Source organism: Quercus lobata, chromosome 5, assembly GCF_001633185.2.
Source record: "Quercus lobata isolate SW786 chromosome 5, ValleyOak3.0 Primary Assembly, whole genome shotgun sequence".
Classification (NCBI taxonomy): Eukaryota; Viridiplantae; Streptophyta; class Magnoliopsida; order Fagales; family Fagaceae; genus Quercus; species Quercus lobata.
In genome coordinates this window covers 75,570,784-75,642,872 of record NC_044908.1, presented here as the reverse complement: position 1 = coordinate 75,642,872, position 72,089 = coordinate 75,570,784, and the positions used below count along the sequence as shown (strand labels likewise).

The 72,089-nt window shown below is 37.1% G+C and overlaps 2 protein-coding genes and 1 long non-coding RNA gene across 6 annotated transcripts; 1 reads left to right on the top strand and 2 right to left on the bottom strand.

Annotated features, from left to right (window-relative positions):
• Nucleotides 1-23,417: 23,417 nt before the first annotated feature.
• On the bottom strand, nt 23,418-57,785 carry LOC115988934 (putative receptor-like protein kinase At4g00960). Of its 3 annotated transcripts, none has more exons than XM_031112571.1 (7): nt 56,675-57,785; nt 56,325-56,495; nt 55,255-55,379; nt 24,523-24,733; nt 24,168-24,405; nt 23,940-24,090; nt 23,418-23,842 (listed from the first exon to the last, which is right to left on the bottom strand). In XM_031112571.1, exons 1-7 carry the CDS (start codon nt 57,462-57,464, stop codon nt 23,558-23,560), a joined length of 1,971 nt encoding a protein of 656 aa, XP_030968431.1. In that variant the 5' UTR covers nt 57,465-57,785; the 3' UTR covers nt 23,418-23,557. The 3 variants fall into 3 exon arrangements, with proteins under 3 accessions (XP_030968431.1, XP_030968430.1, XP_030968432.1); XM_031112570.1 differs by lacking the exons at nt 23,418-23,842; nt 23,940-24,090; nt 24,168-24,405; nt 24,523-24,733 and adding exons at nt 52,590-53,035; nt 53,130-53,280; nt 53,367-53,604; nt 53,722-53,932 and having other exon boundaries at nt 56,675-57,770; XM_031112572.1 differs by lacking the exons at nt 23,418-23,842; nt 23,940-24,090; nt 24,168-24,405; nt 24,523-24,733 and adding exons at nt 52,590-53,035; nt 53,130-53,280; nt 53,367-53,604; nt 53,722-53,932 and having other exon boundaries at nt 55,255-55,376; nt 56,675-57,769.
• On the top strand, nt 34,083-36,515 carry LOC115988947. Of its 2 annotated transcripts, XR_004091714.1 has the most exons (3): nt 34,083-34,639; nt 35,485-35,593; nt 36,075-36,515. It is a non-coding gene; the product is annotated as an uncharacterized LOC115988947 (long non-coding RNA). The 2 variants fall into 2 exon arrangements; XR_004091713.1 differs by lacking the exon at nt 35,485-35,593.
• Nucleotides 57,786-60,454: 2,669 nt separating the features above from the next.
• Nucleotides 60,455-71,982, bottom strand: LOC115991142 (cysteine-rich receptor-like protein kinase 10). The gene is made up of 6 exons (XM_031114885.1): nt 71,565-71,982; nt 66,278-66,418; nt 61,709-61,882; nt 61,368-61,489; nt 60,807-61,017; nt 60,455-60,687 (listed from the first exon to the last, which is right to left on the bottom strand). The coding sequence occupies exons 1-6, from the start codon at nt 71,980-71,982 to the stop codon at nt 60,455-60,457; spliced, it is 1,299 nt and encodes a 432-aa protein (XP_030970745.1).
• Between the last annotated feature and the right edge of the window lie 107 nt (nt 71,983-72,089).

The following is a 72,089-nucleotide window of genomic DNA, read 5'->3' as shown; positions in this document are numbered from 1 at the left end:
CGCTCACAACCCTCACATGACTATAAAGGTGCTCTCTAATTAAATTTGTACTTTACTTTCGACGATTACATGGTTCCAGAGCTTATACATTGAACCTGCCTTCTTCCAGTCTTTGTCATTCTCCTGGCGACTTCAAATAATCATACATTGTCCGAGGCCCTTCCTTTGAACCTGTAAGTCCTTTTGAAGTTTTTACCACTTTCGTTTCAAGCCCAAAAATCTTTTCTACTTAGTTTTTTTAAAAAATGGGGAAACAGAAGAATCCATTTCGATGTCTCGTTGAATCCGAGGAGGGTATTAGAAACTTTCGCTCTAAGTACAAGATCCCCCCAACGGTAGGGATGAGGTACGCAGCCCAAGGGGAGTGGGTTGATGCCAGGCAAACTGGGGAAGTAGTCATCCCCATGATCGCCTTTATTGAGGGCGGGATGACCATCCCCATGGGCAGTATTACTAGGAGTTACCTCAACTTCTTTAGGCTATCCCCCACCCAGTGTGCTCCCAATATGTTTAGGGTCTTGGGAAGCATAGACGCTCTAAATAAGAGAATGGATCTAAAGCTAACCCATCATGACGTGAATTGGGTGTACAACTTTCACCGCCTAGCTGACCAGGGCTATTATCTCAAGTCGAGATATCCTGAAGTAAGGCTAATTCAGTGCCTCCCCACTTCAAATAAGAACCTAAAAGAGGATTTCCTTATTTTTTCTGGGGAATGGCACGATGGTTTACCTTGTCCGACAGTAGAGGGAACACCAGGTGGGTGCGAAGTTATAGATCTACACTATTTAGCTCGTGAACGCATTTTACTTACTTTTATTATTTTTGTATCCTACAACTTTAACTTTAGAATCAACGGTTTTGCAGATAGGCGCTACACGAAACCCAATCTCAGATTAGTCAATAAGGCGAGCCTAGACAGGTTATTGAAAGCTGAAACATACGTGAACGAGGCTGATGGTCAGCTCCGGGCAGCACATTTAATTCTTGGCTATACCCCCCTTTCTTTTGCCTTTCAGGCGCCGAAGTGCGTGATTAGAGCACGTGATCCTCGGCTTCACCGTATCAGTGTTGCCTATGAAGGATTTATCATTCCAGAAGGTATTCCGCTTCCCCAATACGCACCTCGCACAGAGCCTCTTTTCATGGCCAGCGTCTCGGCGGGACCTTCTTCACCCTTACCTTCTCTTAAGAAAAAGGGAACAAAAAGGGGAAGGAAAAAGGGAAAAGACGAGGAAACCGTTGTAACAGTATCTGAATCCTCGGACGATTTCAGGATTTTTGATCAGCAAACAAGCCCCGACGAAGACCCTGACGAGATGGGGATACAAAGGAAACCCCAAAAAAGCTTACTGGAGCTGATGGAAGGTTAGCCGGGAAAGTCTGCACCTGCCAAAACAATACCATCCCAAGTTTCATCTCTTCCAGCCAGGTCTCCTCCTCTAGCTCCTCGCCACCCTCTTCGATCATCTCCACAACCAGCGCTTCCCAGCGCTGCCAAGCAGAAAAAACGCAGGGAACAGAAGGGCAAGAAGGTGGCAGATACGAGCAAGTCTCGTCCCACTCGAGAGGAGGATGACCAACGAGCTGTAAAGCAGCAGAAAACTAAGCACTCAGCTACGCGGGGCCAAGAGAAATCTGATTCCCCACATCCTGAGCCACAAGCATGGCTGCCAGCACCTATGCACGGTGGGGAGCCCCTGCGAGACGATGCCTCTATAAGGGACTTTAACGGCGGCATTGGGTGTCACGTAGCCTCGGCCATAGAGGAAGCCTTATTGCTCCCAAAAGATATGGTCGAGATAAAGAATATGAGGAAGAATGAACTCATCCTTGACAACAAACGATACTTGGGAATGGTGAGAAGCTGTCTTTTACACTGTTTCATTCTATGACTGTTACTCACTAATACGCACTTTTCATTGACTATAATGTTAACTCCCCCCCCCTCTTTTTTTTTTTTTTACAGATCATCCAAAATACTTTCAAGCTAGATGAGATGCTCAATACTTGCTCCAATCAGCTAGATGGTGAAAGGAAAAGAAGGGTAATGGCTGTACAGACCTTGTCCAAATCTGAACAGGATTTGGCCGACGCAAGGAAAAAACTACAGTTCGAAGAGGAAGCTCGCAAGAGTGCTGAATCGACATCAGAAGGCTACCAGAAGCAGGCCGAGGAACAAGCAAGGCTTCTGCACGAGACGAATGCCGAGCTGAAGAAGACTCAGGAGCAAGCTCTTGTTCTTAAGAAGCACCTAGAGGAAACTCAGAAGCTAAGGGAGCAAGCTGAAAAGCTCAAAGAGCAAGCCGAGAAAGCGAAAATCAACGCCGAACAGGCAATGAACGAAGCCGAGCAGAGAGGCTACGAAATTGGGATAGCTGAAACTGAGAAGGCTTTGAGAGCCGAGGTTCTGGAGGTGTGCCGCATCTACTGCGCGAGAACTTGAAGCGAGGCTCTTAACCGTGCTGGGGTTGAAGCCTCATCTGAGCTACGTAGGCCAGAGAACGTATATTACCCCGAGGCGATACACCCCTCCGCTCCTCAACCCTATCAGGATGACACTCCTTCTCCAGTTATTAACCTTAACGAGGAGGTTTTGCCTCGTAATTCTCCTCCTTGCGGCCAACCGGGACCGACTAAAGAGGGATTAGCCCCTCTAGGAGCTTCCCCGGACAAGATCACCACCGCCTTGGAGGCAGAGACGGCCTCCCAGGGTTTTCAAAAGGAATTGGACTCCACGGTTCTACCAACTGGGGGCATTACCAAAGCCAAAGATGGAATCGCAACTTTGGAGGCAGACCTACCCACCAGCCAGACCCCGCAGATCCAGTTGAAATTAAAAAAGTAGAACCTGTATTGTAACTTTAAATAGACACTTAATAGAGGACTTTTTTGCTCATTTTCTTATCGTTCTAGCGGCCTCTATGTTATCTTTGCAGTCATTCACTTTATCGTTGTAATTTTGCATGGGTTCATTTTAACCACCTTCTTTATTGTGCGCCAATCTTGCGTCCAAAGCTCTCTGTCCGACTCCTCAATGAATGTTATAGGGCATTATTTCCGTCAAGTTTATGATTAGAAGATTTATCACAACTCTATGACCTTTCAACAATTCAATACACACATAGAAGGCTAATGTCTACCGAGTTTGCGGTCCGAGGACCTGGCATAACTTAGTTTCTGTTTAACAATTCAATATAAGTCATAGGATGTTAATTTCCACTAAGTTTGCGATCCGAGGACCTGGCATAACTTAGTTTCTGTTTAACAATTCAATATAAATCATAGGATGTTAATTTCCACTAAGTTTGCGATCCGAGGACCTGGCATAACTTAGTTTCTGTTTAACAATTCAATATAAATCATAGGATGTTAATTTCCACTAAGTTTGCGATCCGAGGACCTGGCATAACTTAGTTTCTGTTTAACAATTCAATATAAATCATAGGATGTTAATTTCCACTAAATTTGCGATCCGAGGACCTGGCATAACTTAGTTTCTGTTTAACAATTCAATATAAATCATAGGATGCAGGAGTACATGATGTATGATTGACGTAAGTTTAAAAAAAAATATTTGAATTGAAACACTTTTATTAATAATAATACCTCTTGAGATTATTTACATTCCAAGGATAGAGTACAGGTTTTTCATCTAGGTCCTCTAGATAGTAGGCTCTTATTCCTGCTATGGAAGTGATCCGATATGGCCCCTCCCAATTAGGTCCCAGTTTTCCCCAATTTGGATTCTTAGTGGCCCCTAAGACTTTCCTCAGCACCAAATCTCCTATGGCTAACGGCCTCATCCTCACATTGCTATCGTAGCCCTGCTTGAGCTTATGCTGGTAGTAAGCTAATTGAACCATCGCGCTCTCCCTTCATTCTTCAATCAGGTCTAAACTTTTTTCCAACATCGCATCATTATTACCCGAAGAGAATGTACTGGTCCTTAACGTTGGGAATCCAGTTTCCAGGGGAATGACGGCCTCAGCCCTATAGGTCATGGAGAAGGGAGTTTCTCCCGTCGAACGTCGGGGTGTTGTCCGATACGTCCAAAGCACATGTGGCAATTCTTCCACCCATTTTCCTTTCACGTCATCCAGTCTCTTCTTAAGCCCATTGACTATTACCTTGTTAACAGCTTCAGCCTGCCCGTTGCCTTGTGGATAAGCTGGAGTGGAATATCTGTTTCTTATTCCCAGCTCTGAACAATATTCCCTAAAGGCATTGCTATTGAATTGGAGTCCGTTATCCGAGACAAGAGTTCGGGGAATTCCAAATCGTGTAACAATGTTCTTCCAGACAAACTTCTTCACATCTACGTCCTTGATGTTAGCCAAGGGCTCAGCTTCAACCCATTTAGTGAAGTAGTCTGTGCCGACCAGCAGGTACTTCTTGTTTCCTATGGCTTTAGGAAAAGGGCCGACAATGTCCAGCCCCCATTGTGCAAAAGGCCATGGGCTTGAGAGAGGGTTAAGAACTCCTCCCGGTTGGTGGATATTCGGGGCATATCTCTGACACTGATCGCATTTCTTAACATACTCCTACGCTTCTCTCCGCATATTTGGCCACCAATAACCTTGCGTGAGGGCTCGGCATGATAGAGACCTTCCTCCTGTGTGGCTTCCACAAATGCCCTCATGCAATTCTTCCAGGATTGACTCTGCTGTCTCAGGAGGCACACAGAGCAAGTATGGCTTAGAGAAGGACCGTCTGTATAACTTTTTATCCTCGGATAACCAGTACTGAGGAGCTCTCCTTCGTACTTTCTCAGCTTCCAGCTTATCTTCGGGCAATAAGTCACTTTCGAGAAATTTTAATATGGGATCCATCCAGCTTGTCGATGAACTAACTTGATGGATTTGGCAAACCTCCTTTTCTGGTGAAGTGGGAGTACACAAGTCTTCGACGATAATCACTCGAGGGAAATTTCGTACCGAGGAGGTGGCAAGGGTCGCCAAGGAATCAGCATGGGTATTTTCACCACGTGGAATATGTAATACGTCGAAAGACTCGAACTCCGTTCGCATATGCCTAACCCGGTCCAGATACCCTTGCATCCTTGGGTCTCTGGCCTCCAGCTCTCCGGTCACCTGGCCGACTACGAACCTCGAGTCTGAGAATAGTTTCACTGTCTTTCCACCCATTTTATGGACCATGCTCATTCCCATTATCAAGGCTTCGTATTCTGATTCATTGTTAGTAGCCGAGAACCCTAGTCTTAGCGACTCCTCGATAATGACCTCTTCAGGGGATATCAGCACCAATCCCAATCCAGCTCCCCGTTGGTTTGCGGCCCCATCCACGTACACTTTCCATATAGACTCCCCTTGTGCGGATATCAGGCCAACCGATTTTTCATCCATGTGATCTTGATTTCTACTAATTTCCTCAGGGCACTTAGCGAATTCAGTTACCAGATCGGCGAGGACTTGACCTTTTACAGAGGTACGGGGCATGTATTTGATGTCAAAAGCACCCAGAATCATGCCCCACTTGGCAATTCTGCTGGTGTAGTCAGCACTTCTAAGTATGGACTTAAGAGGCAGTTGGGTCAAAATAACCATAGTGTGAGCTTGAAAATAGTGTGGAAGTTTACGTGTTGCATGGACCACCGCCAGTATGGCCTTTTCTAATGACAGATATCTCACCTCGGCTTCATGGAGGGATTTACTTACATAATAAACTGGCCTTTGGACGCCATTGTCTTCTCGTATCAAGACGAAACTAACTGCGTGGGGAGCTATCGCCAAATAGGCATACAACACTTCATCCACTTCAGGGCTAGACATGATAGGTGGCCTGGACAAGTAATCTTTCAACTGCTGGAACGTTTCAGCACACTCCACTGTCCATTCGAATCCTTGCCACTTATGTAACAGGCGGAAAAAAGGACGACACCTCTCAGCCGACCTGGAGATGAACCGGTTCAACGCAGCAGTCATCCCAGTCAGTTTCTGCACTTCTTTTGGATTCCGAGATGCTTGCAAATCGTTAATGGCCCTAATCTGGTCTGGATTCACCTCAATTCCTCTATGGGTCACCATGTACCCCAAGAACTTCCCGGAACCTACACCAAAGGAGCACTTAGAAGCATTCAAGCGCAACTTATGTTCTCTCAGTATCCCGAAGATACTAGTGAGGTCCTCCACATGTTCGGACACTACTTTACTTTTTACAACCATATCATCGATATAAACTTCAATATTTCTGCCCAGTTGTGGCTCAAACATTTTCGTCATCATGCGTTGGTAGGTAGATCTAGCGTTTTTCAAACCGAAAGGCATCACCTTGTAATGGTAGTTCCCAATCGGGGTCACGAAAGCAGTCTTTTCTTGATCGTCGGTGGCTAACGATATTTGGTGATACCCTTGAAAGGCATCCAAGAAACTCATCCTAGGGTGACCCACGGTCACATCCACCAACTGATCAATCTTCGGCATAGGAAATGGATCCTTGGGGCAGGCCTTATTAAGATCCGTGAAGTCCACGCACACCCGCCATTTTTCAGTCTTCTTTTGTACTACCACCGTATTGGCCAACCATTAAGGGTAAAAAACTTCCTTGATAGCCCCAGCCTGTTTGAGCTTGGCAACTTCGCTTCTAACTGCCTCGGCATGCTCCTTCGATGGTCGCTGAGGAGGTTGCCTCCTGGGGACAACGGCAAGGTTCACGTTGAGTCGATGAAAAATGAAATTCGGGTCCACCCCTGGGGCCTCGTACGGGTCCCATGCAAAAACGTCCACATTGGCTCGGAGGAACTCCAGCAAATTCGCTTTCTCTTACGAAGGCAACTTGGCCCCAACCTGGAAGAATTTTTCTGGATCATCAGCAATAACTGCCTTTTCCAGATCTTCACACTCTACCCCATTGCTTGGCGCTTCTAAGCCTGGTACTAGAGGCTTTAATTGCTATAACTCATTATCGGCGGTAGCCGAGATTTCTGCCTCTGGCCGATACTTTATAGCCGCTACTTGGCATTGCCGAGCAGCCGCCTGACTCCCTACGATCTCCAGCACTTGGTCTCCGGATGGGTACTTCACCTTCTGATGTAGGGTGGATGAAACCGCTTTAAGGGTGTGAAGCCAAGGTCTGCCCACAATAGCCGTGTGCGGAGAAAAAACATCTACAACAATAAAATCCACCTCCACCACATCCGTGCCTGACTGCACGGGCAGCCTGATTAGCCCCATAGGAGTGACCAACCTTCCCTCAAAACTCACTAGAGGGGAATTATAAGTTGTTAAGTCCTCTGGTTTCAAACCTAGCCCCTTGTACAAATCTGGATACATCACATCCACAGCGCTTCCTTGATCAACCATCACTCTTCGGACATCGTACCCGCTAATCCTCAATGTTACCACCAAGGCATCCTCATGGGGCTGTATGGTCCCAACCAGATCCTCATATGAAAAACCCAAAATCAAGGGGACACGCCTCTTGGCTCTCTTCAATACCTGAGAATGATCCTCGGCCGGGGATCAGGACACCGACAACACTCTCGAGGGGCAAGATCCAGTCCTTCCCGAGGTCACAAAGATGACGTTAATCGTACCCAGGGGGAGCCTTGATGAAGCATCCCCACGCACCTCGGAACCTGCTTGGCTCGCCCTTCCGTTGGAGTGATGCAAGAGTTGCTTTAATTTCCCTTCACGGACCAACTGCTCCAAGTGGTCCCATAAATTCCTGCAGTTGTCTGTCGTGTGCCCATGGTCTTGATGGTAATGGCAATACAAACTCGGGTTGCGTTTTCTAAGCTCTCCCGCCATCTTGTTCGGCCATTTGAAGAATGACTCGTTCTTTATCTTCTCCAAAACCTGCTGAACAGGCTCCCGAAATACTGCATTAACAACCTGGGCGTCCGTCGAGCCCGACTGCCCGACAAAGTCCCTCCTTGGTCGGCTGTTATTATAACGATCCGACCTGAAATCCCTCCTCTCCTGAGGGATCATCTTGGCCTTTCCTTTCCCCTGAAGTTGATCTTCCTCTACCCTTTTGTACTTCTCTATTCTATCCATCAGCTGGCGCACACTGGTGACAAGTTTACCCGTCAAGGATTTCCTCAAGTCGTGATCAGCTGGGAGACCGGCTTTGAAAGTGGTTATAGCCACAGGATCATTCTTCCCCTCTATTTCGTTAAACATTTCCCAGTACCTATCCGAATAGCTCTTGAGAGTCTCGCCCTCTCGCATAGACAAAGTCAACAAGGATCCCAAAGGCAGAGGAGTCCGGCTGCATGTAATAAAGCGAGAACCAAAGGCCTGAGTCAGTGTTTTGAAAGATCCAACAGAATTGGCCCTTAAGCCATTGAACCACCTCATCGCCGTTGGACCCAAACTCGATGGAAAAATCTTGCACATCAAAGCATCATCCCTGGAGTGAATAGCCATCTTCTGGCTGTAATAGCTTACATGTTCCACCGGATCTGAATGACCATCATACAGAGAGAACGTAGGTTGATGGAACCGCCGAGGATGGGTAGCATCGTCTATGTTTCTTGTAAAGGGTGACTTGGAAATTTGACTCAGGGCTTTGTTCATGGCATCGTTTCCCAAGCCCCTACTAGTTGGACTTCTACGCCTACGCCTATGGCGATGTTCCTCTTCATAGGAGAAAGTCTCGCTTTACGGAGTTCTCGACCTCCGCCTGTAGCTAGTTCCATCCGACTCCCTGGATGATGGTTCAGAGCAAGGTGGGGAACGTTCCCGCCGTGCATGGCGCAACTCTCTCTTCAAGTCTGCGATCTCACGTTGCAGATTCCCACCATGCTTCGCGTGGGAGACGTGACTCTTCCCGCGTGAATAGCTCCTGGTGGTATGAGTTGTATGTACATTCCCCTCCCGGACTTCCCTCCGTTCGGGACTCCTTCGAGGACCACCATGCTGAGAGCCCTTTGACTCTGCCTAATGCAGGTTGACATCATCCTGATGCGGTCCCGCTGCGGGATGAGGTAGTTCCACTCCTTCCATCGGAAACGTTGTACCAGAAGTTGTATAAGCTAACACAAGCTCTTCCCACAGATGGTGCCAATTGTAAGGACGCGATTTTGTGACGAACCGTAACAGTGTTGGGTTCGCACGTAAAAAGGCCCAGACAATATGATTTGTAGAGCGTGGGTGTAAAGAACTAGGTTAACTGTGGTCTCTCTTAAAAAGATTCACTCTCAAGTATGTTAAAGGTCTAGAGTTGGTACAACTATCGTTTTCTTTAGTGATCAATACAATTCTTTTTCTCTGCTCTTGCTCTCTTCTTTTTTGTTTATGTCTTTCTCCCTTTTCTTTTTCTGTTCCGATCCCCTTTCTTCATGCTCTTCTTTTAGTTTATATACCCCCCTTTGCGTTCCATCCTTACCGCACACGTGTAGGTTGGGTCCGGAGGATTTCTTTCTGTCCCATCTAGCACCTCCTGGAACTTCCTATGGGCAGCTGTAAGGCTGCTTCCTTACTGTTCAGGTATCACCTCCACATTAATGTGGCCAGAGAGTTGATTGAGAGGTCATTAATGCGGAGGCAGCTGTAGTTATAGATATTTGTTTGCCTTATCTCTTTCATCCTTGGTCGGTTATTCTATCCTTTACGGTGACCTAATTCTGAGGTCTGGTTGCAATAAGACCACGTCCTGATCGTCCTCGGACGCATACTGCCGAGGAGTAGGGTGTCCTCGGACGGATATGTATTCTCGGATGGGCCACGGGCCCAACAATCCTGAATCAATTCTGAACTTTATAGGCCTATTGATCGAACGGTCCCCACACCTTTATTGTAAATACCTTTATTTTTCATGTATTAATTATTTGTAAACGGTGCTCTAATTATTGATGTAAAATTAAATTTTTATGATTCTTTTTATTGAATTTATATTGACAACAATTGATTTGGAATATAGCATTCTTATACAAATTGACTTCGGTTGGCAACAATTGAACCAAAGTGAAGCAAAAGATAAAAGAAAATTTAATTATACAAAAACAAAAATATAAATGATAATTGTATGCTTAAATATGTAATTCCTATATGGGATTTGGGATTTGACGAAAAAAAATAGCACTCATGATTTTTTATTTTGTTTTGTTTTAAATTTGATAAGGAGGCTACACAAAAATTGAAGAGAATAATAAGTGTCAATTAGGCTAGAAGCAAGTTTGCTACCTCTCATTGGAGATTAGTTTGATAAGCTTAGTCATTACAACGTGGCTAACCGTGAGGGAGTAGATATGAAAGTGTCACGTATCTATTTTTTGTCATATGTCATAATTGTAATGGATTTAGTGCACTTTAAAAAGTAAAAAATAATAAATAAAAAGATCCATTTCTTCTTGTGGAGTATCGATTGAATCCCAACTCTGGACTGTCTCATCCCGTAGGCACACCCATGAGATATGACTGAAAGATATACTGCACCCAAAGGGCCAAATGTCCAATCTCTTATTTATTTTGACGAAAGATCCCGTCCATCAAGGGCCTACCTACGTATGTAAAACTTGAAGCACAGACCGTCTTTTAAGTCTTAACTCATGTTTATCCAAAAAAAAAAAAAATAATAAGCCTTAAACTCCTTTTTGGCACCGAAGATTGTTCCTGTGATAGGGGTGGGATTAGGATAACATGGTTTTTTATTTATTATTATTATTTTTTTTTTTTTGGTGGGGGGAGTCATTTTGCTATTTAGCTACAAAAGAAATTCCACCCAAAACACCAATTTTTTATTATTACAATTGAATCCCACAAGTGAAATTCATTTTTTTCAGCACTATCATTTTCTCAATTAAATGGACCTTCCTTCCCAATACGTGTCCTATTAATATTTTGTAGATATTTAGCCTACAATATTAATTTCACCTTCATGCAAGACCCATTGGCAATCTTATATGGTTGTAGGCGTTCATTGTGGTACAGTACTAGAAAAGCTAAGCTCATTTACAGAGAATTCATCAATCTGAAAGAATCTACCCAGAGAGAATGCAGGGTGCTTTGGTTGAGGAAGGGCTATTGATGCATGGACACACTAAAAAAAGGGATGCCCATATTTACATGATCGGTCTTGTGCTCGTAATGCTCAGAATCAGGAGTCTAATGTGTCATGAGTTAGGATCCACCCCTATCTGACAGGGAGAAAAGTATACACAATAATTTTCCAATATTGAGATCCAATGAAGTGTGTGAAGAAAGCCGAGCCACTTACCCTTGCACTTTTCGGAATGATAAAGCATTGGAAAATTAAAGTCACTCAATGATGTGTAGAACAGGTATGGCCCCACAAAACATTTTATTAATTGTAGGTACAAACTAGGTAGAAATGTGACCGAAAAATGCTAGTACTTATAAAAAAATTTACAATTTTTACTGAGAGTTGTGAATGATAGAAAAAAAATAGTGAATCAATACTTTCTTTCTTTTTTTATTTATTTATTTTTTTTATGAGCTGGTCCCAAGGTAATTGATCCCCCAACCCACCCACCACTGCTGATAGCAAAGTCCCACCTATCGATGTCTCTTTCAAGCTCCAAATTGCTTTCCCAAACACATTAGAGGAGCCGCATCAATTTGTATAATTTCTCTATCTTATATAATAAGAGGTTAATTTTTCTATTTTACACAAACACTTTTGAAAAACACCAACATCACATTATATATTCTACAAATTTATTCAATAAAATATTCATTCTTCTACAATTTTTAATTATTTCCTTCAATTTGCTCTCTCTCTCTCTCTCTCTCTCTCTTTTCCTTCAATCCTTATCTTCTCACTCTCTTTCTATATACAGAGACTCAATTTGTAGCCCAACCACAACCTCCACCCCACCATCCAAGGCACTTTCACAAATGCAAGAGCAATAAAGATCACCACGCAACAACTCATGAACAACCCAAAAAATTCCAAAAAAAAAAAAAATTCATATCAACCATAGACCCAGAAAATCGAAGCACCCAAAATTTTATAGAAAACTTCATACCCATAAACCTAGAAAATCATATCAACCCAAAAAATTCATACCCATAAACGTACCCATCCCCACCACCATGAAGTGACAACACAAAATCAGCCATCCTACCACCGATCAATCCCAAATAGAAAATCAATCAAGCACCATTGTGTTGCAACTATCGCAAAATCCAGCCATCAATGAGTCTTAACGAAGCCTCCAAAACCCATCAAAAGAAGACCATCTGGACAACTGCCTTACTGCCACCAGAAATCCAAGTAATCCCAAGTTCTCCCAGACCTTGGTCGTTGATGTGGGAGAAGAGAAGCAGAGAGAGAGAGAGAGAGAGAGAGAGAGACTTGGTTTGCTATGAGGAGAGAGAAAAGTAAAATTGAAAACAGATAATTAATAAAATATTAAATATACAGCTACAATAACTGTGTAAAACCAAAAACTGAAAGTTAATAAAATATTAAATAAATAGCTATAGTAATGGTGTAAATATACATAGTTACCATAGCTAATGTGTATATTACCGTAACCATGTATATTTACACACTTTTGCACAATCTAATATTGGTAAGTTTTGGGCCAAATTATGTTAATATTACATCTTTTTCTATTTTGCACCCACTGATGTGAGTGCTCTTAATCACTAGCCAATCAACCCTTCTTCCTTTCTCTCTCTTTTTTTTTTTTTTTTTTTTTTTTTTTAACTAGCTTTTTTTAGAAGCTTTCGTTCAACTTTCTAGTAATTTCCCCTTCCCGTACTCTACTTTCCAGCCACGAACCACTCAATTTTAAAATATTCTCAACCTGGTGTAATTTTTCTTAGTCTTATACTCTTCATTGACTTCCATCCATTTTGTGGTCTCATATAGTGGTCTTAGAGTTACATTCACATTCTTATTCAGGGGTTTGGCTTACCTCTAGTACCTTTTTAACTAGAGGTTTCCTTTTGTTTTAAATACACAATGGCAAGTAGTAGTGAGTTTTAATCTCCACATTTTACTTAGTGGGTAATGTGGTAGCTTCTCATTAAAACAAAAGGAGATTCTTGTTAAAAAAAATACTGAAAGTAAGCCAAACCCCTTATTCAGCTACTTTTTTTTTTTTTCTTAATAAAGTGTTTTCTTAATTGAAGTTAAGGGAAAATGACTTTACAACCTTGAGAGTTACAAAATTTTTCTTCCCTTTTCAATTATATTTCAGTTCATTTCAGTTTATTTATCTTATGGCATAAAATTTTCGTTTTTATCTTATTAATTTATAAACCCAACTAATTATCCACTGATGAATAAATTTTCTTCTTATGTTTGTATATTTAATCATTTGATTATTCAAAGAAGAGTTAAATTTGATGCCAAATGATTTACTCTTATAGCATAAGGTCAAGATGTTGAATCCTTTTTCTAAAATGTTTTTTTATACATGTGTCTTGCAAACTAGGAAAATTTTGCATACTCAAAAGGATTTAGAAAGATATGATGCTCTCATAGTGCTTTGTGTTTTTACTTGAATGGAGATTCAAAATGATAGTTTAGTCTTGGCTTTTTCCATGATTTGTGATTCATGAATAGTAAATTTACATGTTTTTTATTTTCTTTTTGATAGATAAATAGTGGGGAGGGGAATGTAAAATTTGAACAGGGGCTATCACAAAATATGGTATTAGCGTTAAACGTTCTGTAATCACTTGAATCCCAAATTTACAATACTAGTCTGTAATTTGTGAGATGAACAAAAATGTAACATAATGTGATTTTTTTTTCTTTATTTTTTAAATTTTCTAAATATAAAATTTAATTGTTATGGTAGTTATTAATAGTTGTATTTTATGGTTGTGTTATATGGAGCTACATATTTTAGAATAACATATTAATTATGATTCAGTTTATATATAGAACTATTTTATGTGGCACATGGATATAGGAAATCCAACCATTGAAAGAGAGGTAGTCAAATTGCACGCCTTTTGATAATTAATACTCTAGAACATAAGTAATAGGCCAAAAGTTTTTTTTTTTATTGTTGGCCCCAATCTAATTTTGACCAATATTGGTCGAAACTAATTTAAATGTCTAGAATTGGCTATAATTTTACCCGTGGTAGAATTGGGGGGTCATTGTTCTTGTTTACATATCAGTACAAGATTTTTTGTTTATTCTGATTGGAATGGAACAATATTCAAAACCATGCCAACTGCCTTAGTGGTTGGGCAAACCCTGATCTTGGTAATGGGTATTTATGGAAGGACTCAAATCAAAATGTTGTATATGATGTCAAGGTCTAAAATTCAAAATTTTAAATTTGAAGGAACAAAATCAAAATGACCCAAAGTTAAAGGATACATTTGCAATTTGATTTTAAAAAGGCAGAAAATAATTGTTGCTCAATATATTTCAAATCAATTATCTATCAAAATATTTATAAAAATAAAAAAATTTATCTATCAAAATAGAACTAGACATTATTTTAAAATTTTAAAATAATTTATGATTGATTATGTACTAAATTTTATAATTTCTCTCTCAATGTATGAAATCTATGAGCCCTTATCATCCTTTTGGAAAAATTCAGAAAAAAAATACATGATTATGAATAAAACATATAATTACTTTGGACCTACTATCACCCCAACAAATTTTTGAAGGGGAAAAAAAAAAAAAATAACTAATAAAAGAAGGAAGCACAGGCATACATATAGAAGAGAAAGAAACTAACATAGAATAAAAAGAGCAATATTTTTTCATAGGATCCTAGCCTCTTATTTCTCAATTTGTCCTTAGTTTTTTACTTATTTGTAAATTTTTATTATTAAAAAATCAACTTTTAGTAGCAAAAAACACCAAAAACGTTGATTTAAATAAAAAAATAATATTAATGAAAGGCCACATTACATGGACCAACTAACCATTCAATTATAAGAAATGCTACGTTTACAGCATTTTCTCAATACTTTCACATAATGTTTTGATATAAGATTTCAATTCTTTCGTGTTTTAGCAGTAGTAAGTATATTGTTCCACGGAACTAAGGTCAAGTAATTTAAGTTGTAGATTCAAATATAACCAATAATAACTTACCACTTATGATTTGTTATGAAAATGTTGCAGATATAGAACTTTTCTTCAAATTTTTTGATATCCTTTACCTATTGTAATTTGTAAGTGTGTCCCACTATAGCAAACTCAGGTCACGACAAATAGTATGAACATTACCATCACATTTACCTTGAATATTTGTCTGAATAACCTTTTTTAGGCTAACAATTTATCCATAAATAAATAAAAAATTGCTAGCCGCATCTTGCTGCACAAACTCGTGCACATTCCTTGCCTTCACCATGTTCAAACTTGAAATTAATGTGTATCTAGTCTAGGTAAGATGTCCCCCTCCCTATCTTCTAGAAATTTTTGTACATTAAGCAGAATGGCATCCAGTTCCCATCTTTGTCAATCTTCACCATGGTGAAATAATAGAAACAGTAGGTTCATTTTTACAGAAGGAGCTGTTGAAGACCGATCTCTTGGAACCACTTTACCAACAGAAAGTACAGGTTGTCTTGGTGGTGGAAGTTCCATTGATTCACTTCCTAGAAGAGCCACCACAGTGGACATGGTAGGCCTGTCTGCAGGATCATCGTACGCGCACAAAAGTCCGATTTGAATGAGACTTTGGACTACCGTTTGCTGGCTTGATTCCGTCAACAAATTAAGGGTCCACAATTTCCAAATCATTTTCTTCATTCCATAGTCTCCATGCTTGTTTAATTGTTTAAACAGTAATGTTTTATAGAAATTTTTGTTTCCCAATTGTGACTATATGTAGGAAAATTGTCAATTCAAGAGGATAAAGAAATGTCCATATGCAAGGAGAGTTAGGGCATGCTGTGCAAGGTAGAAGCCATTATTGTTGTTCATACTAAGGGTCCGTTTGGATATAGCTTATTTTCCTGAAAACTGAAAACACTGTAGCAAAATAATTTTTAAATGTGTGAATAATACCGTGAGACCCATTTTTAATTTTTTTTTTTTTCTAAATAAAGTGATTGTGGGTCCTATGAACAGTGCGTGAACAGTGCATGGTTGGAAAAGTCAAAAATCACTGCTAAAAAAAAAAAGAAAAAAAAATAAGGAAACGTGAAAACTCAAAACGCAGACGCAGGATAATTCCTATCCAAACAAACACTAATAATTTCAAGCAAGATTACACCAAAGCTAAAACAACTAATTTTACAGAGAGTAGTCCCTCCATTGCATACATTGGAGCCATGTATCCACTGTTTTGTATGCCGAAATTATTGGTATTATTATAATCTATAAGAAAATAGCTTGAGAATATATAGACACACACGCACACACACACAAAAGATCCTTGCACAAATCTAATATTTTGTCAACCATGTCATGGTTCAACAACACATTGCTAAGCTTCAAGTTCCTGTGAATGACTTTAATCCAGGAGACCTCATGAAGATATAAAAGTCCTTTGGTTAGGAAGCACAAACACTTCATTTGGGGTGTCATATCCATATCGGACACGAAACAAGTTTGGGACACTTTTGGAGGTGTGTTCCAGCTGTGTACTTTCTTTTTTCTTTTCTTTTTTAAAATTACTGGATATGGCCAAGACACTTATCTTTTATTTCTTTTTGGTTTCAATCTTGAATAATTACATACTTATCTTTTATTTATTCTTTTGGATCTTATTCGTTGGTTTGTATTCTAGTTTCTAAAATAAAAATAAAATATATTTAATAATTAATTAATTTGGGAATCCTCACCGTGTTGTGTTCTAATTTTTCAAAAAAATTTGCGTCGTAATATCTTACTCTTGTCCGTGTCGATGCTTCCGATCCCTCTAGAAATTGCACCAATAGTGCCATAACATGTCTTCCAATCAGGTTACAAGCTTCTTTTTTAATCTAAAATTAAGTACTAGAGGAATGTTTAGTGCAAGAAATCATGTGTAAAATCAATTAAGTCGTAATTAAAAGCAGCCACTAATTGTTCACGCAAACTTTCAAAAGTATGGGTTTTTTCACAAAGCAATAATGCTAAATACACAACAAATTTCATGACTTTTCTCATAACTTGTTAAGGTGGCAAACTGTGATTAGTGCAATATCACTTTCACATGGGATCAACATTGCCATTCACAACATGTCATCTTTGCATTAACCCAAGCATGCTATATACTCACTACTTGTTATGAATCTCTTAGACAAGTAGCATATAAATTTATTTTTTTTATGCATAAAATTTAAGATGGAATTATTTTCATTTAGCCTTCCACCTCATATAATATATATATATATATATATATATATATATATATATATTTATTTATTTATGTCAATGTGTTAATTAATTGGGTAAATACTAAATGCATTGATTTTCATATATTAATTATTCATATATGGTGCACTAGTTATTTATATCAAATGAATTTATATGGCTATTTTCATAAGTTTTATATAAAAATAACAATTGATTTGTAATATGACATTCTTTTTGAATTAATGTTTAGTTGATTTGGCACAAAACCATCAAAAGGTAAAATCAAATTTAGTAACACATGATATCAAAAATATTAAAAATAGTTGTATGCTCAAATTAGTAATAAAAAATATACGTAATCAAAAATATAAAAGATAAAAGCAAATTTAATTATATGCAATAAAAAATATATAAGATAATTGTGCATTTAAATATGTGATTCCAAAAAGGGATTTTGTTAGGACATATGTGAATCATGTTAGGAACATATGTCAATATTGAATTGGTTAATCTTTTGACAAAACGCATTTTACTTATAATTAGGTAGATCTAGGATGTGTTTAGTACTTCAAGGAATAAGGTTTCAAGTTCAAGTGTTAAAGCCATGCAAGTTTGTCCAAAAATACGTTGAAAAAGTGCTGGATTTTAAAACTTGATAGCTAGCTCAACAGCTAGTATCTATCGAGGTTTAAAAGGTTGTTTAAGCCTGATGATCGACAACTGCTCGATATATAGGGTATCTATTGAGATTTAAGAAAATTAGATTTTCAGTTCTGCTTTTCATCCAATCTATGTATAGATGTTTGGGCTTTCTTTTCTCACAACCCTAAACATGTATAAGGATTGTTTTAAGGGCTATCACAGTTGATGCAAGTGAGTGCAACTTGATGCAAAGGTTTTTTACAAGCATATTGTGAATCGGAGACATATGCCCTAGTTCATCTTTCTCTTCAAGAAGCTGCTGTGTTTGTACACCGTAGGGTTTTGTAACCAATAAGCTTCATGATCTTCATCGTGTTGATGAACTGAAGTACTTTGCAGCCAACATCTTTCTTAAGTTGGTGTGTAAGCCACATATTGGGATCCGCACATCAAATTAGCTAGTCACGTACTGGGAGCTGTGCATTGAAATGAGAGATTGTCACTACAGAATTAGTCCAATTGGATATTGGGGTAAGGGTTCAACTGTAGGTTGGTATAAAGTACTGGGATTCCTTTATTTGTAACCGCTTGTTGTGATAATAGTGAATTCTCGGGAGTGGTGACCTTCAAAAATCACCCGGTTGGGTTTTTGCCATGTAGGTTTTCCTCATTCGTAAAAAAATCACCGTGTCAATTTATTTTCCACTACATTTTAACTTAGTTAGTGATTTGTTTGTGCTATAACGCTTATTACATGCTAATTGAATTAATTAATTAACTTAGCTAATTAATTGGTTAACTCATCACAAGGGGTCAATACATTCTTGGTCTATCAAGTAGTATCAGAGCAGGCACACTCTGATTAGGTTTTAATCTTTGTTGTATGATCCATTGACCCCTGTTTGTCATGGATAGATGATAGTCTCTTATTATATCTCCTTTATTTGATGGCACTAACTATACATACTGGAAAGTACGCATGAGAGCTTTCTTGCAGTTATTGGATGAAAAGGTGTGGTAAGCTATGGAGATAGGCTGGACCAAGCCGAAGGAAGCACTGGCCGATTGGGATGATGCTAAGATCAAGGTTGCAAATTTCAACAACAGGGCATTGAATGTGTTATTCAGTGCGGTCACAAATGAAGAGTTCAAGAACATATCCTCTACTGAACCTGCTAAGAAGGCATGGACCATTCTCCAGAAAACCTACAAAGGAACTAAGCCTATCAATCATTTGAAATTTCAGAGGCTTACTACAAGCTTCGAAGAGATTAAGATGGAGGAGGATGAGTCATTCGATGAGTTCTATGCCAAGCTGAAGGAGATAATGAACTCAAACTTTAATCTTGGGGAAACCATTCTCGAACCCAAGATTGTTAGAAAGATGCTCAAATCTCTACCCCAGAGATTTCATGCCAAGATCACCACGATTGAGGAATCAAAAGATATTGATAAAATTCCTTTGACAAAGCTGGTTGGCAATTTGAAGACCTATGAGTTGGGTTTGACAAGGATAGGGAAATCTAGTAAGGGAAAGAGCATGGTATTGAAGGCTAAGAGTAGTGACACTGATGAGTCTTCAGACAATGAAGATTCTAAGATGAAATCTTATATTACTAGGCAATTCAAAAAGTTTATGAAGAATGCCAATGCTAAAGGATTTGATAAAGATCGCAAGTAATCCAGTTCGTCTCAATTCAAGAACCAAGACAAAGGAAAGAAGGATGCTAGGGATGGTAGTCAGTACACTGTTCCCTCAGGACCAAAATGCTTTGGGTGTAGACTTCGGTCACATAAAATAAGAGTGCCCTACATATCTCAAGACCATTGGGAAGAGCAAGGCACTTGCTGCTACTTTGAGCGATACGGAGCCTGAGGATGATTCTGATAATAAGGAAGATGGAATCCTAAATGCCTTCATTGCCACTATAAATCCTACTGAGGGGATTGTTGAAAATGTGAATGATGAAGAGGACTTGGTGGATTATAAGTTCGAGAAAATGGATAACCAAAATGATATCCATACAGCCTATGAAAAAATATATAAGGTGTCTGAGAAGCATGAAAAACTATATAGGCTAGCCACCAAAAAGCTGAGTGATTTGGAACTTGATCGAGAAGAGCTTTCTACAAAGTTTGATGAAGCCAATCAGACCATTGGAGCACTGTGGTTTGAGAACAATTCTTGGCTGAAAAGACCAAGAAGCTTGAGGCAAAGTTGTTCCAAGTCAGAGCTCAGTTGGAAAGGACTTCAAGTGCAAAGCTTGACGAGATGCTCAACATTCAGAAATCTGCTTTTGATCAAACCAATTTAGGATATGATTTCTCTTCTCCTAGTATTGCTTCTACTAGTACTACTGTTTTTGTTTCTCCTACTAATAATGTTGAATCTGAAAATAATGACGTGAAAAATGTGTTAGCTAGTCAGAATGTTGACAAGGGTAAATCTATCTTAGGAGCACCCCCTAAGCTGGATAAGAAAGAGACTAAAAACCCTAGGGCTAAGAAGGGAAACACTCAAAAACCTAAACAGAAGAAGCAGCATCTTTGTCATCACTATGGAGCAACTGGACATACTTGTCCTAATTGCTATAAGTGGTTAGCCACTCAACAGAGCAACAGTATGATCTCATTGGGAAACCAAAATCAATTTTCATCCTCTTTTGCTCCTCTTGGAGATCTATTCAAAGCCCTCATGTTCCTTTCGAACTTGAACGGTTTCAACTCTTCCCCCTCATTGCCGGATCAAGGATTTACTAAACAGAAAGGTTCTTCCAAGGTGTGGAAGGGAAAATGCTCCAAGTGATTTAGTCACTTTTTTCTCTCTCTCCCCTTCTTGTTTTTGATTTTGCATTACTTGTGTGTTTTGCTTTCTTGTTTTGAGTCAGTATAGTTTTATGCATTGCATTGTTTAACAAGTTTTTGTTTGTTTATTTTTTTCATTTTTGCTTTTTTTTTTGCATAAAAAATAAAAAATTGAAAACTAGAAAAATACAAAAATAGTGTGTGTTTGTGTACATTGGTATTTGTGTACCTTGGATGGCCATTGAAAAAAAAATTTCTAAATTTTGTATCTTTTGTACCTCAAAATCTCTATGCATAACTAAGTAAGTGAGCTTTGTGGCTCGTATTTGTGATGAGTAAGATTAAGTAATCTCTTGTACTTAACACTCGTATCACTCATTTTGATGAAAATGACTAGAAAATCTTAAGAGAAATGCATAAATAACCATCTCACTACTGTTGTCCGTCAATCATGAAATGACATCTGTATGCTTTGGCATAGTAAAAGTGCAATGTCAAAAGCTTAACATCATAAAGCGAAACGTTTGACTTTTTGTATACCCTGACCTTTAAAAAATAGAATACACATACATACACATAAAGCGAAACGTTTGACTTTTTGTTAACAACTTCTTATTGCGCTACTTGACTATATAAATCTATGCCACATATATATTTAAAAACACCGAACAGTTATGCCTTTTTCGTTTTACCCGTTAAGTTTTAGTATCTTCTCACCGTTTAACATAGGATAAAAGTAGAACGTTTGAATTTTTGTTGATCACTTCTTATTACCCCATCTAACTATATAAATTTATGCCACGTATACATTTAAAAACTCCGAACAGTTGTGTCTTTTTCATTTTACCCATTAAGTTTTAGTATCTACTCACCGTTGGAAATTTAGAAGAGTAATATAATGAAATTACAAAATGATCCAGCAGAAAAACAGATATTTTGATTGGCTTGGAGGCACAATTGAATGTTATCCTTAGACAATATTTGCCCCCACACAAGAGTTGCTAAAGGGTTATTGTAAGTTTTAGACCTTTGGAAAACACAGTGTTTAACCTAATTTATTAGCCAAGTTCTTACTTAAGTTAATTATTCAGATCTAAGTTAAACATTCATCACAAGAAAACATGCACAGCAAAAATCTAAACAACACAATATGTGATAACTTAGGAAAACTAATGAAACAAACTAGTTTCAAGGTAAAAACCTGGAGAGAACGATCTCAAGAGAACAATCCCCTATATCATATTGAGATTTACAGTCAAGAATACCAATCTGTAGTAAATCTAACTACAGTCACAAAACTAAGCTATGAACCCCTCAAATTTATTTGATGTGGACTTACTCCAACATGAATCTCTAGTTCATGTCTTGATCTTCTGTACGCTTGATAGTTAAAGCTTGCTGCAACTTTTACTCAACCGATATTAATAATATTTGTGTGATTTTCAGTAGGTGCTTGAAAGAGTTAGAAGGTACAATAAGTCTCACAAGAGTAGGTCTCCAAGACTTGAAAAACATGCTTTAGGGCTTTCCTTGTATACCTAGTAGGTTTGGACTGAAACCCTAAGACCTTGTTTGGTTTGAAGCATCACTCAAACTCAGTTCTCATAATTCAATTTTTATAACTCTATTTCTCTCTTATCTCACTCCCAGTTTGTTTGGCTAAAAAATTGGATTTAGCTTTCATCACCAAAACTCAACTTTAACTACAACATGTGGAGCCCACGGTTCAGAATCCTTCCTTTTCTTACCCGCATGAACTCTCTCTCCAGTCTCCCCCACTCCTTTTTTTGTCTTTCTTGTTCCTTATTTCTTCTTCTTTGCCAAAAAAGGGATCTCACAAATCAAGCCAGAATAGCACAAATAACAAATTTCCACAACAAAAATTGTAGAACCACCAACAAAAACCCAAACTTTCACCAAGTTTATGCACATATAACTAAGTTACATTCATGGGTATAACAATATCATACAAAATCATCAAAAAATATCAAACCCAGGGTGCTAGCGACTTGGGAGAAGAAAGAAGAGAGGGCTGGGGTGTGGTAATGAGAGAAAAGAGGGGCTTTTGGTTTTTGGAAGGTGATTCTTCTTTGTCACCGTCCACGTCATCATTTGTGGTGGTGGTGTCGTCGTCGTGTTCAGTTGAGGTGTTGTCATTTGTAAGGGTGGATTTAGCTGGGGATTTGTCGTCTAAGGATGGGGAGTATGGTTTGGTGGTGGTGGTGGTGTTTTGGGGTTCGGTGGCCTTGTTGAGATTTGGTGGTGGAGGTAGGGGTACAAATTTGGCGGTTGTAGCGATGGGTGTGGGTGTGGCTAATTCGGTGGGGGCGGTAGTGGGAGTTGGTTTGGTGGAATCATCTTCGTCTTCACCTCTATAGGTGACTTGGAGAGAATCCATTGTGGGGGCAAAAGAATAAACAAGAAGGCAACTGGTTTTTCAGCGAAGAAAAATAAATAAATAAATAAAAAGGAAGAAAGAAAAAGAGATGGGTGTCCGTTGGTGGTGAGTAATGAGTGTTGTGACTTTATTAGACAAGGCATTAGGTGGGTCCCACAATGTGAATATTTTTATAAAAATGCCATGATAACTCATAACTCATGACTTGAAAACAACATTTTGCCTTCATTCATTCTGCAGGCCCACCTATCCCAGCCCACAAACAAACCAACATCGAAATAATTGAAATTTCCTTTTTCAATTTGAAAACTGAAAAACATTTTTATACAAAATACATTATTATTTAATAACTTTGTAGTTTGTGCAGTACAATCATTTACTCAATTAACTGGACCTTCCTTCCCAAACTCCAATACGTATCCTATCCTATTTTATAGAAATTAAGGGTACAATAATAAGTTCACCATCATGCAAAACCCAATGGCAATCTTGTACAATTGTAAGCGTTCATTTTGGTACAATAGTAGAAAAACTTAGCTCATTTATAGAGATTTCATCCATCGACATGAATTTAGCCACTGAAAATGCAGGGTGTTTTGGTTCAGGAAGGGCTATTGATTCACTTCTCAGCATAACTACCACAGCCGACATGGTGGGTCTGTCTTGTGGATTTTCCTCAACACACAAAAGTCCGATATGTATGCACTTTACAATTTCTGATGTTGAACCCAATTCCATCAAAAAGTTGTCCACGAACTCTAACACATTATCTTCATTCCACAATCTCCATGCCTGTGAATTTAGATTGCAAATGGAGTTATATTTCATATATGCTATCCCATTTCCATTTTTGTCTAATTCTAATTCAAGCAGACAAAAATTAACATACATATGCAAGGAGTGTCTGCGAATGTTCAGTGAGATAGAAGCCACTACTCCTTTTTCCACTAATAATCTCAAGCAAGATTACACCAAAGCTGAAGACATCGGACTTAACAGAGAATACTCCTTCCATTGCATATTCTGGAGCCATGTACCCACTTTTTGGATACCAACATCATTATTATTATTATTTAAAAAACTTAGAAGAAGAGAAATAAAAGAAGAAGTGGCTTACTATGTTCCTACAACTCTTTTGGTGTTAGCTATATTTTGGTTTTCAGAAAAGATCCTCGCCATTCCAAAATCCGATATTTTGGCAACCATGTTATGGTCCAACAAAACATTGCTAGGCTTCAAGTCTCTGTGAATGATTTTAAGCCTGGAGTCCTCATGAAGATATAGAAGTCCTCTAGTAATCCCACTAATTATGTCATAGTAAGTCTTCCAATCAAGTTGTGAGCGCCTTTTTGAATCTAAAATTCAATATTAATGTTAAGTTATGAAATAGTGTATAAATATGAATTGTAGAAGTCTACAAGAAATCCAAAATACTATCAGACTTAAAAAACAAAATGTAGGAAGAAACAAACCAAAAATAAAATTATCAAGGCTTTTGTTGTGCATAAACTCGTATACAAGCAACTTTTCTTCTCCCTGTATGCCACATCCCAATAGCCTCACAAGATTTTTGTGCTGAAGTTTTGCAATAAGTATGACCTCATTTTTGAATTCCTCTAAGCCTTGCAATGACTTCATTGAGAACCTTTTAACTGCTACTTCCTTCCCTTCAGGTAGCACACCCTGAGTGAAATAACCTCCAAACAGAAAAAATTTAGGACCTAGTTGTTAGTTGGTATGGATTGTATTAGATTACCATTAATAAGAAGCCTTTTTGACGTGCATGACAAAAATATTATAAGCACACTTTGATTCATATGTTTGGGACAACTAATTTGCATAGTCTTCATCAAAATATATAGCTTTTGGTGACTTTTATGTTAAATGTGTGATAAAATCTATAAAAGCTAGCTTATTTCTAAAAGGCTAAAATCAAATTATTTGCAAAAAACAAAAGGCAAAAAGTAAAAAACATTAAGCAAATGCCAAACACTTTCGGAAGCTCTTTTTCTACTCAGTTTGGAGTTTAACGTGACAAAGAATCCTTCGGAATCACAAACAACATAACAAAGAATCCTAGCCGACTTAACATGACAAAGAATCTTTTTCTAGTGTTTCCAACGGTTTTCTATGTAGCATGGTCTTCCATTTGAAATGTTTTCCATCTTATATCCATTCTCTATGTCAAAATATTTTTATTACTTATTTTATGTATATATATATATTGATGATATGTTGAGTATATTAATATTGTGTGATTAATTGTTTCAATTAATTATTTCTAAATTGTTAATCGCCAAGGGGTTTAGACTTTAGAGTATATTTTGACGATGTGTCCAATGCTTAGATTGGCTGTAGAATAGTTCCCTTCGCAGAATTTATAAAATCCCAACTATGAAAGCTTTTCAAATTCTAAATTTTTTTTCATATTTATATGCAGTAAATTTGCTATGTTTGCTAATTTTGAGTACTAAAAAACGCAAGAAATGAATTTTGATTCTACTTGTAAACTTTATCAAATCCACCTTCACCAATCTTGTTGTCATCTGAGAATTTGTTTGTTGCAACTTCAATTGCCCCAAAATCAAATTGCAAGGATTCTACAGTTGTTATTTCACTTGCAGCTAAAGACCCAAAAATAAATAAAAGTAAGAGATTACACTACTAAGAGCATTGTTTACAGATATGATAAAGGTGGGCGTTTGCACGTATTCAATATAATCTTTATCCAAAAATAAATAAATAAATAACAAAATAAAGTTCTGTTAATGGGCATGAATATTTGTTAATGGACTATTTTTAAAAAGTTTTAAGATTACTTTTATGAAAAATAGAAAAACTCTTTAAAAAGGTTTTTTTTTTTCTATAATTTTTTTTTAAAAATAGTTGATAAACCAATTTTCTTAAGTTATTCGTTAACTTTTCACGTTCTAATTTATATAGCTTTTAGCACACCCTCACATGCGGCTTGAAATACATCGTTAATGAAAGGATTCAACTTGCATACCATGATAATTGAGTAGGCCATCAGATTTTTGCGAATTCTCTTCTTTTATATCATTGGACTTAATTCTTGCTCTCCTCCTTCGGAAACAGTAAAGCAGAATGACTAGCACCACAGAGGCAGCAATTGTAACAGCTATTACGATTGCTATTACCTTTGAGCTTTTGCCTTTTCCTACAAAAGTAATATCATGTTTTATTGAGAATAGTTAATAGTCAGTTATAAGAAGTGCTTAAGTGACTGTTTGATTAGGTGTTTTGAGCGAATAACATTATACGTATTTTTACACATTTTTTCACTCACACGTATTTTGAAAAAATATAAACAATTTTACTCGAACAATATTACCAAACATTAATATGATACCATAGGACCATATTAGCTTTGCTAGTATACTTGAGTTTTTAGGGCTCATTTGGTACATTCACTTGAATATATGTTTTCAGTTTTTAAATAATATTACAAGTATTTCTACCTACTTTTTTACCTACATGTATTTCTACACATGTTTTTAATTGCATATACCAAACGTCCCATGAAACATTCTCATCTTCCTGATCAAAGTAACCTACTAAAAATATGATTGAACACCCACAAAAAACTGTTGGGTGCCGACACCCACAAGTCCAGTTCCCACTCTTTGTCAAGGCTCCTCAGATGAGCTTGTGAGAGAAGCTTGTTAAGAAGTAAATGAAGTCAGCTTTTATGTGCAAAAGTCAAGCAATATTTCTGAAGGATGTATCTATTGTCTTGTGTGTATCATACAAGCTAGAGCAGAAAAGCTAAATAATAAATTAATGACGCCATTCGGTGAGAAGTCCCAAAGTTAGGGATGACAATATAAATCCATACTTGCACGTATCTGCCTCACTCGCCCTTAATTAAAAAAAAGAACTTTATTCGTCCCGCATAAACAAATAGGGGTAAGGATGGAGATTAATATTTTCCTCCACAATCCACACCCACTCCGTTTATATTTAAATAACTAAAAAAATATTTTTACAAGCTTTTTATAAGATAATAAATAAATATTTTTAGTTTTCTAACTTTAAATTTATGATATTTTTTTTTATATTGTATTATTGAATTTATACTTTTATGTTTTAATATTTAGCTATTTATATTTTTTTAATTGTTGTATTGGTATGTTTGAATTGTTTTTGTATTTCTTATAACTTGAATTGTTGTATTATTATGCTTTGTGAAGGTTTTGTAATCATGTAATGTTAGAATTTGTTTTTTAAAATGTTTTATGAATTTTAATTTAATGCATTCAAATAAATTTTTAATTAATTTTTATGAGTTTTTTTTTAAATGTTGTATTTAATGTAAATTTTTAAAAATTTATTGTTGAATTACATTTTAATATAATATTTTTTATGTTTGATAAATTTTAAAGTGATTAGAGACCAATAACGACCTCATCTATATATTTTAAAATTATACATAAAATATTAATTTATATATTAAATAATAAATAATATTCTATTAATATAAAATTTGATGCATTGTTCACAACATTTGAAACATAATCCCACTGTAAAATTTTCAAAATACAAAATTAATAATGTAACATCAAATGTTTCATTAATAAATACCCTTAGGACATTAATAATTTTACATTGTATTAGCAATGTAAATCTTACATTGTACACAAAATAAAAGTATAGCTTTGCAAAAAGCTTATTGTACACTGTATATTGGACCCGCTTGTTTAGTCTATAATGTAAGATTTATATTTTTAATACAATAAAAATTAAGAATTTGCCTGAGGAATTAAAAAAAAAATTTGAAAAATCCTTTCAAATAAACATCTTCTTGATGGGATATGTACCTTTTGGTCCAGGTCCTGGTGCGGCAGAAGCTTGTACATGGTAAAACGCGAAAACTTCATATCTAATGTTACAACCAGGAGACAGAACTCGACCCCCTCTCTTTCCACCGTAAGATGTGGACAAGTTTGTTATGGCTTCGCGAAGACACCTATTGCAATCAAAGCTGGATAGGTCAGGGACGCACTGTACAAGGATGTATAGCGTTTGCATTTCCGTAAATTTGGTTTCTTTGGTAGCAAACTTTTTAGCACCAGACAAAGCATTTGCGGCCACTGGCACCAAGTCACTCAATGATTTTTCCACTAGCTGAAGGAAGCGATCTCGCTCTGTTATATCCAACAAGTTCCACAGAATCATTCTGGGCTTGTCCTCCATGACTGAGAAGAATGATCGATTTGAGTAGCGTAACATGCATTCATCATACCATACCACGGTCACTTTTTCTTCTGGGCAGTACTGCTGAACAATCTCTTTGGTTGCTGTTGACACGCAGTCTTGGCACTCATTGGTGGCGAGGTCACCGCGGCAGAGGAAGAGGCCGTAAACTGTGTTCTCTGGGGTTTGAGTTTGACCCACAGTCGTGTTGTAGAAACCGGTTTCATGAGTGGAATTTGCGTTAAGGAAAGAGAGGAGGTTGTTGAGGTTAGACTGGTAGGTGCTATTGGGGGAGAAAGTGATTTGGTTTGAACAGAAATGGTAGCGGTATTCGGCTGCTTCACCCCTAATGCTTAGGAAGATGAGTATGGAAAGGAGCACTAGGTACATGGAGACACTGAAAGAAGGGATGCCCATATTTATATGATCAGTCTTGTGCTCAGCCTGCTCAGACTCAGAAATCTCAGGAGTCAGCAGAGACGGCTCAACAGGTGACGTAATTCCTAAGCTCCTAAATAAAAGAAAGTATCCATTCGTGAAAAAATTATATATATAATATATTTATTTATATATTTTAATTAAAAAAAGTTTAAACACTTTTATTGATTAATAAAATACATTAAAAATGTTTTATTATATTCTAAAATTTAGAAAATTTAAAAGAAAAAAAAAAAATCAAACTTCAACAAAAAAAAATTAAATTTTAAGAAATAAATTTATTAACTCATTCTTAAAATATGTTAAAATCAAAATTAATATCAAACAAATTCATTAATAATGCAATGAAATTATCTCAAAATATGTTAAAATAAAGATTATAAATTTTAAAAACAAAAAAAAAATCTCTCATCTCTCTATTTCTCTGTCTCTCCATCTATATTTTTACCTTTTTTTTTCTTCATCTACGTCTTGATTGTTGATCTTTTCATAAACTCAGTGAAGCTTGAAATTTTTGCTTGTCGATTCCTTTCTATTCACAGCAAATTCAAAATTAAAAAGGGAAAGCGCACCAACGCCAGAGATAATCTTCTTCCCCGATTTATCTTTTCGAAAATGAAGATGATGAGACTGATATTTATTTAACTTAAATTATATATATTTTTAGTTTATTTTACTATACAATTGATTGATGGGCCGCGTTTTTACTATGGAAGTAGGAACCTTTTCTAGCCCCTCTCTTATTTCACTGCACAAGCCATTGATTGGAGTGGGACACGTTTATTTATTTCACTGCACAAGCCGGCGCCCCTGGCTTTTAGTCATAGGACTGGTTGGGAAAATATTAATACAAAATATTGATACAAAATTTTGCTATGATAGGATAGGACAGGTCTCTTGCTTTTACACTTAACCATAGGGGTACAGGCTGGACATCTCACATCTGCACTGCACAGGCGTACAGTAGCACAAGCTGCACTGCACAGCTGCGCACTCCACAATATAGTGGGCGTTTGGTTTCAGCTGAAATCGTGTTCACGTTTTCATTTTCGTGTTTCTGTCTTTTTTTTTCAATGTATGAACAGCAAATTTATTGTACAAAGACAAAAATTACTATTTATGCATTGTAACAGTACTGTTCACGTACTTAGCAGCACTGTTCAGGTATTAAAAATACTAAAAATGGATCTCACGGTACTTTTCACACATTTAAAAATTATTTTGCTACAGTATTTTCAGTTTTCAGTTTCAACAATAATAAACTCAATCCAAACGGATCCATAACCCACACTTATAAGACAACATTACTCTATCAACTATTATAAATTATTATATCAAATTAATAATTTGATGAGTATTTTATCAACTTATTTGTATTATAATAATACTAATTTATTGAATTATGTAATAAATTAATTTTTATTTGTACAGGTTTAAACTTTAAAGTGGTCACAATATTAAAAAAAATTACAATAACCAAATTTTATTATTCTATATTTTAAATTTTATTTTTAGTTAAATTATCATTTTTAATTATAAAAAAGCCCCACTTAACATTTTTACTACCAAAATGTTGTTGAGCCGGCCCTGGAGTCAGGAACATGGAAAAGGTTTTTTTTTTTTTTTTTTTGGTTAACAGACGTTATATTCAACAAAGAAGAAAATTACATACTGGCCACAGAGGCCAAAGTATTGGCTACCTGCCTATAACAGTACAGTCCATTTCTAAAACATGGAAAAGGTTTTTGTTGTGCATGTGGCTTGTATTTGGATTGCCAAGTCGATTTGGATTCATCCTAGTGGCAGTAGAAAACCAAGTTCTAATTGGTTTTGGTTTCATGCATAGTAATATAGGAATGCAAGTCCTAATTGGTTTAATACTTGCAGCCGGCCATTCATATATATATATTAGATGTGTGCTAAGGCTTTGTGAATTGAATTGTATAGACTATAGAGAAAAGCTACCAGACTAGTAAAATAGGATGCTTTCTGAGTGTTTATGTGTTACTATTGTAATATCCTTAAGTTTATTTTTCTTCTCTCTTTTTTAATTTTGCATGAGTGAGTTTATTTTTACAACAATTTTGTTTATAAAACATTTTATATATTCTTTTATTTCTTAAAAAAATTCTGTCAATAATACTAAGATCCAATGTAAAAAAGTCAATAATACTAAGATCCATTGTAGTTCTAGCATTTTTATTTTTAAGTTATGACAAAAATTGTGATTATAGTTGTAACTCTAGAATTTTTATTTTTCAAGTGATACGGTAATGGAAAATTAAGAGGCCATTTGATAACGTTATTCTAATAATGTTGTTTGTATTTTTTGAAAATACATGTGGGTGAAAACTAAAAACATATGTTTAAACATAGATACCAAACATACCTAAATTTTGTCAATACTGAAACATATTTTTTCACAATTTCTGATTCGTGAATAATAAACTAGAAAATGTTTAGGGGAACCTTAAAATGAGTTGTTGTGTGATCCATCTAATAAAAATGTGAAATGAAATGACAATAAGAACTAGAAATTGAGCTAAAGTGACAAGTGAATAAAGCCAAACCACTATCACACTTGCACAATTTTCAAGAGAGAATAAATTGGGTCAGGAGTTGGCGTAAAAGGTGTGTTTTACGCCAGCCAATCCTGACCTGCTACGTCACCAACATTTTTTCTTCAGCAAAACAAATTAAGCCTTAAGCCTTTCTCCCTCTCTTTCTCTTCTCTCCTCACCCAATCTCTCCATCTTTGAATCAAACCCACAACCTCCATGGCCAAAGCTTCAAAACTGAACACAAGCCACCAACACCACTGCCATGGCCAAAACTCCATGGTTCAACCAATAACCACTGCCATGGCCGACCCGCCCCGTCACCAATCTTCTTCTTCTTCTTTTTTTTTTTTTTTTTTTTTTTTTTCCAACAAAAAAGATTCAAACCTTAAGCCTCTCTTCTCTTCTCTCCTCACCTGATCTCTCCATCTATGAATCAAACCCACGACCTCCATGGCCGGAGCTTCAAAGCTAAACATAAGCCACCAACACCACTGCCATGGCCAAAACTCTATGGTTAAACTAATAGCTGCCGCTGCGAGCCACCACGGGGTGGCCTCATTTTCCCTCGGCTTCTCTCTCTATCTTTATTTCTCTTTATCTTTATATTTTTTTGCTGTTATTCTTTGATTTATAGCCAAAAGTTTCTCCTTTTATTGCCTGACTGTTTATGGGTTTAGGGATTTGGTTTCTTTTTTGGGTTTAATGATTTGGAAAAAGAAGGGATTTTGATTTGGGTTTGGGGGTGTAAGAAAGAAAGGATTTTTGTTTCAAGTTTTGGGTGTTCAAAAGGTTGGATTTTTGGCTTGGGTGTGGCTATGCTTTTGCTTTGGGATTTTGGGGCTTCAGGTTTTCTATGGCTGGATGTGTGTGTGTTGTGTTATTTGTAATTCTTGTGAAATGTGAACATGAGTAAAATCATCACATGAATACAACACACATAGCAGTGGCTATTGGTTGAACCATGGAGTTTCGGCCATGGCAGTGGTGTTGGTGGCTTGTGTTAAGTTTTGAAGCTCTGGCCATGGAGGTCGTGGGTTTGATTCAGAGATGGAGAGATTGGGTGAGGAGAGAAGAGAAAGAGAGGGAGAAAGGCTTAAGGCTTAATCAGTTTTGTTGAAGGAAAAAAAGTTGGTGACATGGTAGGTCAGGATTGGCTAGCGTAAAACACACCTTTTATGCCAGCTCCTGACCCAATTTATTCTCTTTTCAAAATGATACAATATGGAAAATTAAAGTCTGTCAACGAAGATTTCTTTTTCATCATTGGTGATTCATGAATTATAAATTTACATGTTTATTATTATATATTTTTAATAATAAACATGTGGCATTATGCTATAAAAGTAAAACATTTGGCATCATATTTAGCTCTTGATTAATTAATCCAATAACTAAACATACAAACATAACAAGAAAATTTATTCATCAATGGATAATCAATTGACTTTATGAAAAATGAAAATAATAAGGCACAAGATATATATATATATATATATATATATATGATAAGGAAACTTAAACTTTCAATAAAAAAAATTCAGCCATGATCGGCTAACAAAACATTATTGATGGTTGGAGGAACATCCTTTATCCACACTAATAAATTGCTAACATGTCTTAGATGTCTAGTAAGATTTTGACCTACAAAATTCTCTTGTCTACGTATATGAGAAAAACTAAAACTCTGAAAGAACTTTGCATAAAATTTGACCTCTGAAATAAGATATCTAAACGATGCAAAGGACTAATCTTCACACTTTAGAGCTATAATGAACTTAAATAAATAAATAGAAATTGAACTGAAATATAAATGAAAAAAGAGAAGAAAAATTTTGTACCTCTCAAAATTTTTAAGCCATTTTCCCCAACTTCAAGTAAGAAAGGTCTTTTATGAGACCACAAAAAGGATGGAAAATCAATCAAGAATGCGACTCTAAGAGAAACTGCACCAAGGAATCATTTAGAATTGAAGCAGTGTTGATTGGGCATTGGCTATTGCCTAAAGTGTTGGGAAAACAATTTGAGGCTCAAAAGGGATATGGACAGGTGGGGCACCCCGTGGGGAGACCAATAAATTTCCCTGTGGGGGATCAGTTCATACAAGAAAAAAGGCATCGTTTCACATTTCTACCTAGTTTTTACCTACAATAAAATGTTTTGTAAAATTTCATGGGGGCATGACACCCATTTGGTATACACATAGTTCTGCCCCTGAGTGTTCGACAATCACTTGAATCTTAGACTTATAAATTATAATACTAGTATGTAGCACTTGCAATGTATAAAAATGTAATATTATATAATTTTTTTAATTCTCAAAATATAAAATATAATAAATATTGTAGTTATTAATAGTTATTTATTATGATTTTTTTTTTTTTGAGAAGTTAGTATTATGATTGTCTTAGTATATGAAACTATATATTTTATTATTACGCACTAATTATGATTGTGTTTATATATAGAATTATATATTCTAACATTTATAGAAATTAAGATTTTAATGGAGAGTTTAAATATAAAATAGAATTTAAGTTAAACTAAAAATATATATTAAAATAATGAAGTGTACCATTTTTGAGAACTAAAAATCTAATCTAATCATATATACTATATATAATAGAAGAAGTTGGGAGAAAATTAGTTCCTATATTTAAGGAGATACGGACAAATAAAAAAAAGCCCCTTAAAATGCTGCCACGTATACAGTTTTTAAGTAACTGCTACATGCAGTTTCTTTCAAAACTCTGCCACGCTTGTAGTAAAAAAAGTATTAGTTAAATAACCCATTAAAAAAAAAAAAAAGACGTTGCAATTAAACGTTCGTCCCAGAGGTACTGAGAGAGAGGCGATGAAATCGAGAGAGAGGCTATGAAGACACAGAGAAAGAAACAAAAAAAGAGAGAGGCGATGAAGACATGGTGAAACAAATAGGAAAAGAGAGAGGCGATCCTAGTACACAGAGAAAGAAGAGATCGCCTCTCTGTTTCTGACAGAACGCCTCTCTGCCCACAAACAACGCCTCTGATGGGTTCTATTCTTTCTCTGATTTTTTTATAGGTAAATTAGATTTGTTATATGCATTCAATTTTTTTCAATTTGGTTCTAGATTTGGATTCAAAAATTAGGGCTAAGGAAATCAAGTTTTAATATGTGACTATTTTTTTTTTAATTTTTTCGGTAATAGATTTTTTTTCAATTCATCTATTTTGGAATTAAATCATTCAATTTCAAAAATTAACTGGTTAAAATACTATGCACACAATTTGGAACACGGAGAAAGAAACAGAGAAAGAGGCAGAGTTCAGTTTCTCCATCACCGTCCGTTCCCTTTCCAGATTTAGACCACCAGATGCCAGAACCGACATTGACAACGGTACATTTTTTTTCTCAATTTTGTAGGTTTGGGTATAAAGTTTAGATTTGATTCGTTTTTGTTATGGTTTTTTGGATTCTCTATCAAAATGTTTGTTTTCTCAATTTTAGATATTTGCTTTTGTTTTGTTTTTTTAGATTACAGAAATCACTAAAAATATTGATTTTAGTTTGGGTACTTTTGTTTCTAATCTGAACGAAATTTTTGGGATTAAATAAGTATAGAGTTGAATGTTGCATTGATATTTATTTTAGGTTTTTTGGCCGTATACCCAAGAACCAGTATTGTTATTTTTTTTTTTTTTTTTTTTTTTTTAAATCTGAGGATTGAATATGATTTAGGTTTGAATTTTTTGGTTGGATTGCTTTACCCTCACCAGGCTTAGACCACCGAAACCATAATCACAAAGAGAAACAGTTCTTAAGGCGCACATCAGAATGAGAGAGGCTAAAAGTTTTAAGGAAAAAAAATAAGTTCTAATTCGTATTTTTAAGATTTGTATATCCCTTTTTTTGTTAATGCTATTGTTCTCTTCTTTCTTTCTTCTTATTCTCTGAATTCTATTTGGTTTTTCTTTTCTTTCTTCTTAACTTTTTTTTTTTTTTTTTTGTCTACAACTGTTCTATGGTAGTTTCTGTTGAAAGGTAAAACCTCAGTTGCTGTAAAAAACTGTTTCAGTATCAAACAGGAAAAATTTGGGGCATTTAGAATAACGACGTAGAGATTTGAGATTTTAAAGTAGAGAAAGAAAAATCAAAGTCTTCACACAGCCAGATTGCTGAAATCGTTACCTATAAAGTTCTGTTTTTAATTCTTAAAATATTTGAAATACTTTGGTTTGATAGGGGCACATTTGCATTAGACGGAATTTTTGAAGAATGAAGTGGATTTTAATCAGAAAGTGTTGAAGCCCAACTGAAGATTTTTGGAAAAAACAAGTTTGAAGAGAAGCCAGTAAGCACCATAGTTTTGAAATTTTTCTAATTTGCATTTTTTTAATAGAATAATTTGCATAAGTTCATGATTTGTTTTTAGCATGGCACTTCATTAAAATTTATCTTTATGCTGTTGAAAGCAACAATGTGTCCTAATTAAAAAGTAGATTTGGGTGTTTTGTCATTTGATGAGTTGCCTTGAATGTGTTTGATTATAGTTGTCAATCGGACTCGCATTAGAGTTGTGACTGAGATTTATACTACTTTGATTCAAAAGAACAAAAAACAAGCCCTCTCTCAAAACTCTTTTTTAAAAACAGAGAATGCCGAGAAGAAACTTGCACTTGACCATAAATTAGGATTTGATTTATGATTATTTCGATGAATGAATTATGTAGACTGCTTAAACTATCTTTTGGAATTGTCTTCCCAGTTTCAGGCTTCTTTTTTCTTCTTCCTTGGGTAAACAATATTGAAATTCTTCTTTTCTTCGTTTGCAGCTTCAACTTGATGCAAACTCAGGAGTTACCCTCAAAATCAAAGGGATGTTCATGTATGTACTGCTGTTCTTGGTAATGCAGTGGTTGAAAAGCACTTAGCATCAAAAAAGGATTAAAGGGAACATCCTAACAAACCTGCAAGATAGCTTGAAGGGGATATTCTGTGTAGTTGAGGGGGAATTAGTAGCTGGAAAGTGGATGCATTTGGAGACTACTACCTTCATCTTGGCTCATCAGATATGTACTGAGTACCTACTTTACAATGAGCATAAAGCATGATATTAAATCTATATCAATGAAAATGGTGTCCTCACACTATATATAAAAGAAACTGAGGAAACATTAAATTTTTATAGTTATATTTTTCCAGTTTCTTTCATTCCTATTGTAACAGAGAGACAGAGCTAAGTTAAACATGCAAAGGGTTAAGCTTTATTTGAATTTTCATGTTTTATTAATAATTTTGTTGTGTCTATTGCTATGAAACAAATTGGAAAGCTTGGAAAGGGTACTTTTTACATCTCTGGTTCCTATGTTTTTAGTTATTTTTATTTTTTGACTGAGTCAGTATAGCGTATTTAATTGTATTGTCTGTCTAGATCAGTTATATATTTGCTTGAATGCATCAAAATTTTCCTTATAATGTCTATTGAATTTTGCATAAGATTTTGTATCAGGACCTTATGTAGTGATGTTAAATTTGGTTCACCATTTTTTCATATTTTCAAGGTAAATTGTTAAAGCAGTAAAGCACAATCTTGATACAGAAGTGATGGTTTTTAGACCTCATAAACAATTGATTAAACCTAGGTAATTAGCCAAGTTGTTACTTAGTCCAATTAAACAAGTCTAGGTTATCACAATAATAAAGATCAAATCATGCAAAGCAGCGGAAAATAAATAACACACGATATGATCACCTAGGAAACCAAACCGGTAAAAACCTGGGGAAGATTTGACCTAACTATCCTCAAGGTAAACTTGAATCCACTATCTTGAAAGAATCGAAGTTCATACAAAAGGACTTACAAGCACCCCGGCTTGACTTCCTAATGCTACCAACCAGTAGAACTTACTGACACGACCACGTGCAAGCTCCGAATCCACGAACTCCTTCTTTCTTGGATTCCCACCAGCTACAAGCACCCCCACTTGTGTATTCTTTAAACTTTAATGGTAGCAACTGTTTTGATCATCAAGGTGTAGAAAAATATCTCCTCCTTGAAAACCCTAAGTTTGTGTAAAGGAAAGCTCCTCTAGATCTCACAACAGATTTACACAAACCGCAATATGAGCAACACTAAAACGTGGCTAGGGTTTGCCTTTTATACTTAGGACAAATAAGAAATCCTAAAAACATTTTAAAACAACTAGGGCTGAGTTGGAAAATTCTGCAGAAAAGCGATCTGCCCGAGCTTTGATCGGTCGAGCCTAAGCTTCGATTGATCGAGCCAGGCCGAAAGCCATAGTGCCATGTTGTGATTAAAAATATTTAAAAATATAAAAAAAATGTGATTAATATTTAATTAATTTGCATATTTATGCCATGTTGTGTTCTAATTTCTTAAAAATTGTTGCAAACTTCATTGTTTGTGTACATACTTCCTAGTGCATTGGAAATCGCACCAATAATGTCATAGCATGTCTTCCAATCAAGTTGCAAGCTTCTTTTTGAACGGAATGAAATGTCACAATAGCATCAACCATTAAGAGATACAGCACAGTACTAAATTTTCTAGCATTTAGGTTTTTTTTTTTTTTTTTTTTTTTTTACCATTTTTTCCCCCTTGGCCTAGCTTTCTATCCAGGTTTACCCAGAGTTATAGCTATATGATTTTATTGTATGACACATTGACACATCAGTCTCTCAAGTTAGAAATCATGAAAGGAGAACCATTTACTAGATTTTGTTATTTTTTGATGAATTGTTTTTTTATTTTTTTGGATGAACTACTAGATTGTGTTTTTTTTTTTTTTTTTTTTTTTTTTTTTTGCTTGGTAATTATTTATGCGGGTGCGGGGGCTCGAACCCCTGAGCTAACAGTTTCAAGGTAAATCGGGTACCACTTGGGCTACAAGGCCCGGTGGTACTAGATTGTGTTATTTTCTTAGTAGCAAGGGGACTGTTTATAATCTAAGGATAACAGATTGTCAACATATTCCAATCATTGTCATTTAGTAGTTATATGTGTAATGTCAAATTTTTATTGCACAAAAGAATGGGCTTTTTCTCAAGCAAAAATGCTAAGTACACAATGAATTTAATAACGTTTTTCACTACTAGTTATGGTGGCAAATTGTGATTAGAGCAATATCACCTTCATATATGATAAAAAATGACATTCATAGCATGTCATCTTCACATTAGCCCAAGCATGATATTTACTCATTGCTTGTTGTAAATCTCTTAGACAAGTAGCATATAATTTAAGAAGTGAGAATTCATTTCATTTAGCCTTCCACCTCATAAAAAAAAATATTTATGTCAATGTTTTAATTAATTGGGTAAAGCATTTGTGGGGACCGGCCCAAAATAACAGGCTGGCTGGGCCCTGGGTCCGTCCGATGACGCAGCCCGTCCGAGGAGTCAGCGGGGCCCAAGCAATCCTTATTCAGGCCCACTGGGGCAAAGAGAACATGTCCGAGGAGTAATTTCTCCTCGGATACTGCATAATCCGGAGTAAAGGTACATCCAAGCCATTATAGTCCATCTTCCAAATATGTAAAAAGGAAAGAAACTTGAAATATCTTAGTAAAGGCTACCACCACCACATTAAATGCATTATAACTACTCTCTTGGCCGCATTAATGAGGAGAAGACCCCTGAACAGTGTTACCTTGGCTACCACAACTCACAAAGAACTGAGAGAGGTGTCTGATGGGACAGGTGCTCAAGTGGAGATTTGATGATCAACAAGTGTAAAGCTTAAATGATTGGAAAGGGCCTATAGAATATGTAAAAGTCCCCCAAGAGGGGGGACGGGGGAAAAATGAGAGAATAGGAGAGAGAAGTCTTACGGCATTGACATGTATCTATGAATCAAGTTTTTAGCCTGATCATTTCTGGAGACCTTTCTACGCAGTGGCATTTTCGTTCTTGTTTGTGTATTCCCTTAACCCATGCATCGAACCGTTTGAATTAACTGAAACCGAGTTCTTTAGCCCATACTCTACAGAAATTCATTGTGTGAAACCTTTTGAGCCAAGACTTGAGCAATAAGGATTGGGTCACTAAATTGTTCACCTACAATTGGCGCTGTTTGTGGGGAAGAACTTAAGTGTCAGTAAGCACAACGGTTAAGCATGGCAGGACTAGGTCCACACCAGGAGAATCCCCACCAAACTAACCCTCAACAGACAGAACCTATTGAATTTCAGCGGCAAAATAATCCTTCCAACCCAGACAACAGAAGGAATCATGAGGGAAGTGTACAGACTACCCAGACAAGCCAAAGTCGCACCCAAATAGGTAGTCACGAATCTCAAAAGCGAAACAACCATCAGGCCATGCAGCGAGAGATAGATGACCTGAAAAGAAAGTTGCGACGTGCGTAGCGAAAGCGATCTCCCTCTAGCTCAGATGCATCCTCTAACGAGGAGGACGTGAGTTATCGACGAAGGTCGAGAACACCCCCAAGTGAGACCTTTTCTTACGGAAAGGAGTCTTGCCCTGTGCGAAGGTATGAAAGCCCATCCAGCAAGGGTTTGGGAAATGACGCTATGAACAGGGCACTAGACCAAATCTCTAGATCACCCTTCGTGCACAGGATAGAATGGGCTAAATTACCCCGACGTTTTAATCAACCAACGTTTGCCATCTACAACGGCTGAGCAGACCTAGTGGAGCACGTGAGCCAGTTTAATCAAAGAATGACCATCTACTTCCAAAACGAGGCTCTGATGTGCAAAGTTTTCCGGTCCAGCTTGGGGCCAATGGCGATGAGATGGTTTAACAGTCTAAAGACAAATTTCATAGGCTCCTATAAGCAGCTCACTCAGGCTTTTTGTTCTCGCTTTATTACAAATAGCAGAGTCCCTTGACCCCTAAGTTCATTACTGTCCTTGTCCATGCGCGAGGGAGAGACCCTAAAGGCGTATTTGGATAGGTATTGGGAGATGTATAACGAGTTGGATGAAAACCATGATGATGTCGCTATTAGCACATTCAAAAGCGGTCTCCCCACCGAGCATGGTTTAAGGAAATCTCTCACTAGTAAACCTGTTGCCAACTTTCACCAGTTGATGGATAGAATTGACAAGTACAAAAGGGTGGAAGAAGATCAACTATAAGGAAAAGAAAAGGAGAAGATCATTCCCCCCAAAGGGAATGATTTCAGGTCGGAACGATATAACCATAACTAGCCGAGGAGAGATTTTTTGAGACAGGCTGGATAAAACAACATGCAAACGGTTAATGCCGTGTTCAGAGAGCCGGTACAGCAAGTTCTAGAGAAAGTCAAGAACGAACCCTTCTTCAGATGGCCGGGAAAAATGGCTGGGGACCCTTCGAAACACAACCAGAACCTGTATTGTCACTATCATCAAGACCATGGGCATGCCACTGAGGATTGCAGGAATCTATGGAACCACCTAGATCAGCTGGTCCGAGAAGGAAAGCTACGTCACCTTTTGCACCCCTCAAGCAGTCATCTGGGCCAGGAAATGCAAGAACCTCGAAAAGATGTGTCGTTAAGACCTCCCACGGGGACGATACACGTCATCCTCGCCGCCCCAGGAAGAACCGGCTCATTTCCTTCTAGGGTGCTGTCCGTGGCGCGACTCTCTACCGAGGACAGGGAAAGAGAGTGTAAAAGGTCTAAAAAGGGAAGCTATTTAATATTAGGATTCTCAGACGAAGATAAGAGGGGAACTATCCAACCTCACGACGATGCCTTAGTAGTTACGCTAAGAATCGATGGTTTCGATGTGAAGAGGGTACTGGTAGACCTGGGCAGCGCGGTAGAGGTAATGTACCCTAATCTATACAAGGGGCTGAACTTAAGGCCGGAGGATTTGACGGCTTATGAATCTCCCCTTATCAACTTCGAAGGGAAGACAGTAGTACCAAAAGGGCAGATTAGATTACCCATCCAGACCGGGTCAGAGGTGGTGGAGGTGGACTTTATCGTGGTCGATGTCTACTCGCCCTACACAGCGATAGTAGCCAGGCCATGGATCCATGCCCTAGAAGTCGTATCTTCCACACTTCACCAAAAGGTAAAATACCCGTCCGGAGGCCAAGTGGAAGAGATTCGTGGAGATCAGGCCATGACTAGGCAGTGTATGGTGGCCGCCATCTCACGTCGGTCCAAGGCCGAGTCCTCGTCTCTTGAAAATTTATAGCAACCAGCCACCTCGGCGGGGTAAGTTAGTGGGCCAGCCGAGGAGATAAGGTGTGAAAGTTTGGAAAAGTTTATCATTGACAAGGACCCAGAGAGATTTTTCCAGGTTGGCTCAGAGTTGCCTCCTCAAGAAAAAGATGAACTGGTCGGGTTTCTGAGGAGAAATGTTGATGTGTTCGCATGGAACGCTTACGATTCCCCGGGGGTTGACCCTAGACTCATTTGTCACCACTTGAATGTTAACCCATCTTCCATTTCGAAGAAGCAACCACCCTGATGTCCCTCGAAAGAACATGCCAGTGCCGTTAGAGACGAAGTGACGAAGCTGAAAAGGGCAGGGGCTATCAAAGAAGTCTTTTACCCCGAATGGCTGGCAAATACGATAGTGGTAAGAAAGAAAATGGGGAGGTGGTGAGTCTGCATAGACTTCACAGATTTGAACAAGGCATGCCCGAAAGACCCATTCCCGTTATCTTGAATTGACCGATTGGTAGATGCGACTGTAGGCCACCCTTGAATGAGCTTCCTGGACGCCTTCCAAGGCTATCATCAGATACCACTAGCACTAGAGGATCAGGAGAAAATGGCGTTCATGACACCCGTCGGAAACTACCACTATAAGGTAATGCCTTTTGGACTAAAGAACGCAGGGTCAACCTACCAAAGGATGATGACCAGAATGTTCGAACCTCAGCTAGGCAAGGTTATTGAAGTCTACATAAACGATATGGTGGTAAAAAGCAAGGTGGTGTCCGAGCACGTGAAAGACCTGGAGATCATCTTTAGCATCTTAAGGGAGCATAAGTTGCGGCTCAATGCGTCCAAGTGTTCATTTGGGGTCGGATCTGGGAAATTCCTAGGCTATATGGTAACTCACAGAGGAATAGAGGTAAGCCCAGATCAAATCAAAGCGATTAATAGCCTTCAAGCTCCTCGGAATCCGAAAGAAGTGCAGAAACTCACTGGCTTGGTCACAGCGTTGAACCGGTTCATATCACGATCTGCAGACCGATGCCGACCTTTCTACCTCTTAATAAATAAGTGGAAAGGGTTTGAGTGGTCGGAAGATTGTGTCCTGGCCTTCCAACAGCTCAAAGAATACTTGTCGCGACTACCCATTATGTCTAGCCCTGAGGTGGATGAGGTACTATTCGCATACATAGCGGTAGCCCCTCATGCGGTAAGCCTGGTACTGATACGGGATGATAATGGAGTACAGCGACCAGTGTATTACATAAGTAAATCATTACATAAGGCTGAAGTGCGTTACTTACCATTGGAGAAGGCAATTCTAGCAGTGGTGCATGCCACGCGAAAACTCCCCCATTACTTTCAGGCATACACGGTCATTGTTCTAACCCAGCTTCCCCTTCGATCGGTACTCCGAAGCGCCAACTTCACATGAAGGATCGTCATGTGGAGTGCACTTTTGGGGGCCTTTGATATTAAATACATGCCTAGGTCCTCGGTCAAGGGTCAAGTCCTCGCAGACTTAGTCATAGAATTCGCTGAACCCTCTGTAGAAACAATAACCGAGAAGGAAGACATGGATGGAAAATCGGTTGGCACAATCTCAGCACGGGAGATCTCGCGTTGGAAAGTCTACGTGGACGGCGCGACCAACCAAAAAGGATCTGGAATTGGGCTAGTTCTAATATCGCTCGAAGGTATTGCCATTGAAAAATCGCTAAGACTCGGGTTCTCGGCTACGAACAACGAGGCCGAGTACGAAGCTTTACTTCAAGGAATGATGATGGTTCAAAAATTGGGCGGAAAGGCAATGGAAGCGTTCTCGGACTCCAAATTGGTCGTTGGCCAAGTGATGGGTGAGTTAGAAGCTAGAGATGCTAGAATGCAAGAATATCTCGGTCAAGTTAAACGCCTGCAATCAGACTTTGAATCCTTTAACCTGATGCATGTTCCTAGAAGTGGGAACACACATGCGGATTCGCTGGCCACTCTTGCCACGTCCTCTGCACATGATCTGCCACGAATGATCCTTGTTGAGGATTTATGCCAGACAAGTTCAACCGGTAGAGACACAGCTCGGATCCATCAGATTAGAAAGAATCCCAGCTGGATGGATCCTATAATGAACTTCCTCAGAGACGATATGTTACCAGAAGGAAAACTGGAGGCCGAGAAGATACGGAGAAATGCTCCTCGGTTCTGGTTGTCAGAGGACCACAAGCTATACCGGCGTTCCTATTTTGGCCCATACCTATTATGTATACATCCAGAGGAATCCGAGTCCTTGCTCGAAGAACTACATGAGGGGATTTGTGGAAGTCACACAGGAGGAAGATCGCTAGCGTGTAGGGCACTCACCCAAGGGTACTGGTGGCCGAACATGCAGAGAGAGGCCCAAGAATATGCAAAGAAGTGTGATCAATGCCAGAAATTTGCCCCAAATATCCACCAACCGGGGGGAGTCCTTAACCCCCTCTCCAGCCCTTGGCCGTTTGCTCAATGGGGTCTTGATATTGTCGGCCCTTTCCTTAAAGCAGCAGGGAATAAGCGGTACATAATAGTCGGCACTGATTATTTTACCAAATGGGTAGAGGCTAAACCATTGGCCAACATCAGGGACGTGGATGCCAAGAAATTCATTTGGAAAAACATAATTACGCGTTTCGGAACTCCTCACACCCTCATCTCGGATAACGGTCTTCAGTTTGATAGTAAAAACTTCAGGGAATACTGCTGCGACTTTGGGATCACAAACCGATATTCCACTCCTGCATACCCCCAAGGAAACGGGCAAGCCGAGGCCGTAAACAAGGTCATAGTGAGCGGGCTGAAAAAGAGGTTGGATGATGCAAAGGAGAGATGGGTGGAAGAGCTCCCCTACGTTTTATGGACCTATCGAACGACGCCGCGACGGTCAACGGGCGAAACTCCTTTTTCAATGACTTATGGGGCCGAAGTCGTACTCCCAATCGAGAACAGCTTCCCCACATTGAAATCTAGAACTTTTACCCCAAAAAACGATGACGAGTTATTGGGGAGAAGTCTAGACTTAGTTGAGGAAAAAAGGGAAAAAGTGATGATCCATATGGCCTGTTATCACCAGAAGCTAAAGCAGGGATTTGATGTTAATGTAAAGTTGCAACCTTTAAGTCCAAACGACCTCATGATGAGGAAGATTCTCGGTAGTGCTAAGAACCCTTCCTAGGGCAAGCTGAGACCCAACTGGGAAGGACCGTATCGCATCACATCTGTGGCCAGAATAGGTGCTTATTACTTAGAAGACTTAGATGAAAAAACTGTACCTTGTCTGTGGAATGTAAATAATTTAAGAAGATATTATTATTAATGAAAACGGCTCTGCCTATGTTTTGTTTCATGATCATCGCATATCCATTGGTCCATTTCCATCTATCCAAGTTTTAAACAGAACTTAAGTCCTGCATGGCTCCTCGGACTACACTCTTAGGGGAAATTAACAACTTATGGCATCTATACAAGTTTTAAACAGAACCTAAGTCTTGCATGGCTCCTCGGACCACAGACTTAGGAGAAATTAACAACTTATGGCATCTATACAAGTTTTAAACAGAACCTAAGTCCTGCATGGCTCTTCGGACCACAGACTTAGGGGAAATTAATAACTTGATGCTTCTTTACAAGTTTTAAACAAAACCTAAGTCCTGCATGGCTCCTCGGACTACAGACTTAGGAGAAATTAACAACTTATGGCATCTATACAAGTTTTAAATAGAACCTAAATCCTGCATGGCTCTTCGGACTACAGACTTAGGGGAAATTAATAACTTGATGCGTCTCTACGAGTTTTAAACAGAACCTAAGTCCTGCATGGCTCTTCGGACCATAAACTTAGGGGAAATTAATAATTTGATACGTCTCTACAAGTTTTAAACAGAACCTAAGTCCTGCATGGCTCCTCGGACCACAGACTTAGGGGAAATTAACAACTTATGGCATCTATACAAGTTTTAAACAGAACCTAAGTCCTGCATGACTCCTCGGACCACAGACTTAGGGGAAATTAATAACGTACAACTCCTGTGCGATTTTAAGGTACGTTCGTAGCTTAGTATAATTGCATCTATTGTTCTAAGTTCGCCGCACGACACTGCCTTTTCTCATTCGTTTATATTCGTTTATATTGTTGCAAACATTAACTAGAGGAACAGTATTAACTTTGAACAAAATAATGAAATTATATCAACATCAGTCGTAAGTACCAAAAGAGAATGGAAAAAAGAACATTCTATATTAATAAGCCGAGATCAATACAAAGGGAAGTCTTTACAAAAGAACAAAAAATAAGACAACTCCCGTTCTAAAGAAAATACAATAGTAAAAACCCTAGAAGCTAAGCCTAAGTAGCAGGATTCTCTTTCAGCTCTGGTTGAGGAGGAGGAACCTCTTTGGCTTGGGAGTCTGCCCTAAGACCCTCGAAGACGGACTCCTTGGCAGGATCCTTGGCCTTATCAAGCAAAGGGATGGCATCAGGAATGACCAGGGCCTACTCAGAAGCTTCAGGGGCGCCGTCAGGGATCTCTCGGATCTCAGGAGGGAAGAAGACCTTCTCGGGCAACCTCAAGGCCGAATCTATTGGAACCCCTACAGCATTAAGGGCATGAGCCCATGAGATGCTGCAGTAATCCCTGCATACCTTTGGAAGCTCCTCAGAGAGCCTGGCTTCAGTCTCCTTCGCCCCAAGCTGATAAAAAGCCTTCTTTTCAGCCTCGGCTGCTTCCCGAGCTAGTTGAGCCTTTTCTTTAGCCAGCCGGACCTCCTCCTCAGCTTTCTGTAACGCAGCCTTGAGATCCAACACTGTTTGCCTTTCAGTGGCAAGATTGGTCTCGATCACGAACAATTTTTGGCGCTGGTCCTTGGCTTGGGTTTCAGCGTTCTTCAGTCCAGCCATAGTGCTCTTGCGGGCTTTCTTCGCCTCTTTGAACTTCCCCGAGAGGTCAAAGTTCTCCTGCTTGAGGGACCCTACAGATTTCTCCACCTCGGCACGAGACTGAGCCTCAGCTTCAGCCAAATTGCGGTTGTTGCGGCAGTACTCCTCGGCCACAAACACTTGCTGAGTAATCTGCCCACAAAACAACAAAACGATATCTTAGAATGTGATAAGGTCTAATGATTTTATCAAAGGTTAGAAGAGTCACTTTACTATTGCAAGGTCCCTCTTGAGGGATAGAAAGAGCTCCGGCTGAGAGAATCGCCTGTAGGCCTCTATGTCCTGGGGAAGGAGCACTGGCTGCTCTAGGGCCTCAGCTATATATCCTGCTCGGCCCCTGTTGTATTTTCGGACCGAGGCAATATAGGGAATGGCGACCCCGTCTACCTCGAGCTTCGGGCTCCAAGTGCGCGGATTAACCCGCACTTCAGCCCGATTCTCTTCATCCCGGCTTTCTATGGAGGGAGCCTTTTTATTCTTCTGCTCCCAGGTGGTTTTTTGCTGATTGCCTTGGCGGGGGCCCACCATGCCTTCCTCAAGGGTTTCAATCGGCCTTTTCTTCTTCAGGTCCGGGTTAACCTTTAGGCCGAGGTCAGAAGGGGGCTGAGGAGCCACGGGAGGAAGAACAGGGGTCTGCGACTGAGATACTGCCTTTAAAGATTGACCTTTGCCTCGGGAGGCCATCAACTTTCGTAGGCTTTTTCCTTTGCCGGTGGCCATATTATCTACCTCCACGTCTGAAGAGTCGTCCGAGCAGGCTATAATAATTGGGGCGCCGACCACAGAATTTCGATCCTGCTCTCCCTCAGGGTCTGAAAGCTCAATCAAAGGAGCTTTAGGAACCTCCTCTTCAAAATAGAACTCGTTTATCTCCTCCTCAAGAGAAAGACGAGATGATTCAGTCTCTCCTTTAGTTGGCGCAACAACTTCAAGGTTGTTTGGCGGAGGCAATTGCGCAACTAGTGGAGGATTCCGAATGCCAGGTAGCACGACTAGCTTGAGATCTTGTCGGGCCAAAAACTTGGGCTTGGACACGTCAATTCTAGCTAACCTCGGACTACCAGCTCTTATGGCGTGGCCAATGTCTTAGAAAGTGCAGGATAGGGGTCGGTAGCCCAAAACCAGATGAGCCGCGCGTAGCTGCCCGTCCTCGGTAACGTAGATTTCTGACCTCAAAAGATAGTTCAAGGCCTGAACGTTTACGTGGCTCAGCCGAGGAGCAACTTGAGCTCTATCTACAAAATAGCCGAGAAGGATATTATGGTTAAGTTATAAAATTTTTTGATTTTTAAGCAAAAAAAAAAAAAAGGGAATGAATCTAAAGAGCTAAGCCCCCTCCCTAAAGGATTGGCCCTAGAGGCGCCGCACCTGGAATTCCTGCCCGAGTTGGACAATGAAAACCATCGCTCTACTCTCTTGAGGCAATGAGGAAATCATCATTCATAGTCTTATTGGATACGAGGAGGCAGGAGATTAGCCTAACGACCTCGGATCGAGATTTAAGATAATACCCCCCCTTCTCAATGTAGTGGCACTTGTACAGATGAACCACATCATGCCAGGTAAGGCCTAGACCCATCCGCTCGTTCAAGACATCTATGCAGCCTAATATCCTAAACATGTTTGGAGCGCACTGATGCGGTGTCAACCTATGGTGGAACAAGTAGTCCTGGGTAATCCTACGCATGGGAAGTGTCATTCCCCCTTCTATAAAAGCAATCATGGGAATGACGACTTCATCCACATCTCTATCTGTTAATACTCATTTTGGGGGACAGTACTTCATAACCACACTCGGTGAGATATGGTATTTTGCCCTAAAAGCCTCCATGGCAGCCGGGGTATCTACTAGATCCTTGAATCTACCCATCTAAATTAAACTGGAGGGACGGAAAGAAAACCGAGATGAAAATTGAAAGACGAGGAGAAATTTGAAGCAACGATGCAAGCGGAACTTACGGGTGTCCTCACAAACAATCACCAAGACGCTTGAAAATCTTTTCAAGGAAGGACGCTTCGCAGAAATGGCTACAGAAATGTGAAGGTCGAAAATGTTCGTGAATCTCTGGGCGCTGGAGCTCTCTGGAGTACTCTGGACTTTTTATGTGCTAGTAAAAGAGAAAAATGAGTCTCTTTAGGGCTTTATATAGCTAGGAGGAAAAAGGAAATCACTCCCGCTCAAGAATTGTGACAAGAATGTCAGCCATTGGATCTGCGTCTCGCCGTTGAATAGGGGAGACATAAAGCCGCCTGGAGTAAATAATCGCGCCTCGTAAATTGTAGCACGTCAAAAGTAACTGCCCCCACACGTGTGAATCAGGAGCTAATTAATTCCATCCTTTGTAATGTCAAAACTCCGCTTTTCTTCTCGGAAGGAGATCAAAAACCGGAATTTTGAGGGGCTATTGTGGGGACCGGCCCAAAATAACAGGCTGGCTGGGTCTTGGGCCCGTCCGAGGACGCAGCCCGTCCGAGGAGTCAACGGGGCCTAAGCAATCCTTATTCAGGCCCACTGGGGCAAAGAGAACATGTCCGAGGAGTAATTTCTCCTCGGATACTGCATAATCTGGAGCAAAGATACATTCAAGCCACTATAGTCCATCTTCTAAATACGTAAAAAGGAAGGAAACTCGAAATATCTCAGTAAAGGTTGCCACCACCACATTAAATACATTACAACTACTCTCCTGGCCGCATTAATGAGGAGAAGACCCCTGAACAGTGTTATCTTGGCTATCGCAACTCACAAAGAACTGAGAGAGGTGTTTGATGGGACAGGTGCTCAAGTGGGGGTTTGGATGATCAACAAGTATAAAGCCCAGATGATTGGAAAGGGCCTATATAATATGTAAAAGTCGACGGGGGAAAAAAGGAGAGAATAGGAGAGAGAAGTCTTACGGCATTGACATGTATCTATGAATCAAGTTTTTAGCCTGATCATTTCTGGAGACCTTTCTACGTAGTGGCATTTTCGTTCTTGTTTGTGTATTCCCTTAACCCATGCATCAAACCGTTTGAATTAACTGAAACCGAGTTCTTTAACCCATACTCTAAAGAAATTCATTGTGTGGGACCTTTTGGGCCAAGACTTGAGCAACAAGGATTGGGTCACCAAATTGTTCACCTACAGCATTGATTTTCATATATTAATCATCCACAGACGGTGCCCCAATTATTTATATGAAATGAATTTATATGTTTATTTTCATAAAATTTATATAAAAATAACAATTATTTTGAAATATGATATTTTTTTCTTATGTTTAGTTGATTTGGTAATGATCAAAACAAAACCATCAAATGGTAAAAACAAATTCAGCAACACATGCAATAAAAAATATTAAGAATAATTGTACGCTTAGTTGAAATGATAAAAAAATTTGAATTCATTAAAGTAACATATCCAACATATCCATTTTCTTATTATTTTAATATTAAAAATTATTGTAGGCTTAGTTGAAATAATAAAAAAAATTAAATTCATTAAAGTAAAATCCAACATATCCATTTTTTATTATTTTAATCTTAAAAATTAATATTACTTAAATTCTTTTAGTGACATAGTGTGTATATGTGTTGAACCAATACTGAAGTAGTCTAAATTTGTGTTATGTAATTAAACTGAGTATTATTAGTGTAAATGGATTTATTTTCATGAACTAGTTATTTTTAGGTGGTGCACTAATTATTTATGTAAATGAATTTTTATTATAATTATTTTTATTGGATTTAAATAAGAAACAAAGTGAAGCAAAAGACAAAAGAAAATTTAACCATACACAATGAAAAATATAAAAGACAACTGTATGCTTAGAAATGATATTCCCATATAGGATTTGACGGAAGAAAATAGCACTCATGAATTTTTTTATTTTTTTTTAATAATTTGGTAAGGAGGCAACACAAAAATTGAAGAGAATGATAGGTGTCAATTGGGCTAGAAGCAAGTTGGCTACCCTTCATTGGAGGTTAGTTTGATAAGCTTAATCATTATAACAAGGCAAACATTATGAGGGACTTGACATGGGTCCCGTGCTCCAATGCACTAGACCCATTATGATTATAACACGTGTTCATTTTTTTTTCATTTATTATCATCGCAACACGTCTAGTACTCCTCCCCAACAAACAAACAAAAAAAAAGAAAAAAAAAATACTAGGTATTGATTGAATCCAAATTCTGGACTGTCCAAGTTATCCTATAGGCCCACCCATGGGATATGACTGAAAGATATACTGGGCCTAAACATCCAACTCTCTTGTTTATTTTGTTCCAAGGACCCTTTTTTCATCAATGGCCTACATATCAAACTTGCTATGAGAAGCTGAGCCCACAAAGAGACGCACATGTACATTAATAAATTGAAGTATAGAACGTCTTAAGATTGTTCTTATTGTCGGGATGGGATTAGGATTACAAGGTTTGAGGGGACAAAACAAAATGTCATCTTTCTATTTAGGTTGTGTTTGCCAATATGTAAAATGTTTTTTGAGTGTAAAATATTTTCAGTTGAAAATATTTTATGAAAAGGAACATATTTTCAGTTGTTTGTTTGTGTTTTGGAAAATTTGCCAGAAAAGTATTTTTAGTATTTGGTATTGCTTGTAAAAACCTATTTTCAAAAAACCCAACCACCATAGTTACCACCATAAACCCAGCCACCACCAGCCACTACAAACCTAGCCACCATCAACCACCACATAACCAATTAACCTGGAATATTATAATCGAAATCAAAACCGATTAATCTCAAAATCAATATCAAAACCCATAACCCATAACCCACGACTATTGAAACCCACAAACCACCCTATCCACCGATCCACCACCCCCAATTGGCCACCGTTAATTCTTAAACTCACAACCAGCCCCACTACCATTAAAAGTCACGAACCACTCTAACCATTGATCCTCCAAAACCCAAGAAAAAATTTTATTTTACAATATATATATATATATATATATATATATAAAATAAAAATAAAAAAAACATTTAGGGTAGTGACAACGTGGGTGGGAGATGGGTTGAGGTGGCGCAATCTGGGCAGTGTGATTATGCTTACCCTCATCTTCATGATTGTTGACTTGAGTGTGAGACTAAGAGTGAGTGGATGAGCTTGGATTGGAGCTAAACAAAATCGGGGGAGTAAGAGGGATGGGTCGAGTGAGTGAAAGAGAAAGGACTAAGGTGGAGTAGATGAGAAACTACCTTCACCAACAAAGGGCCTTGCAAGCACAATGGCAGGGCCTTGGGTCGAGGATTGGATTTGAGCTTCACCGGCGGTAGCTCTCTCTGTCCTTTAGCTTGGGCTTGGTGTGAGTGATGAGATGAATTTTTGGAGTGGAAATGGTTTGAAGGTAATATTATTGTGTAAAATATTTTACGGGTGTGGATGGGGTATTTTATGGTCAAACTTATGTAATTTCAATTTGACTTTAATTTCTTGAGCTATCAAACACTATCAATAGTGTAAAATATTTTCCAAATTATAATTATACCCAAAACAAACACAACCTTAGCTACAAAAGAAAATTCCCCTAAAGAAAATCTTTTTTTTTTTTTTTTTCAATTGAATTTTCATTTGTGCTAATTAAAACCCAGAAGTGAAATTTATTTTTTCACAACACAATCTTATCTAAAAATTTGGTACAACCAATCATTTTCTCATTTGAATGGACCTTCCTTTCCAATTCGTATACTATTCCTATTTTGTAGAAATTTAAGCTACAATATTAAGTTCACCATCATGCAAGACCCAATGGCAATCTTATATAATTATACATGTTCATCGTCATGAACGGAGCCATGGTTGGACTTGGGAGCAATGGCCCCCCCAATTTAAAAAAAAAAAATATTATTATATATATAGGTACTAATTTTAGCATTTTTATTTTAGAAAATTACACTTTTGTTCCTTTAAAAATATCATTGATTCTTTTAAGAGTATTGTTATAGTTACAAATTTTTCTATAACATTTTACAAACAGTTAAGATAACAAATTTTTATTGATTCGCATTTAGGCTCATCACTTACATGATCAGCAATTTGTTAAAAAGTTTGTAATTCAAACATTTTTCACATTTTAAAGGCCATTAAAAATATTTATAAGTCTAAAATCTTTAAAAAAAAAAAAAAAATACAAGCCCAAAAAAATTAGTACAACAACAAAAATTATCAATAGTAAAACTTAAAAAAAAAAAAAAAAAAAAAAAAAAAAAAAAAAAAAAAGCCTAGTCAACCAATTTTACTAAAAACAAACAATCTAGCCCTTTAAAAAATTTTAAACAATTTGCAACTAAACAACTAAGTAACAACAAAGTCAAAAGCCAAAGTCACTACACATAACTAACAGCAAAGCCACCTCCCCTAACTCTAAGTTCTGGCTCTGTCCCTATTCATCGTGGTACAATGTTAGAAATGCTAAGCTCATTTACAGAGAATTCATCAATCTGAGTGAATTTATCCACAGAGAATGCAGGGTGCTTTGGTTCAGGAAGGTCTATTGATTCACTTCCTAGCAGAACTACCACAGTTGACATGGTGGGTCTGTCGTTTGGATTTTCCTGCACACACAAAAGTCCGATATGTATGCATCTTACAATTTCTGATGTCCAACATGATTCCATCAAGAAGTTGTCCACGAACTCTAACACTTTATCTTCACACCACAATCTCCATGCCTATCAATTTAGATTGCAAATGGGGTTATATTTCATATATGCTATCCCATTTTCACTGTTTAATTCTAATTCAAGCTGACAAAAGTTAACATACATATGCAAGGAGTGTTTGGGCATGTTCTGTAAGGTAGAAGCCACTATTCCTTTTTCCACTAATAATCTCAAGCAAGATTACACCAAAGCTAAAGACATCAGACTTCACAGAGAATACTCCTTCCAATGCATATTCTGGAGCCATGTACCCACTTTTTGGATACCAACATTATTATTATTATTTAAAAAAAAAAAAAAAAAACCAAGAAGAAGAGAAATAAAAGAAGCAGCAACTTACTATGTTCCTACAACTCTTTTGGTGCTAGCTATATTCTGGTTTTCACAAAAGATCCTCGCCATTCCAAAATCAGATATTTTGGCAACCATGTCATGGTCCAACAACACATTACTAGGCTTCAAGTCCCTATGAATGATTTTAAGTCGGGAATCCTCATGAAGATATAGAAGTCCTCTGGCAATCCCACTAATAATATTATTGCAAGTCTTCCAATCAAGCTGTGAGCGTCTTTTTGAATCTAAAATTCAATATTAACGTTAAGTTATGACATCATGTATAAATTTGAATTCTATAAATCTTCAAGAAATCCAAAATACTATCAAGCTTATAAAATAGAATGTAGGAAGAAACAAACCAAAAATAAAAAAATCTAGGCTTTTGTTAGGCATGAACTCATAGACAAGCAGCTTTTCTTCTCCCTCTATGCCACATCCCAAAAGCCTCACAAGATTTTTGTGTTGAAGTTTTGCAATAAGTAGGACCTCATTTTTGAATTCCTCTAAGCCTTGCAATGACTTCATTGAGAACCTTTTAACGGCTACTTCCTTCCCTTCAAGTAGCACACCCTGAATGAAATAATCTCCAAACAGGCAAATTTAGGACCTAGTTGTTAAATGGTATGGATTGCATTAGATTACCATTAGAAGCCTTTTGTGTGCACAAACAAAAATAATATTAGCCCACTTTGATTTATGGGTTTGGGAACAACTTATTTGTGGTATCTTATTTGCGTAGTTTTTATCGAAAGATATAATTTTTAGTAAATTTTATGTTAAATGTGTGACAAGTAGCAAAAAGCTAAATTATTTCCACCAAAAACAAAAAAAAAAACTAAAGGTTAGATTATTTGCCTAAAAGTTGAGATAAAAAGGAAAAATTAATAAACAAATAAGTACAAGCCAAGCGCACTTGGAAGCTTTTTCACTACTCAGTTTTGGAATTCAAAATAACAAAGGATCCTAGCCAACTCAAATTGTTTCTAATATACATACGTCTGCTATATGTATATATTGTTGGGTTTGCTATTTTTGATAATAAAAAAACACAGCTCCTAGCCATTTTTATGAGAGAGAGAGAGAGAGAGAGCATTTAAGAGCAAACTGGAAAATTCTCCTCACCATCGTTGTATTGAGTTCTTGACGTTGCTTTGCTTTTACAATACATTGATTAAGGCAATATCATATAAACAACTTTATCTACTCTGCTTCTATTTTAATAACATTGTAAGCAAGAGTGAGGTTGAAACCACATAGCCAAAATTCAATGAGGTTCACTGAGTAAAGTATCAAGATCGAGGTTCTTGAAGTGGCAAAGGTTTCGGTTTAGAGGAGATCACTATATTAGAATTCCGAATGTTCTGGGATTACCATGATAAAAAGGCAAGCTGTGTGTTTGCAAAGGTTGCATAGGTCTAGACGAGGCCAGGGTTTTGTAAGTCTCTAACTATGTAATCCTTCTTTTTAGTTTTTACATTGTTTTCAACGGTTTTCTATGCAGTGGTTTTTCCTTTTGAAAGGTTTTCCTGTTATGACCTGAGATAAGCTAGATAAATTTTTATTTGCTTTAGAAGTATTCAAATTTAGGCTTGGTGATAGATATTTATTTGAATAAGGTAGTAGTAGATTAGTATTGTTATTTGCTTGTATTTAAATTGATCCATATGTTTTAGGATAGGATTAATTCCTATGTTTTAGGATTTTTTTGAATGCATTAATGAGAAATAATAAGTATAAAATTAACCACAAATGTCTATTTTCTCTCAGGAAATTGGTCCTCTCGAATTAATTACACTATCCTTTATTTCTCAGTTTATAACATTTCCTTTAATTTTCCATCTCAAATTCATGCTCTAGTCGCAAATAATAAAGATTATATGGATTCTACGTACCTTGTAAACTTTACCAAATCCACCTTCACCAATTATGCTGTCATCTGAGAATTTGTTTGTGGCAGCTTCAATTGTCTCAAAATCAAATTGCAAGGATTCTACATTCGTTATTTCACTTGCATCTGCTAATCATCAAAAAATAAATAAACGTCAGAGATTACGCTACGAAGAGCATTGTTTGCAGATATGATTTGGTGAGACTTCGTACATAATCAATATAATCTTCATCATTTCTGATAAACCACCAACCATACTAGAAGTTTTTTTTTAATCAATAATCTTTATTGAAATAGTTGGAGAACCAGCAACAACACAGAACCGCAAACGACCCAAACCAGCAATAAATCAGACAAGGTTCCCAAAAAGCAATGCCAATAACAACAAACCAACAAGAACCTCAACTAAGCTCCAGCCACTCAAAGCAGCACCACCTACAAACCTGCTGGACGATAACAGAACTACAATACCAAAATGAATAAACCAACAAATTAAAGCACAACCAAGACAAAATACAGCCAATATTCAACAACAGATAGCCAGCAAACCAAACAACAAACAACTTCATAAAGCTAGAAGGGAGGCCTAGGCTGCATCCTTAAGCTAAGTAGAGGCTCTCTGAAGAACAGAATCTATGAATCGCCATCTACAGCAGAGCATCTGATTAATATCCTTCCTTATTCAAATCTTGACTTACTTTCTGATAAGCTCCACAATCTAATCTTTTGTTTAAATCAATCCTTGAATTATAATTGCATTTCAACAGACTCCAAATGTGGTAAACAGCAGCACTAAGCCCCAATTTACTAAGATTTCAAGGATTTTCCTTTCCATTGTTTTACTGCCCACGAACAATGTCATCCCAATCATGCCTTATGCAATGTTGGCAGAAACAACACTTGACATTCCTCCAAATTCTACTAGAATTTTAACCTACAGATAATAAGGAATTTATTATTTCGAATTTATATAGTTTTTAACACTCCCTCACGTGTGGCTTAAAACACATTCTTAATGAAAATGAGGAGAGTGTGACATGAATATATGATGTGAACTTAAAACCACTTGCATACCATGAAAACTTAGGAGGCCGTCAGATTTCCCAGAATTCTTTTCGTTTGTAGCATTGGACTTCTTTCTTTCTTTCCTCCTTTGGAAACAGTAAAGCAGAACGACTAGCACCACAGACGCAGCAATTGTAACACCAATAATGATAGCTATTACCATTGAGATTTTGCCTTTTCCTGCAAAAACAATATCATGTACAATGTTAATAGTCAGTTACAAGAAGTGCGGCCTAAATCCTAATAAAGTAATTAAGTCTCATCAGTAAAGATGAGGGTTGAAACTTGAATCAATAATATTTAGTTTGAATTATAAAATGGATCCTCTCAAATAAACATGATCTTGATAGGATATGTACCTTTTGGTTGTGGGGCATCAGCTTGAGCTTGTACATGGAAAAACGCGAAAACTTCATACCTAATGTTACAACTAGGAGACAGAACTCGCCCCCCTCTCTTTCCATCATAAGATTTGGACAACTTAGCTATGGCTCCCTGAAGACACCTATTGCAATCAAAGCTGGATAGGTCAGGGGTACACTCCACAAGGCTGTATAACGTTTGCGATTCGGTAAATTTGGTTTCTTTGGTAGCAAACTTTTTAGCACCAGACAAAGCATTTGCGGCCGCTGGCACCAAGTCACTCAATGCTTTTTCCAATAGCTGAAGGAAGCGATCTCTCTCTGTTATATCCAACAAGTTCCACAGAACCGTTCTCGGCTCGTCTTCCATGACGGAGAAGAAGGATCGATTTGAGTAGCGTAACACACATTCATCATACCATATCACACCCACTTTTTCATCTCGGCAGTACAGCTGAACGATCTCTTTGGTTGCGGTTGACACGCAGTCTCGGCACTCTTTGGTGCTGAGATCACCACGGCAGAGGAAGAGGCCGTAAACTGTGTTCTCTGGTGTTTGAGTTTGACCCGCTGTGGTGTTGTAGAAACCGGTTTCAGTGGTGGAATTTGCGGAAAGGAAAGAGAGGAGGTGGCTGAGATTAGACCGGTAGGTGCTATTGGGGGAGAAAGTGGTTTGGTTTGAACAGAAATGGTAGCGGTATTGGGCTGCTTTACTGGTAAGGCATAAGGAGGAGAGTATGGAAAGGAGCACTAGGTGCATCGAGACACTGGAAGAAGGGATGCCCATATTTATATGAGCAGTCTTGTCTCGTGCTCTTACTGCTCAGACTCAGGAGTCTCTGGTGTCATTTCCATATATAAGGTTTTGTTAATAAAACATTTTATTGCCAGTAAAAACTGGGTAGAAACCAGAATTTCCACAGAAAAATGCTAGTACTCCCAAAAAAAAGAAAAAAAAAAAAAGAGAGCGTTGTGAATATATGGTTAAGAGAAAATGAGCAGTGTGTGGGTCAATACCTTTTTTTAATGATCTGGTTCCCAAGGAGATTATCCCCCCTCCACCACACACTCACGACCTCCCACTGTCCATGTCCATTTCGAAGAGAGAAGTGACCGAAGTAGAATCAAGAAAGAAAGAATAAAAAATAAAAATAAAAAGGAAAAGAAAGAAAAGAAGAAAGAGAATTGATGTGACCATGCTTTAAGTGGGTCCTATTATCTTTGTGCATTTACCAAACTGCATGATTTTAAAAATCAGATCCAACTGGTCGGTCCGACTGATTGAACCTAAAATTAGCCACAATTCGGTTTTAAAAAACCCAATAACGGGTCAAAAATTAATAAAAAAATCAGGTTAAATTGGGAATCAGACGAAAATCCAATTTTGCCCCTGATTCTGTTTTTAAAATCATGCTATAATGTCATTTAACTCATAACTTGAAGTATGAAAACACAAAATTTGTTCTCAATTTAAACCAAACCAGCCCTAGCTATTGGCCAATCAATGTTTCTTTCTTTCTTTCGTTCTTTTTTTGTTTTTGTTTTTGAAGCTCTTATTCAACTTTCTAGTAATTTCCACTTACCATTACTCTACTTTCTAGCCATGGACTACTCAATTCTAAAAGTTTCTTATCTTGGTGCAATTTCTCTCTTAGGGTGTGTTTGTCTGACATCAATTTTAACTTTAAACTTTTAGCTTTTAACTTTTATATACATTTTTTAAAGCACACTTTCAGCAAAAAGCTAAATAAGCTGTTCCCAAACGGACACTTATCTGTTTGGAAATAACTTATTTAGCTAAAACTGAAATTTTTTTGCTGAAAGTGTAAAGGGTTAAAAGCTAGCTGAATAGTACAATGAGACCCATGAATAGTATCAAAAAGTACAATGGAACTTATAAATAGTACCAAAAAGAAGCTAAAAACTCAATTAAACTGAAACTTGCATCACATCCCAAACGGGCTCTTAGTCTCACTCGCCATTGACTTCTATCCATTTAGTGATCTCATAGTCACATTCTCATTCTCATTCAATTGCTTTCTTTTTTTCTTAATAAAGAGTTTACTTCAAGTTTAGGGATAATGGCTATAAAGAGTACAAAATTTTTCTTTATTTTATTTTATTTATAGTTCAGTTCAATTTCTATTTATTAATCTTGTGGCTTATGATTTGTTTTTTCTTTTTAATTTAAGCCAATTGATTATCCATTGATGAATACACTTTTCTGTTATGTTCGTTTCAATTATTTAAAGAATAGCTAAATTTGATGCCAAATGTTTTACTCGTATAATGCCACATTGCCACTTTAAGGCCAAGATGTGGAATCCTTTTTATTTATTTATATTTATATTTATATTTATATTTATTACATGTGTATTGCAAACTAGAAAATTTTTGTATAATAAAAAGGGTTTAGAAAGATAAAATGCTCTTATAGAGCTTTGAGTTTTTACTTGAATGAAGATTCAAAATGATAGTTTAGTCTTGGCCTCCCCAAACACAAATTTCTGGTTCTGCCCCTAGTTAACATAGACTTCTTTTTCAACGGTTTAAGATTCATGAATAGTAAATTTATATGTTTTCTTTTTTCTTTTTGATTGATAATATTTGGGAGGGGAATGTGACATTTGAACAAGGGCTACTACAAAATATGGTATTAGCATTTTGCATTCAAAATCACTTGAATCCCAAATTTTCAAATATTATTTTATAATTTGTGCAATGGATAGAAAAGTAAATGTGATTTTTTTTTTCTTTTGTAAATTTTCTAAATATAAATTTTAATAATTATAGTAGTTATTAATAATTATTTATTATGATTGTGTTTATATATGGAACTATATATTTTAGCATAACACATTAATTATAATTTTGTTTATATATAGAATTATATAGTCTAACATTTAAAGAGAATTAGAATTTTAGTGGAGAGTTTAAATATAGAATAGAATTTAAATTTAATTAAAAAATTTAATTTAACTAATGAAGTGTAAAAATTTTGAAACCTCAAAAGCTTATGTGACACAATATTATGTGATCAACCAAAACTCAAACGTATTTGATATATATTATGTGGCACATGCATAGAGGAATTCCAACCATTGAAAGAGAAGTAGACAAATTACACGCCTATTTACCCACCATATAGTTGTATGCGTTCATTGTGGTACAATACTAGAAAAGCTAAGCTCATTTACAGAGAATTCATCAATCTGAACGAATCTATCCAGAGAGAATGTAGGGTGCTTTGGTTGAGGAAGCACTATTGATTCACTTCCCAGCAGAACTACCACAGTTGATATGGTGGGTTTGTCTTGTGGATTTTCCTACACACACAAATGCCCAATATGTATGCACTTTACAATTTTTGATGTCCAACATTATTCCATCAAGGAGTTGTCCACAAACTCCAACACTTTTCCTTCACACCAGAGTCTCCATGCCTATCAATTTAGATTGCGAATGGAGTTATATTTCATATATGCTATCTCATTTTCACTTTGTCTAATTCTAATTCAAGTAGACAAAAGTTAACATACATATGCAAGGAGTGTCTGGGCATGTTCTGTAAGGTAGAAATCACTGTTCTTTTTCCCACTAATAATCTCAAGCAAGATTACACCAAAGCTGAAGACATTTGACTTTACAGAGAATACTCCTTCCATTGCATATTTTGGAGCCATGTACCCGCTTTTTGTATACAAACATTATTATTATTATTATTATTATTATTACTAAAACCAAAAAGAAGAGAATGATATAGGAAGAAGTGGCTTACTATGTTCCTACAACTCTTTTGGCATTAGCTATATTCTGGTTTTCGTTAAAGATCCTCGCCATTCCAAAATCTGATATTTTGGCAACCATATCATGGTCCAACAACACATTGCTAGGCTTCAAGTCCCTGTGAATGATTTTAAGACGGGAGTCCTCAAGAAGATATTGAAGTCCTCTGGCAATCCCACTAATAACCGTATAGCTAGTCTTCCAATCAAGTAACCTTTCTGAATCTGATTCAATATTAATGTTAAGTTATGACATCGCGTGTTAATGTGAACTGTATAAATCGATCTACAAGCAATCCAAAATATTATCAAGCTTATGAAACAAAAGGTAGGAAGAATCAAACCAAAAATAAAACTATCATGACTTTTGCTGGGCATGAACTCATACACAAGCAACTTTTCCTCTCCCTCTATGCCCCATCCCAATAACCTCACAAGATTTCTATGCTGAAGTTTTGCAATAAGTATGACCTCGTTTTTGAATTCCTCTAAGCCTTGTAATGACTTCATTGAGAACCTTTTAACTGCTACTTTCTTCCCTTCAAGCAGCACACCCTGAATGAAATAACCTCCAAATAGACAAATTAAGGACCAAGTAAGTCGGTGTGGGCCTATCATAGTTGGAAGGAAAACTAGGAGTTTGTAAAGGTTGTATAGGTCTAGACAAGGCAAAGGTTTTGTAAGTTGACAGTAGTGGTTTTTCCATTCAAAAGGTTATTCTTCAGTATTTTATTTTTTATTTTTTAATTTCTCAATATTGTGTGGTTAATTTTTTAAATTCATCATTTTTGCATTGTTAATCACTAAGGGATTTGAATCCCAACCTCAAAAGCTTTTAAAATTCTGTGTGTATGCTTATTTCGAGTACTATAAAAACACAAGAAATGAATTTCAATTATATATACCTTGTAAACTTTTCCAAATCTACCTTCACCGATCTTGTTGTCATCTGAGAATTTGTTTGTGGCAGCTTCAATTGTCCCAATATCAAATTGCAGGGATTCTACAGTTGTTATTTCACTTGCAGCTAGACATACAAAAATAAATAATTGTAAGAGATTACATTACAAAGAGCAATGTTTGCAGATATGATTAGGTGAGAGTTTTAGATAATCAATATATTCTTTTTCATTTTCTGACAAATTACCAACCATCCTAGAAGTTTAACCTACAAAAAGAGAGGAATTTACTATTTCTAATTTATGTAGTTCTTCACGTGCGGCTTAACACAAAATCACTTGCATACCATGATAATTAAGGAGACCATAATCAGATTGCTTGGGACTCTCATCATTTATAGCATTGGACTTCTTTTTTGCTCTCCTCCGCAGGAGACAGTAGGCCGGAATGACTAGCAACACAGAGGCAGCAAATGTAACAACAATGGCGATAATAATTGCCGGTGAGATTTCGTCTTTTCCTATAAAAACAATATCATGTTTTATTGGCAACAGTTAATAGTCAGTTACAATAAATGCTGCTTAATAACTTAATCAGGTCTCATCAGTACTACAGATGAGGGTGAAAGTACCATTAGACCATATGACCATATATAGCCGCTTAGGCGCTTAATTGGCTGATATGCTTGATTCTTAGATTAGTTAGTCACTTCTAATTCTAATTTTTGTTAGAAGTTGGTAGTCCTTTACACACACATTACTCAATGAAAGAGATTCACGTTCACAAAACACACAAAGTGAGAGAGAACGAAGAGGAAGAGAGCTCTTCACATCTTTTATTTGACTTCTTTCAATGACTAATTTCATTGCGGCGCCCCTAGACAATTTCAAGGTCGTCTTAGAGATATAGTTCAGTGTTGCATAAAATTTTACGAATGCATGGCTTTATATAGCCTCCATGCACTCTCATAACCTTCATTATATTTATTACATAACATCAGAAAACTCCGTCATGTATTTACTTCACAAGCTCCCCACATTCATAAACTCTCCACGTAACTTCCAAAAATTCCTTCACATGCATCCACTCAAATGTTATTTATTTAATATATAAAAGTTATAATATTAATGAAAGATTAAGCATCGTAGCTTGTAGAACTTGTCAATTGTCATATTTATTGATTGGTTTGGTTAGTAAATTTACAACTTAATCATATGGCTAATTTAGGTTTCAACTCCTTTCAAAGTCCAATCTCCAAAAAAAAAAAAAAAAAAAAAAACTAATTTCAATGTTTAACAACTCAATTAAAATCTAATTAATTTGAACTTAAATGGTAACATGAAAGTTAAGATAATCCAAGCTTAATTAATTGAATCTAACCAACTCCTAAAGCATGCAAGACAATTAATGATGAATTAAGATCATCTAAGTCTAATAAAGGAAAAACACTTAAAAAGTTAATGAAGTCTCAACTTCGATTAATGTTTCTTATTCATAAGACTTAATCATACATCTGCAATAAAATCTTCACTCCTGATTGGTATCCATCCACATGCACGTGCATAATTGTGTAGAAACATACACACACCTCGAAGTTGATGACGTAATGTTCTTCATGTTTCGAAGTTGTGATTTAGTTTGATGCCATGATGATATGCTTGTCTTCCCACATACTTGTTTGATCACATGCTCTTCATGTTTTCTCTTGTTTGATTCACATGACACGTAGACTACTCCTCAGACTATAGATATGAATTCACATCCACTTGAGACACTTAGATATGGTTCTCACCTGATCTAGTTAAGTAACGATATATGAAAACTAACTACAGCTGGATAGGTTTGGGGTGCCTAACCTCTCCCATTATGTATCCTAACTTCAAACCTAGTTCTGGTAGGAAAACCTTCATGAAGTCATCATTTAGTTCTTACACTTATGACTAAGTGGCGACTTATTTGTTATACGTAACATAGGTGCTATGAGTAGTTCTAGATCATAAATTATTTCACAACTTTTTTACCAAAGTTTTGACATGACAGATTATGAGTGATTAACAAATACTAATACATAAACCCACAATATTTTTTTTTCAACAATCATACTCTGCCATGCAATAATTGTAACAAAAAGTTGTGAAAATTTTTGTGGTCATCAACTTTTTTGAGGTGCTATAATGAGTAGTGAGTGAAAGTAGGTTTTTTTTTTTTCATAATTCTATTCAGCAAAATAGTAGTGGAGAAGTAGGTTGTACAAGTGGTTTTATTTTATTATAATATTATTATAGGTGGGACTCATTATATTTTTAAAAAGAGTTGCAGTAGCCCCGAATGTGAAATGGTTTTCCTGTGAACTAATACACTAAACAAGTACAATATGTATGTAAAAAAGCTGATGAAGTAGGTTGTACAAGTGGTTTTATTTTATTATAATATTATTATAAGGTGGGAGTCATTATTTTTTTTAAAAGAGTTGCAGTAGCCTCGAATGTGAAATGGTTTTCCTGTGAACTAATACACTAAACAAGTACAATATGTATGTAAAAAAGCTGATTGTCCTTGTGTATGCAAATAAGATCTTGTACTACATACATTAATATTACTTGAGAATTTTTGGGGCATCTGAGGGGCATTCCCCACCCCCCCACGCCCCGCTTATGACTCATACCCAATCTTTTGAAAATAAAATGTATGAACTTGCAATTTCCATTTAACAAGCTCAAGATCTACATGAAGACCCTGTAGGCTGTAGTTTAGTGTAGGTGGAGTTTCCATTCAGGTTAATACAATAGTGTTTTAATTTCAAATCAATTAATAGGAGCATTTTTAATTGGTTTTGGACAAAAGCACATACATAATTACATACACGTCTAGCTCAAGCGGTCCAAAGCCACCTCTACGACTTTGTACTTGAAGGAGTCGCCACCCACAGTGGCCACAACAAGAAAGTCAAGACATGTCGCTCTCTTCTCTCTTATGTACTAACTTATCTGTTCCCCTCTCTCTCTCTCTCTCTCTCTCTCTCTCTCTCTCTCTCTCTCTCTCTATATATATATATATATACACACACTAACTTGCATGCTATTTGTGACACTTGGATATTCTACGTATGTTTTTCAATTATTGACTATTAAGAGAATAATTTAAGAGATTTCTTCTAGCAAAATATAGAGAAAAGTTAGCCGATGTCCAAGGCATTGGTTTAGGAATTAATTTTAAAAAACTTTATGAAAAAAGAAAAAAAAAAGTAACTAATTTTTTAGATAATTTTTTATATTTTCTAAGAAAGTTGTATTAATTTTTTTGCTAAAATAGTCTGTTAACAAGTAGTTTATGGACACTTGTTAATATAATGTATAGTATATGATAGTTTTTAGACCCCTTAAAACAATTGATTTAACCTAGGTAATTAGCCAAGTTGTTACTTAGTCCAATTTAACAAATCTAGGTTATCACAATAACAAAGATCATATCATGCAAAGCAGTGGAAAGATAAATAACACAAGATATATATGATCACCTAGGAAACCAAACCGGTAAAAACCTGGAGAGGATTTAACCTAACTATCCTTAAGGTAAAAAGAAAATCCACTAGAAATAATCGAAATTCATACAATAAGACTTACAAGCTCCCACGCTCGACTTCTTATTGCTACCAACCAGTAGAACTTACTGACACGACCACGTGCAAGCTCCGAATCCACGGACTCTTTCTTTCTTGGATTCACCATCAGATACAAGCACACCCGCTTGTGTTTTCTTTAAGCTTCAATGGCAGCAACCGAGTTGATCATCAAGGTGTAGATAATTCTTCTCCTTGAAAACCCTAAATTTTTGTAAAGGAAAGCTCCTCTAGATCTCACAAGAGATTTACACAAACTGCAATATGAGCAACACTAAAACGTGGCTAAGGTTTACCTTTTATACTAAGGACAAATTAGAAAACCCTAAAACGTTTTAAAACAACTAGGGCTGAGTTGAAAAATCTGCAGAAAAAACATTCTGCCCGAGCTTTGATCGATCGAGCCTAAGCTTCGATCGATCGAGCCAGGCCGAAATGCATAATGCTTTCCTGCATTAGTTTGATTCCAACTTTACATAAATGTACAACTTTGAGCAAGACTAAAACACTTCTAAACACATTGTTTTGATCATGGTTTGCCAACAATACATATTAGAGTTCTAAATACATAAATACCTAAGTCTTTAGAACCTAACAAACTCCTCCTTTGGCAATCCGTGACAAAACACAACTAGAAGCTCAAAGTTTACAAAATAAAAGCCCTTTACAAAAATAATGCTCATAAAACAAATTCAATCCTAACTACTATCCATCAATTGCAAGTGTAGACAGCAGCTCAATTGAATCAACCTGTATATTTCCTGAAACACTAAACAAAATGCATAACCGCATGTGTGGAAACAATACAAGTAAACAAATTAAATTCTTGATTTCAAACAACACACAATAAAGACATATATCAATGAATACCTCATAAATATAAATCAATAAATAGTTTAAAACAAGAAACATATAAGGTAGCAACAAAAAAAAAACACTCCCCCTAACATGAATGTCCCATCAAAAATATGGCAAGAGTTAAAAAAGTAAAATACAATGTGAAGCATCTAGATACAATCTAAACTCCACAAGCTCCAACCAAAGAAATACTCTCCCCCTGAAAACAAAAACTCTACAAAGTACTCCCCCTTTTTGTGACGAAATGCCAAAGGGCAAACAAACTCCATCATCAAAAGGGAGGTGGTCTAAACTGTGCCAACTCCACACGCAAGGCACGAATCTCATCGAGCACGTCCACCAAAATCTGTCCATGAGCTGCCTGAACGGTCAAGACATGATTCAACGTACGTCGAATGTCTGAATCATCTGAAGTAGTCGGTGGAGGAACATTAGTACCAGCAGCAGCAGCACCAGACATCTCAACATCATCAGCACCTGTAGAAGAGGGAGAAGGGGGAACAGCACTAGATGATGCACCCCTAGGACGCGAAGGAACAGCTCGCATGTGAGCAGCCCTCTGTCTAAGAAAGGTGGCAACTATGGGAGCAACGACATGAACAGGCTCACCAGACGGGAAACCATCTAGACCTAAAAAGAGCAAAATTCTATGAATGAAAATAGGATGAATAAGCGCATGCCCTACGACAGAATTTCTATGAATCTCATTCAAAGAACGAAGGAACAGATGAGGGAAACTGATCGACGCATCAGAAACAAAAGCATACAAAAACACACATCGCTCTAGAGGGATGGTGTGGAAATGAGAAATAGGCCACAACGAATGACACGTTATCCTAAAGAAAAGATAGGCAGTCTCGGTAAGCTCAGCGGATGTGATCCAAGGATCAGAACCCCACTGAATAGATGACCCAGTGATGTATGACATGACAACATCTAAGGAAGGCGACTCATCATAGGGATAGTCAGGCTCTCGAACAATCGGAACCCCAAGAGCCACAACCACTACCCGAGGGGTAATGATGAACTCAATACCTCGTATCCAACTCCTAACAAGGGTGTTGAAATCATAGACGTGGCAAGAGAGGTTTAAGAAGAACTCTCTAATCAGTGTAGTCGGGGGTGGAAGATCTATCTCTAAGAGAGGCAACCAACCTCTAGACTCAAAGTTAGCCCTAATGGCCGGATCAATCTCATCTAAAACCACAACACGCTCAGCCCAAATCTTACGCTTACTGTTCAAAGTATCAAAGGCCTTTCTGCTCTTATAATTCCTAAACACCTCACTCCTAGAGGGAAGTGGAAGGGGTCCTATGGGCTCTAGTTTTCCTAGGCATGGTGTTAGGATAAGGACCAAAACACAAAGCAAAGGAACAAAAAAACAAAACAAAAAAAATACCAAGGGCAGATTGCAAGTTAGCACATAAAAAATATAGAACAAAATCTATATGATGCATGAACAATTTAAATGGCATGATACATGTTCTAATGCAGTGCAATTAAGTCCAAATAAGTTCAAATTCACAAAATTGGCTTGAACATAGAGGTATTAACACAAAAACCCCAAAATTTGGAAAAACCACTAGATCAATTTGAAAGATATTGACTAATTGATCATCTTACAAGATAGATTCCAGAAAATAATGACCAATTACATCAATTGAGCAAGCCAATTTCATCAATTTAACCCAATTTGAACAAAATCCCCAATTCGGATCAATTTCAAACCCTAGAATTTTCAATTTTTCACAAAACCCCAAATTGATCAAATTAACCAACATATATCATGAATATCATAATATAGAGACAAAACCCAATGATCAATTTCAGAAAACATGGCTTGAAACATCAAAAAACCCCAATTTAAAAAGTGCCGAAAATACCCAATGCAATGCATGAAAAATGCATGAAAACATGAAATAAAATGCAAAAGGAAGGGCATAAAAGACTTACCGGCTTAGAGAGAGGAAAACCTTGCAAAAATTTCGAAGGAAAACGACAAAAAATCCTTAGTGGAGCCTTGCCAAATCGGAGAGAGAGAGGAAAGTTTGAAAAGGTTTGAAAAAGTGACTTTGAAAAAATCCAATCTGACTTTAAAAAAAAAAAAACATGATTCACAAGTTTCGATTGATCGAAAAACAATCTCGATCGATCGAAACAGACAAAGATTTTAACAAAACAATTTTAAAAAAGTTTGATCGATCGAAAATCAGTTTCGATCGATCGAAAAAGTCAGAGGCTCTCTCAAACATATTTAAACAATTTCGATTGATCAAAAAATAGAATGGATCGATCGAAATGGACAGAGGCTCACTAAATTTGAGACAGTTTTTTGAAAAAAATCAGAATCAACTCAAAGCATTGAAATTTAAGAACAAAATGCATGAGTATGTGATGATGTGATTTTCAAAAACAAGAATTTTAAGCCCAAATTTCCCAAAAATAAAATTTCTTGCATTCTCCATAAATTTTCAAGTAACAAATTAATTTTACACAAAATTCAAAGTATTTGCAAAACTTGGTTGGTCAGACCATAAACACACACAATAACATGTACAAAGTTTAGCAAAGAGTAACTCGTGTAGTGTGTGCAACTAGCAAAAACTTGAGATACATGTGAGGTGATATGTAAATAACAATCAATCACAAAGTCTACAAAATTAATCACAAAGAATTTAAAAGAGATTATCACCTAAAGAGTTACATCATATAACTCCCACATCTCCTAGATCATAAACTTGCAATCATGTAAATTTCTTGAATTTATGTCTCATAATGTACACACCAATTTTAAGTCATGTGATTTTGGCATCAAGCCTAATAGTACACACCAATTTTAAATATTAAGCAATTTAAACCGAGGCTTCACCTTATATTCTTTTCGTGCATGTGCTACATTTTCTCGAGTACAAAATCTTATGATATGCACTAAGGTGTTCATGATTGGCTAGTGAACAGTGGTGAGATGGTTATTTATGCATTTTTCTAAAAGTTCAAGTCTGACAGTCAAAAACATGTGACTTCAAGATTAAGACAGAGTAATCAAAAATCATAAACATCTTTCCCACACAACATGCACTACAAAACTTCAACTAGTAAAGTGCAATAAGTAAGCTCATCAAAGCTAAATAAGGTACAAACAACATGTTATGTGAAAATAAATTGACCAACCTTGTTCTTCAAAAACCAAGAAGAATAGTACAAAACACAATTTGCTTCCTTTTTTTTTTTGTTTTTTTTTTTTTTTTTTTTTTTTTTTTTTTTTTTATAAAAAAAAACTTAGAATGAAATGCATGAATGTTATGCAATGCAAATCCTAGAAAAAAAAAAAAAAAAAAAAAAAAAAGAAAAAAAACAATGGTCACAAAAGGTAGAGCAATGAAGCACAAGGACCATGTCAGAAAGACTCAATTAGTTCGAGTCTTTTGCATCCAAAACCTTTTAGATGCACCATGAGCATTGGAGTTCTTATTCACATGGGAATGATTACCAACTTCAGGATTGGAATAAAGGTTTAAAACCTTTACCAATTCACCAATAAGTACCATAGGATCCTGTGCTTGAGGCACATGTACTTTTGGTTTGTTTACTCTCTTTGCAGCTTGCAGCTTGTAACAGTTAGGACATATGTGTCCAGACTTTCCACAAAAGTAACAAACCCATGCAGGCTTATCATGTGTCTTGTCCTTAAATAGGGTAGGCTTCTTAGATTTAGACTCTTTTAGATCAACCCTAATCTTCTTAGATGATGAAACTTCTATGGGTTTGACAACCTCACTCACAGGGGGTTTGACAGTTTCACTCACTATCTCACTCACAGAAGGTTCAGAAGAAGATGAAGGGACAAAATTTGTGAAATGGGGAGCAAACACAGAGATGCTTTCAACATAACCTAAACCGGATTTGTCAGAAGGAGATTTTTGAACACTCAACATTTGATTAAGTTTAGAACTAGCAGATCTAGCAACCGATAAATCAAGTTCTAAAGATTTAACTTTATCAAGAAAAAGCATATTCTCAGTTTTCACATTGTTCAAAAGTTCAGTAGCATCAAACAGTTTTACAAGCAAATTCTTCTTATCAAACTCAAGAGATTCAATTTTCTTCAAGCCAAGTTCAACATTCATAGCATCATTTGTAGCAACTTTGCAAAATTTATTATAGGTCTCTTGAAGATCTACACCTTCAGAGAGTTCCCCATTAGAAGGGTTCTCTTCAACAGATATGCTCTCATCGACTACAGTAGTAGCGGTGAAAGCAATGAAGTTTCCATCCTCATCACAATCAGACCCATTATCAGAAACTTCACCATCACTAAGGGTTACAGCCATAGTCTTACCCTTAGACTTCAAATAGGTAGGACATTCAGATTTCATGTGTCCATACCCTTGACATCCAAAACACTAAGAACCCAAAGAATTGTTAGAAGATTAACCTACTTTTTTTCTAGGTTTCTTATTATTGTTAACCTTAGTGGGATCATGCTTCCTAAAGTTTTTAGGTTCAGTAGTGTTCGTGCCTTTTGCCCTTTTGTTACTATTCTTGAGAAAGTTTCTAAAATTCTTGGCAAGGTAGGCAATCTCTGTAGCAGAGAGCTCATCATCAAATCCACCACCTTCAACATCATCAACTGACTTAAGAGCCATTGATTTAGATTTGGTAGTTTTGGGTAGATCCAAGTCATAAGATTAAAGAGATCCTACAAGTTCATTAACAGGGATGGAGTCCACATCCTTGTTTTTAGTAATGGCAGTCACCTTGGGTCTAAAGTTTTCAGTTAAAGATCTAAGTATCTTCCTAACAATTTTAGGTTGATCATAGATTTCACCCAAATTAAAAGCAGAATTAACAATATCATTCAATTTAGCATAGAATTCATCAAAAGATTCATCATCAGACATCCTAATGCTTTCAAATTTAGAAGTCAATTACTACAATTTATTTATTTTGACAGCCTTTGTGCCTTCATGCACAGTCTAGAGGATATTCCAAGCAGTATGAGCAACCTCAACATTAGAGATTCTCTTAAATTCCTTCATAGAAACAGCGTTAAAGATAGCATTCATAGCCTTGCTATTAAACGCAGCTGCTTCTTTTTGAGAAGTTTCCCACTCACTAACAAGAGTAGTGGGCTTCTCCCATCCGTATTCAACGGAGTTCCACACTCTCTCATCAATAGATTTTAGGAATGCTTTCATCCTTACTTTTCAATAAGAATAATTATTCCTATCAAAGCGAGGAGGAATAATGATGTGAACCCGTCAAGAATAACGAGATCCAACAACGAAAAGGAACCCAAGATCGTTCTATGGACAAATTCAAATGGAACTCGTTGTTTATGACAAACAAGAACCTCAGTATAAGGAAGACGCCACAAACGGTGGTGGAAACTCCATTTGATAAGTCGAGATGAACGCCACGGGAATTCCCAATAAGTTCGAGTAGTTCTTCAAAGAACCAAAGAGAATAAACCTCACAAGTTTTTATCAAATAATGTCTGAAAAACGTTTACAGACCTAGATGACTATTTAAGGGCTCCTTAAAACTTGACAGACTATAAAATATATTCTAAAATAACTCCTAATTGATACCTAACCATATTAGGAATAAAGTTTGACCTAAAAAACATTAAATGCACCTAAAAACAAGGAAATAAATCACCTAAACCTAGAATAACGTTTTTTACATAGACCCAAAATATTTCATGCCAATTCTTAGCCTTGACCGGATCCTTCTAGAACTTGAATCAAGTTGAGGATTTTTTGTTGCCCATGTGGATCATGCTCAGTGGGCCTCCACGAATTTGCTTGAGCCCATAACTCTTGGATGAGTCCGTTGAGTACATCATTGAACTTCTTTGCTTGTGCTCTCGTAACTGGCCCAATTGGTACTTGAACGAGATCCTTTGAAGTGGTGCCTTGATCTCCATCATTCCCCTCCTCTTGAAAAGGATTTGCCCTCAAATCATCACCTACATCAAAAGGACTCAAATTCGTAACATTAAAAGTGGCACTTACATCATACTCACCAGGTAAATCTAGCTTGTAAGCATTGTCATTGATACGCTCGAGGACTTGAAAGGGACCATCTCCTCTTGGGAGCAATTTGGAACATCTTTTCGCCGGGAATCTTTCTTTTCTCATATGCAGCCAAACCCATCTCCGGGTTCAAAAACCAGTTTGCAACGTCCCTTGTTGGCTTGTGTGGCATATTGCTCTATTCTTCACTCAATATTGAGTCTTGCTTTCTC

What these genes read in the sequence shown, in the direction of transcription:
- LOC115988934 (XM_031112571.1), bottom strand. Translation starts at nt 57,464, where the DNA reads ATGGGCATCCCTTCTTCCAGTGTCTCGATGCACCTAGTGCTCCTTTCC. An exon ending in GATTTGGTAAAGTTTACAAG is followed by an intron (nt 24,734 to 55,254) that starts GTACGTAGAATC and finishes TATTTCACTCAG; the next exon opens with GGTGTGCTACCTGAAGGGAA. An exon ending in AAAAGAGTTGTAGGAACATA is followed by an intron (nt 24,091 to 24,167) that starts GTAAGCCACTTC and finishes GTATCCAAAAAG; the next exon opens with TGGGTACATGGCTCCAGAAT.
- LOC115991142 (XM_031114885.1), bottom strand. Translation starts at nt 71,982, where the DNA reads ATGAGAAAAGAAAGATTCCCGGCGAAAAGATGTTCCAAATTGCTCCCA. An exon ending in GTCTGGTGCTGCTGCTGCTG is followed by an intron (nt 61,883 to 66,277) that starts GTACTAATGTTC and finishes TTGTTTTTATAG; the next exon opens with GAAAAGACGAAATCTCACCG. An exon ending in TGGTCTCCTTAATTATCATG is followed by an intron (nt 61,490 to 61,708) that starts GTATGCAAGTGA and finishes TTGTATGTCTAG; the next exon opens with CTGCAAGTGAAATAACAACT.